Here is a 72,089-nt window from a genome sequence, read left to right on the forward strand (position 1 = left end):
ATGTGGTGGCTGAGGTGTACTTGGTGGTATCTAAGGTGTTTGTAGGTGGTTGCTAGGTTGTGTTAGGCAGTTGCAAGGGTGCACTTGGTGGTTGCTAGGCTGTCTCAGGGTATAGTCTAAGGAAATATCTAGTTGTAATTTCTGTGGCAAGTCAGTTAAGACACTGAGGGGTTACAGGCTTCATTGCAAACTTCATCTAAATGGACCATGCTGTTTATCCAAGTGGTTTATTTATGGAGCCAGTTGCAAGCAGACATTTTGTAAATATGGAATGTTCAAGGATAATTTTTTACCAGAGGCATAATATATCTGCTCCTGTTAACGTTACTGTCAGAACGACTTATACCGCTTTTAAATGCGCAATGGTGTTGCGTGAATGCCAGTGTCAAGATACTAAAGATCTAGTAGCTCCCTTGAAGGGGCGTACTGTGGAAGGGGTGCCCTGTGAGAGGATGCACAAATGTTTTTGAGGTCAAATTTTCATTTACCACCCACATGTCATGGAAACACAGAGATTTTGCAGACAGCAGTATCAGTGACTTATACAGACTTCTCAGTCATCATCTGTCTCAACTGAATCAGATGACTGTGACCCTCAAGTGTATGAGGCAGGAACAGAGACAGGCCCAGATGAAGGTGATATGGATATGTTAGAAAATTTCAGTGATCTTTTTCTTAGAAATGTCTGTGTATTCTACTTGAAATTGCAGGGGCAGTTTCTACTACCTGCCTCGACCATGAAGAACATTGTTGAGGAGATGCAAAACATACATGAGTTGGGTCAGACGTACATTACTTTGAGTAAACTTGCTAAAAAATGACACACCATTATCAGATGAGACAAAAAAATGACACATCAATATCAGATGAGGACATCATCAAAGTTTGTGAGTCTGTCAGGGCATTTGATTTGTTCTCTGCATGTCATACAGGGCCAATGAGGACAGGATGCTCAAGAGCTCGGCCTCTCAAAAAAAAAAATATGTTCAACTATGTGGAGCCTAAGAAAATGTTTTTAGGAAGAGACGCGGACTGGCACCAGTGTGGGGCAAGGAAACTGCCATGTCCCCGCCCTCTTGACTGAACTTCTTGATTTGAAAATAGTAACAATAGTAACTGCTGGTCTGCAGAGCCCTGCCACTGCGCTAGTCAAATTATGCTCGGTGCTTCTGTCACTCGCCAGGTGGAAATAGAAGGGATGCACCGATCTGACTTTTTCAGTCCCGATTCCGATACCAGTACCTGGGCTTTGGGTATCGGCCGAATACCGAGTGCCAATCCGATACCAGTGTTTAATTAATAAGTCGTATGCCTCACTGTGTGGAAAAGAGTAGGATCATTCTTTTATGTGTAAGGCAACATCAGACATTGCTTTTTTAACTTTGTAAAACAAAATGTAAGAGATAAAACACATACACAAAAGGCGGGGAAACACCCTGGACAGGTCGCCAGTGCATCACGGGGCAGACACACAGACAAACACACTTACATTCATACCTAGGGGCAATTTAGTGTCTCCAATTCTTTGGACTGTGGGAGGAAACCAGAGCTCCTGGAGGAAACCCATGCAGACACAGGGAGAACATGCAACCTCCACACAGAAAGGACCCTGGCCGTCCAGCCGTGAATCAAACCGTGACACACACACACATATATATGGGGTGACCCAGAATAGTTGACGATTCAATCTAAGGAGCCCAATTTGACTGCCAATCTCATAGTCGAATCACCGCAAAATGCAGAACAAGGATCATTCCATTCTCGATGGGGGTCCTGAATATAAAGGTGACTCGGGACTGTGATGTGCTCCGGGATGAAATGCTGATGTTGTCGTCTCTGGCTCCCTCTCTTTCTCACATTTGTTTTTTTTTTCTGACTTGCAACGGAGCAGGGTACATTTGAACATAAAAGTGCTATTTGAACATAAAATCGGAAGTCGGGTGCAGGCTCGGAACAGCGCAGAATTCCATTGTATGCCTAAGAAATCTACTCTGATTTACTTATTCATTATCTAAGCCTCTTACTCTAAGTAGGGTTGCGGGGGTTGCTGGAGCCTATCCCAGCACTCATAGGGCGAGAGGCGGGGAAACACCCTTGACAGGTTGACAGTTCATCGCAGGGCATACTCTGATTTCAATAAAAATAAATAAATAAACAGAAATGAACAATAATGACCCGAACATGCACTCCTGATAACTTAAAATACCTTAGGAACATTAGCAAGGGTGAACCAGGGCAACGAACGACAGATGTGGAAGTCTATGCAACCAACTCCTAGACATGGCGGCAAGCTTGCATATTTGGCTCTCTGCAGTTATTTATTCGTTATTTATTACATTTATCCCATTCTGTTTAATCCACAATGTTGTTGTACATTTTATTCTACTTCGCGTTGACGTTGTTCTGCACTTCATGGTATTAAAATGCTGGTTTTATGTTAATGTTAAGGAATCGTTTAATGACTGATGTTTATTCCATATTGCCTGTAATCTATAGCTTGTAGGGATTCAACTTGATTTAAAAAAATGAAAAAATCCAAGAGGTGTTAGCCCGTTTGTTATTTAATCCTATATTTTGTTATGGCTATTTTTATATGCCACTTTGTTTGATGTTTGATATGCCGACACTTGGCAGTGGCCTCGTTTCAGTTTTTGTCGTTTCATTATCAAGTTGTTTCTGTGTGCAGAAGAAAAAAGTGTTGTGCCTACCTACTCTGGCTACTTATTTGCTGTAAGCCATGGGTCTTCTGTACTCTAAATGGGCATATTTATTGTCATTATTAGGTTGTGCCTACCTACTCTGGCTACTTATTTGCTGTAAGCCATGGGTCTTCTGTACTCTAAATGGGCATATTTATTGTCGTTATTAGGTTGTGCCTACCTACTCTGGCTACTTATTTGCTGTAAGCCATGGGTCTTCTGTACTCTAAATGGGCATATTTATTGTCGTTATTAGGTCACCATAATGCAAACGCTTCAAGTAATGATTAAAAAAAAGGATGGAACATGTCCTATTATAAAATAACTTCATATGCCAAATCACGATGACAAATTGTTTAATTGGGTGTTTCAGCTCTTTTGTCGGCTGTGGAAAAAATGGAAGCCAATGTTGCAAAGGATCAATGTGCAAAAAAAAAACACCATGATTTAACGATTAGTCGACTATAGGCAAAACTTGACGAATCCGATTTGACTATGGAAATTCTTAGTGTCCCGATCCGATCTCAAAGATCGGTATCGGGCCGATCATGGCATTTTGTAACTGATCAGTATCGGCTTTACTGAGCCTGACCCTAAGCCCGATCCTTTGTTTTACGTCAGTTGTCACAGAGGTGTCTTAAATGGAGACCATAATTTGTGGCAGAACGCGGCTAAAATGTCTGCAGTGTGGATATGTTTTAAATTGGGAAAGGAAAGCAGTCCAAAAGCCACTTGTAAGGTTTGCAATGCGAGCATTTTGCGAGGCGGTAGTAACACAGAGCTGTGTTCAATAGACTACTACCACTTTGATGCGGCACCTAAAAAATAAACGCTCAGCGTGAGTTCACTCAGGTAACACGGGCAAAGGCTGCTCCGAAGCAACACACATTGGAGGATATACTTTTATAAGGAGAGAGAAATTTCCTCAAGACAGCAACAAGGCCAAAAAGGATAACCGAGAGATTGATTGAATCAATCGCTTTGGATGACCAGCCCATGTGGTAGCGAAAACAGAGGTGCATTCAAATTCGGCAAATTGAGGCGAACGTTCCAGGAGAAAGGATTTTCTTTTAGGTCAGCATACTCCGACGACATTAATCCTCAAGGCTACTAATAACAACCAAGGTCTCCTTTCAAAAGTGAAACACCTAAGCTTTAGCTGTATATGATGTATGCAAGTTAGCCTAAACTAACAACCACAGAGAGGCATGCAGTTGCTTAACTAACGCTAAGGATTGATAACGATAGCATACAAAAAGAGGCTTTCAGAAAAAGTATCAACGTAACTGACCGTTAGACAACTTAACCACTTGAATAATTGTAACATTAAATATAATCGAACACTTACATTTATTTTCTGGTATAACTCCCACGCCTTACCCTCTCGACACTACATACTCCCTTACCTTCTCAACACTACATTTCAGACACTGCTCTACCGGAGCTTTACAAGAAGGTTTACTCTCTTATTTTGTAAAATAAAAAAAGTAATTAAAAAAAAAGGAACAGCTTGGCCGCAGGCAATTTTTTTCTCAATGCATATGCTATTCAGTTGTCAAGCATATACACTGAATTGGTTTTAATCACTTTAATGTACTTGAAATGTGCACAACTGTATTACCTAGGAAAACACAAGCATTGGATTGGGACGATTGGCAGATACTAAATGTTACATGACTTGGATCGGGATCGGGGGCAAAAAAACTTAATCGGGACATTCCTAATATATATATATTAGGGATGTGCAGACAGTCCAGTATTTGTATTTGTATCTGTATTTGTTGAGGCAGCAAAATTATTCGTATTCGTATTTGTATTTGTATTTGTATTCGAATAAAAGTGGAAATAGGCTTAAAAGTCCTGTTTTTGTTTTTATTACACTACCAGAGCTGGCCCCGGGTTCCATTGTACACATGCAAACAAGGCGTGGATGGGAACCTGCTGTAGTTCTGCACAAGAGAGATGAACTGAAGTCCTCACCGTGCAGACACCTGCAGGAAAGACACTCAGGAGGAACAGACGTCACCTGAGAAATATACAGCGGAGTTTGTGCAGAGTCACTGACCCTGATGAGCATTCAGAGGTAACACCTCCTCAAACACCCAGGTCAGCCGACCCGCTACTGCAGAATCCTCCAGTGAGGATTGAGGCTATAGCCCTGAATGATCGGACCTAATGGCGCCACCATTTTGATGTATAGGTTGTGGGGGTAATCCAGTCTTGCTAGTTCCTGACTCGGTGGGGGCGACTACAGAATATAGCGATCACTTTTCAATAATGTGCAGTAAATGAAATGACTAGTTAGTGTAATCAAAGTCCTATGTAGCAACCAGAATGGGCATTTTTATTTTGCTGCCATCCACGATGATATGAATCAGTTTGACAAAACATAAAGGGCTGATGCGCAGACATGTCAACATGGGTTTTTTTCCTGAATAATTACAAGCAACTTTGGACAGAAGAAATAACAGCACATAGACGTAAACGTAGAATAACACAGAATTGAACTGAATAGATCGGTCCCATAGATTGGCCCCATTGTCACCGGTACCCGATCCAGCTATTTGAGTCAGTATCAGACCAATATCTGATGTCAGTATTGGATTTGTGCATCCCTAGAAAATACTGTGAAACTTCCAATAATAGCCGAGTCTCCAACAAACGCAGGCCTGTTATAACTGCCAATACACGCGACCCTTTCATTGAAAGAAACGCCTGCCTCAAATAAAGGCCAGGGAAAATTATATTTATTTTTCGTGACTATAAAACGAAAGAGCAGTGGGCTAAATGCTTACAGTAGTCCTATTTATTTTTTGTGGCTAAAATACAAGAACGAGGATGATGGACAATGGACAATGCACTTTGAAAGTAAGCACAGTCATTTCAAGAGATGTGCAAGGAATTTAAAGAATTTCAAAAGCCTCTGCCTCGCTCTTTCTGAAAGACATCAGATGTTGCAGGCTTATCTTTAAGCAGGATCAATGGGTCAAGCTGTCTTGCAAGTTTAAAGGTGGTTCTCCATTTTACTCAGTACTATACAGTAAAGCCACTCAATTGCAAGATGCAGTCGGACAGTTTGGCTTCACAGAGACCAACACAGGCAGCACGGTGGCACAGTGGGTAGTGCTGTCACCTCAAAGTAAGCAGGCCACACTCATTACGTTTCTTAGTGACACTGCTAGTCTGCTACTGAAACCTCCTCTTTCTATCTATGACTGAAACATGTAAAACGTCAGGCCTCGATTGGAATGCCGGAAGCATGACGTATGACTTTATGCACTGGTAATGCAAATAATAATACAGGTGACTACTTTAATTTTATATATTTTTTACTACCACTGATGAATTGTAATGTAGTGTTTGTTATATTTGGTGTTTGCGTGTATTTGTATGACTAAACATTTGAAGTAAAATCTATGTTCAGTGATGATAATAATACAAAAATATAATGAGCTGACGACCAAAACCGCCCAACTTATACGATGCAAACTGATACATTTTTGGACCACAATGTATCATGCTACAATGAATCATTACACCCCTACTGATAAATGTCTTCAACTGTCTTTCTGGTGTTAATTGGGCTTTATTCACTCTTTCATACTGAGAAATCAATGATGCAGTAACATAAGCAGTGCCATTACTAAGATGTTGCTAGACCTCCCAACCTCAGTTCTAAATATTGTAGAGGAGACACTACAGTTGTTGGGGGTGGAGACTTCTGAGGATTTCTGCTTTATGCAGGAAGCTGCCTGCAAACCAACCACTAAGTACATTTTGACAAATTTTTTGTTTTACAGCACAGAGCACTGAAATCCACTGCCAGTCAGCATTTATGTCTTCAGCCAGCATTTACCTCTTCAGCTTCCTTGACACGCTCCTCACTCTCACCCTCCCCCTCGCCAAGCCGCCCAATAATTGATGCAGATTGGGTTTACAGCTTCCAGATTCCATGGGAGAAGTTACCTGAAACTTTGACGCAGTGTTTGAGGGGAGGAAAAGGCCAAGACCACGGTTATGGAGAAAAATGATCTGGATTGTTGTTTCTGAGATGGTGAATGCCTGTGCATGTGAAGTGCAAGGGTGTGTCAGATGAGTATGACACAGGGGAGATCCCAGCTGAACAAAGGGCAGCTGTTCAGGACACATATGGCTGCATAGAGTGGGACGGGAAATTCATGCCGGTGAGTGAGACACCAGAAAGCCAACAGGAAAAGAAATACAAAATGAGGGTGCTCAGTGAACAGACTAACTTCAGCCCAGACGAGGTAAAAACTCTTATGAAGTGCACCTACTACTCCCAGCGTAAAGAGATAAACAAGGGAACAGATCTGCAGTCCCTCATGGAGTCGCCTTTTTTGTTCCAGGAGATTGGCATGATACCCCAGTGAGCTCTTGGAGGTGGACTATCACTATCACTAAAAGAGACTGTAGAAAAAAGGGAAAATGGCTTCTGGACCTCTCGAGAACCATTTTTGCAGACAAGAGCAAACGAGTTTTGCAGTCTGTCACAAGGCTGAAAATTCTGAGAGGACAGTTGAAGGGCTGCTCAGAAGATGTCAAGGATATGGTGCTCCTTCTTCTCACCTATTTTGATGAAAAAGAGGAGACCCTCTTCCACTATGTAGAAGAAACATGTCCGACAAAAGAAGTACAAGTGCAAAGCTTGCCTGTGACATCATGCATCAGTGTATGTGGTAAGTTAAAAAAAAGTTTTGTTTAATTGCGACTTTATTTCGCAAAGTTCTTCTTAAGAACGGTTGGTAAATGAGGCTCAATGTTCTTTGATGTTTTCAGTTAGCTTTAGTGTTTTAGTAAGCAGTTTCTTTGGCTCTGTTAAATTTATGTGAACTGGTTTATTGTACATCTTGATGGAATTACTAATGCTTAATGATTGCCTGGACAATAAGGTCAAGAGAACAGCAATTCGTATTTTCAATTTTTTTTTTTTTTTTTTTTGTTAGAGGCTGTTCTTTCAGTTAGGTCAAACAATTTGAGGGGAAGACCGACTTTGATTATATAATTCTATAACTGCTTTAAGATTTTACATTGCATGCGGGAGTTTTCCAAATTTGGCTTTTTGTTTTTTATTGCCAGAAGCAACTTTTCAGAGAATTTGGTCACTCATTCATTGGAAATAATCTATGATACTAGCAGGGAGTTTGCAGAGCTTCTTGGCTATCCATGCTTTTGAGTTAATAAAACTGTCTCAGAGGAACGTTTGAGCCTCTGTTTCGGTGCTTTTTTGATGCTTCAGAGTAGGTTGAAGCCTGGTGGCATTGTTAAGATCTAAGAATCTCCTTTAAAGCTAATAGGCTATTCAGGGATTCAGCGGTTCTCTCTCACTCTCTAATGTAATTGCACTGAGTCTTCACGGGTTTTGTTCTTGTTCTTACTGTGGTAGACACTTCTTCCTCATGATACCATATACCATAGTTGTATTCTTGTTCAGAGACAATAAACACACTCGTTTTTAAATTCTCGTCATTTCTTTCTCTCTTTGTGCAGATAAATGTGAAAACTAAGCCAGCTGTAATGTTCAGATTGTTAACAGGACAGGAAACTCCTGTATACATTTGACATCAGCAGTTGCGTTAGTTCTATGGAGGGAACTGCCGAGTAGGACAACAAAGGATCTTCCAACTGTCGACTTCCAAAGTCTTAATAGTCTCTTTACTTTGCCTGGCACTGTGTACATGATTACTCCTGAGCCTACTGTATAAGGAGCCTCTCACAACAGCTTAGATATAGTTTAAAGCATCAAAAACAACATGGTTGAAGAGAAAGACATAAGTAGCTCAGAGCTGATGCATGTGCAGGATGAATGTCTCACTTCTCAGTAAAAGCAGAAAATGATTCATCACAATTATTTTAATTTTTTTATCAAAGGAATGCAAGTACTCACTTTTATTTTGTAATGATGTAAAAAAAAAAAAAGAAATGTTTTATGGGTAGAAGCCAAGATGAGATACAGATAACTGCCAAAAGCCAACACCAAAATAATATGTTTTAATAGCCACCAGAATATCCTCAGTTAAACTTAGTATAGTTCCCATAAGTGTCTAGAATCCTGCTAGAGATAAATTTTATAATTCTGTGTTTTGTTGATTGTGTTGGGAAACACTGCTCCTAAATCTCCCAGAGGTGTTGGATTGTGTCAAGATCTGCCAAGAAAGACAGCCATACAGCATACAGTTTATGTTGTTTTCATGCTCATCAACGTAATTAGTGACCACTTTGTGCTCTCTGTGAATGAGAAGGAGACCAAATGGCTTTATATGTATCAGCACCAACCTTGCTTTATACAAGTACAAAATGTCAAATGTCTAGAAAAACATCCAGAAGTTACTGAACCTAAAAATAAAAATAGTTGTTTCTATAAGCATTTTGGGTGGCCAGCAAAATATACTTGAAGACTGTGCTGATAAATTTAAAAGAGGGTGCTATGCTTTCAGAGGGTGCTATGCTTTCAGATGATAAAAGGTTGTTTTGGTTGTGTTCTTGATATGAGTGACAAGCGAGAGACTAGGGTCAAAAATCACACCAAGGTTTTTAGTTGTGGAATTTTGCGAGAGAATGCAGTTGTCAAAATTTAACATAAGATTATTAAAAAGATGCTTATACATAGGGGGACCAATGACCAGCATTTCCATCAAACATTTCTTTTGTCCTGAAAGCTTACGGCTTACAAGTTTTGATTTCATGACTTAGCTCATAAGAGCATTTCTCAAGCTCTGCAATTTGGGACTGAGCTGTTTTGGTCCTAGCTCCAACAGGACCTTCTGAGTAAACTCAAATGTATATTTCATAGAATTGAGGTAGTCTAGGTGCAGAACATAAATCAGGCCAAATAAAAGACAAAGAGCATCAGGGTATGAAGAAAGGTCATCCTGTGTCACCCTCAAGAATTATTGCAATGCTGGTAGGCTTTAAGTGTAGATGAGTAGCATGGGGATTTGGGTCATCCTCTGGGATGACAGTGAGTATGCCCGCTGGCACCTGGGCAGTCCTCTCCTGTGTCCGAGTCCTGCATTCAGATCAGAACAAGAGAGTGAGTAAGTGTGTGAGGGTGTAAAGTGAGTGACTAAGTGAGTGAGTGAGAGAGTAAGAGAATGAGAGAGTGAATAAGTGAGAAAGAGAGAAAGAGTGGGTGAGTGATGGCTGAAATAAAAAGGTGATATGAAATTGGACATGTAAACAGGATTAAAAAATAAAAGTTTACATTCAGATCTCTCTGTCATTAGTATTATTTTTTTAATACTAGTATAAGTCAAAGTTAGACAGTTGGATCCTACTGTTCAAATACTTTTGTTTGGCACTCTTTATGAAGAATATTTTGGAAAATACTTACAAAACAGGTCCTGCAGAATTCAATGTCATTATCTCCAAGAAATAGTGGGAGACATCGCAGCACAATGGTCCGTGTTAATGTGATGTTCTAGACACACAGACACGATTTCAGGGATTAATTAGTCAATTTCTTTGTGGATAACAATAGCTTCAGCTGCAGTGACACAGAGAACTAAAAAGTCTAAAAAGAAACTTTATGAATTTCAGAGGACAAGTGAAGTTTATCATGAGAACTGTGCTGCAGAACATGGTGGAAATACTGCTAGCAGAATGGTTAAATAAGTTATAGAATTATGATACAGTGATGTCTTCACCTGAGTATCAGCCTGGCAGAGAAAGCCTTCAAGAGACTGACCCACTTTCCCTTTTTCAAGCTTTAAAATCTGAATGAGGTGGGGCGTGTGACAGTCCAGTGCTTCATAGAACTATTTTCGAAGGTTCTTGCTGGCAACTCTTGAGAATTCATCACAAATCTGAAAAAAGGAAAGAAAAACACATAACTATTGAGAGCACTAGTAAATTACAGCATAACATTTGGTGGGCATGTCGACATGGACTATTATACATCACACTTACAAATATCTCTCGCCTGAGTTTCTGTGAAAAGGGCTGGCAAGCGTTCTACCATGCTCTTCACAGGTGGTTGCTCTTCCAGAATTTCTTCTCAATGCAAATGTCTAATTTATCTTCTTTCTCACACTAACTACATCAGGTAAGCTTTTCTTTGCTACCGTCTCAAGTTCACTTCTTATTGCCTCAAGAGAATCTGCATTCTGTCCATCTGGAAAATTAGGCAAGAAGTTTGTTTCACTCCTTTTAGCCCTTTTGATGAGACTACTTGATGGCTCCCCTTCCTGGGTATCCTTCCTCTTTCTGTTGCTGTCGCTGTGAAATCAGCCAATCCTGATCTTCTTGGTTTTGTGCGGAAATTTCAAACTATTTTTCCATCCACAAAATCCAGTGCGTGAGAAATTTGCAGCGGAGTGCCATCCTTTATGTGAGCAAGGTCTCCTTGTCTCCGTCAATAACTTATGTCCACAGAGAACTCTGGAATTTCAAATTCAGAAAGCCAAGGATCCTGCCCAAGCCTTGGCGAGTCTGTGCTTTTTGGGGAAAGAATTTCTGTGTTGCAGGTGCCCGGCAAAGACAATATGGTAGAGGCTGGAGTATGGGACAGGCAACATAAGATCTTGATTGGAGGTCGTTCAGGTGATTCTGAAATAATTGTTAAAGAGAGGATCTTCATACTGTATTTTGAATTCATATGGTAGTGCCAATATAAGTTTAAGGTTAGTCAGCAAAGATCCAGTGTTGTTTGGTTTTCTATCTAAAGTGACCCTTCTAATGTCATCATCGGTGACAACAACCATGATGGGCTATTTATCTTCCATAATCCTACAAGACATAAAACATATATTTGGATAATGTAACAAATGAATGAGTCATTTGGAGCTTGTCAAAAAAAAAAAAAAGAAAAGAAAAAAAGCAGTGGCCGCAATACGATATGTACCTTTTAACTGTCAGCTGAGCACAGCTGAGCACTGTTGCAACCCTTCAAGTTAGAATGACATAATGGGATGTGAGTATAGACTTTTTCATTACAATAAAACAATGATTCCAGGAAGAACTAATTAGCAAAAGATATGACGTTTCAGAGACACAAACAATTTCCCTCTCACTTGATACACAGCCATCTGTGTTGCAGTTATGCTGCCTTCAGTTAATTCATAGGCACGAAGATGCTCATGATACCAACCAAGCATTGGTTTGCAACTAAACACTTTATCTGTGTTAATGATGACGACCTGCTTTATTTGTCTGAACTCTGGAAGCCCTGCACATGATCCCACAGAAACCACCATATCAGCAGCATATTTAATGCCATCAACACTTACTGATGCTGCCACAAGGACTCTATTGTGTACACCATACCTTTACTGCAAAATCTTGGATGTTCACAGGGAATGAAGTGAACAGTGCACTTTGTACCTTTTGTACTTGTAATTCTGGCTTAAAGAATGAAGCTGAATCTAAGTGATATGCCATCATTTTCTGATGTCGTCTAGCCAAAGTGAGGGCAACATTTTTGAAATTTTGGGTGTCATGGATAACTTTTATGAAGAACCTTTGCTTTCCCTCAAATCTCATTGTCCACATTTTGATCAGTGGCCCAAAGACTTTTATCAGTTGAGGATAATGCTCTATGGAGTGATGTTTGGGATGAAGTCTGCAATTTGGAAATGGACTCAAAAGTAGGTGTCTATGCTCTGACACTTTACTTTCCAGAATGAACAAAGAGTCGTCTGTAAATCTAGGAGAAACAACCATTTCAAAAATCAGATCTGTAATACATAGAGCCAGTTCGAAGGGGATTACTCCCTCCAAAGAATCATGCAATATGTCGGGCGGAAATCCATGCACAACATGAAAATACTGTAGATTATCATAAAGAATACACTCTCCTTTAACACCATATTCCTGTACCTTGGAAGGGTCCTGCATCACTTCTTGAACTTGCCTGTCATGGTCCTCTTTATTTCTCAACATGTAATAACCTGAGCTGACCTCAATGTCTTGAATTTGCTCTCTTGTAGCCATGCAAAACCTGCATATCTTGTCAACAGTAAAGCACTCCTGAAAACCTGCAAGAGCATGGGCAGCGAAGTTGTCAGCTGTAACATACAACACTGTTCCTTTTATGCTCGCTCCAAGCTTCTCAATGTATACTCCGTGCTCCTGTAATGACACAAGATCCTGAATGAGGGGATTTAAAACTCCATGATATCCCTGTTCCTTAATGACAGCAACTTTGCATAAAACAGCTAACTGTATGGCATGAAGAGATGAGTGGTACTTTGAAGCAAGATTAGCAAGAGTCCAGTACACAGCACATAACTTGTGTTTTTTCCTTGCTGTGCCTAAAGGGTTTGCAATCTCAAAATCGTCAATATACAAGACAAGGGCTATTCTAAATTCTTCCTCTATTACTATCGCGTTGTTGCAAAAAGCAGAACCATCCCTGTAGCTACAATACTCATCTGACTCAGGGAAATTCGTGGAAAGAACCTTGTCTAAAATTTCCTGTTTTCTCAGCAAGGCTTGGATCATTTTAAGCATTGGTATGTAAACTAAAGTTTGACTGTGCTTATTGACAAACTCTACAGGTTCCACAACAGGAAATTCTTTTGCAAAGAAAAATTCTCTCCTTCTGTAAGTCAAAAGGGACCCTCCTGTAGATGTGTGTTTCAGAAATGCAAATATCTCAGTAACAGTTCTCACTACCTCCCTGACAACAGCGCTCTCAACATCAGGGTAATGGCGTTTGAGAATCTTCTCAATGCCAGAATACAGTAGCGGTTTGAAAGCACAATTAGTTGACTGAGGTGCTGGACCACTTCTTGCACAGCACTTTCAGAGATGTTCGGTACTGACTGCATTTTAAGGACAGTGAAGCTAAATTGTGCTCCAGTTGGGTATGCAAGTCCTGAATATCAGTATCTCCAATTTCCTCCTCCTCACTAGTTATGTCATCTACAGCTATAACAGAAATACGTGTGTATTAAAAGTAGACATTTGTTTCAAAATCACAATCCATATAGGGACACTGTACTTGTTGGAATAATTTCAGATGCTTGCGTAAATGTGTCAGAAAGTCTTGTTCAGTACATGGCTCATTAAATTCACACAGCTGACAGTTAAATATTTGCTCGTGTATTTTTTTTCCAGGAGTGATCTGGCTGTGAAATTTGGATATATGTACTTTCAGAGCATTAAACGAGTTGAATGTGCATAGGCACTGGTGATGAAGGCATGCTATTGGAGAAGTTCTAGTAAAACGCCATGCTTTAATCTGTAATGCCTCAACAGTTGGCCTTGTTTAGAGGAGAAGCATGTGCATAACGTACATGGCCACTGCGTTCCTTTTTCCAACTGACTCTGCAGAAAAATAAAGAGAATGATTCATTAGGCTGCAATATTAAATGGTTACTGGCTGCAGTTAACTAGCCCAATTTAAAACCTAGCTGCTGTCTGCTGGTTTGTTACTGAACAATATCAGGGGCTATTGTGTATGGGGGTGAAAGTAACAAAAATTAACTAATAAAAATGGAGGTGATGAAAATACATGTGAATTGAAAAATAAAAAATGACAATCACAAACCACGCCCACTGAACTTGCAGCCTTAATTTCAGCCTCTGAGCAGTGGCACAACGTCCTCAGCTCCGTTCAAGTTGAGAGCCAAAAACTCGATCAATTCAACAGTGGGCATTGTTTGTGATGGATATTTTTGCCAAAAGTATCAAGTAACACAGAAATTGCTGTTAACATAACCCGAAGTAAGAAAAGTTGCTAAACTATAAATGTCAGTGGAATATATCAGATCATTTGACAATTTATCACTCTTTTTCAGTTCACATACATTTTTACCCCTCTATTTTTCAATTCACATGCATTTTAATCACCTCCGATTTTAGCAATTAATTTTTGTTACTTCCACCCTTGAGGCTACTTTCTCTAAATGATAAATGGCAATTTTGTGTTGTGAATGGTGAACGATGAATGAAAATGATGAAACATGGCTCTGTTTTCATCATATCACAAGTGTTTTAACCATATCACAAGTGTTTTAATTTTCATCACATCCATTTTTATCAGTTAATTTTTGTTACTTCCACCACTCATAAACGTAGCTACACAACCATCTAAGTCAGGGGTCGGCAACCCGCATGTGGCTCTTTCATCCTTATACTGCGGCTCCGCGTGGCTTGGGAAAATAAATTATAAGTATTTAATTGAAGTGTATTTTATTTGTGTTAGTTCTTTTTTAAAATTTTAGTTCTAAATTGGAAGATTATTGTGATCTTGAAATATTAAAATAAAATTACATTTTATTATTTTTCGTCGCTCAAAATTAGCGTCACACTCGCGGAAGCCGGTATACCCGCCAAAACGCCGTCCATTTATCGAGACTTTCAACCCCAGGTAGGCCAAGTATGGAGAAATGTAAGAAAAGAAAAATATCTGAAGAAAATAGAACATTTAATGATGCCTGGGCAGATTCATTTGCATTTACCTCTGACGAGAGTGGCCTACCAGTATGCCTAATTTGTGGAGAAAGACTGGCTAACAATAAAAGGTCAAATGTCGCAAGACATTTCCAAAATAAACACAGAGCCTTTGCTGAAAAATATCCGGAGGTAGAAGAGAGAAAAAAAGCTGTTTCGGAACTGATGCGGAAGGCTGATCTGAGGAAAAATCAATTCAAGAAGTGGGTGAAGTCTGCAAATTCAACTACATATGCAAGTTTTGTGGCCGCTCAGGAAATAGTCAGGCATGGGAAACGGAGAATATATGAAAGAGTCATTCATTAAGATTTCAAAACACCTATTCGCGGACTTTAAAAACGAGTGAAATTGTGCAGAAAATCAGAGAGATGGCTCTCTCTGCGAAGACTGTCAAAGACAGAACCATAAAAATGGCAGAAAATATCACAAAACAGCAAATTAAAGACATCAATTCAGCTGCAGCGTACTCAATCGCCTGTGATGAGTCCAAAGACAAAAGTGACATTGAACAAATAGCGCTGTTCTGCTGATATGTGAACTCTGCTGGACCACAGGAAGAAATGGTTGAGCTGGTACCACTAAAATGCCAGACACGGGGGGAGGACATCTGTGAGGCTGTGCTTGATTGTTTAAGAGCCAAAGAAATAAAAACAACCCACCTAGTGTCAGTGTGCGCAGAGGTTCAGGAGCAGAAGTCCCATTAACCAGGTAAAATAAATATTTATGCAGATATTTTGCAAATATTTATTTTTCACTGTTTAGTGACAGTGCTTTTTTTCCCAATTTATTTTTTAAATTCAGGTCAAGGCTCCGCTACTCCAAAAGCCCAAAGGCGATATAAGGATGACGGCTCACGGCATTTTTTGCTTTTGTTTGCTACATGGATAATTTAAGTTCAGCTTTTTAATTCATTTGAAAGAGACCTTCAACTTGCTGTGTTGCTTTTTTTTTTTGTTATTATTTTTTTAAGAATTCAAAATGTTCAAAATGTGTTCATTACATAAATAAAATTAAATTCTCTCTGTAGCACTTCATGGATTTCATAAGCAACACACTATAGTTGTTTATACAAAGTGTAAAGGTAAGAAAAAACAATATATACAGTGTTATCTTCATTTTAGATGTCAAAAAGTATTTGCGGCTCCCAGTGTTTTCTTTTCCGTGGAAACCGGGTCCAAATGGCTCTTTGGGTGTTAAAGGTTGCTGACCCCTGATCTAAGTAGACTTGGTGAATTATTAATTTAATCAGAAGCAAGTAAAAGACATGTGCATGTACATATACATGGAGCTACTGAATATTAACTCGATTTCATCAGCTAAACATAGGAAAGGTGGATTCACTGAACTGTTTAGGCACCTTAATCCATGTTCACCGTACATTTCCCATTTTCCAGTCGCTAGCTAACTAGCTGTCTAGCATACCTAGCTGTTCTACTGGTTGGTAAACTTTGAGCTAGCTTGCAGGTCTAAGAAGCAAATTAATACCACTAGAAAACAATTTTAATCGAACTGGAGTACTCTACCTAGCTAACGCTGAACAGCATCACTATAAACAGGCAATCCGTCTTTATGCGAGCTAGTGTGTAAGCATATGCTTGCTATCGGGCAAAGTTTGGTAAGCTAAAGATGTTAGGAGAGAATTCATTGTTATAAATTAGAGCTACACCCCCACATTTCTTTGCTGCTCTAGCAGCATGAGAGAAGGAATAGTTTAGGGGTGAAGCTTCATTTAAAGTGAAATAAACATTTGGCTTCAACCAAGTTTCACACTAAACCCATTGTGTCAAGGCTAATATCAATGATCAGAGCGCTGACCAGCAAAGCCTTGTAGGAGAGCAATCTAATGTTAATAAAACCTATCTTCAGGGTTATCGGACTTACAACAATCAAATCGGAGGAGGGGGTCAGCTGAAGTAGACCTGGGTTGCTGTGACATATGGTCTGTCTGACTCTAGACTGGAGTGACTTGCATGGGCATGAGAGTACACTAATAGGAAAAGCCAAATTGCTGCTGTCAGAGGGGTGACCAGAGTGCAAGTTATGTTGTGTAACTGAGACATAGTGAGGACTAGGAGGCTTAAGGAGGGAGGTAGTCTTCGTTGAAGCCTCTCCACTAAATGAATAACTAGTCATATTAATCTTAACCTTATATTGGAGGAGAGGAGTCATTCAGCAGCCTCTGAGGGCTTTTCCTTAGCAGGTTTTCTAATCACCTGCGACCTGGTCTGCTCTAGTGACATACCTGACATCTATCTTGCCTGATAAAACAGCAGCACCATGCCCTTTAGGGTGCAGGCCGTCCGCTTGTAGCAAGCCAGGTCTACCTCACAAGTATGGCCAGTTATCTACAAAACCGAATCCCTAATCTACACAAAACTGCACCAGCCAGTTGCATTAATCTACTATACTTTCATCATTAACCCTAGCTGGAAGAGGGCCCGAGACAATTAATCCATGCCGACACATCTTTCTGGCAAAGTCACAAGCCCTAGCTATGTTGACCTTTGTGACTTCTCATGCAAACGGGAGTGGCAAGGGTAGTGAAGCAATTCACAGCTGGGAGCGGTTGTGAATCAGGCTGTACAAATGACGGCTGGCGTCTGCGAGACCTCCTGCCGCTCACGACCGTAACAAATGCCTTTTCTGCTGGCGAAACTACACTAATGGGGGAGAGTGGGCCGCTAATTGGCTCTAAACTACTGCTATCTGGGGTGCCTGTCGTATCTACAGTAATAAAACTAGACCCAGTGCTACCTTCCTCTAGGTGATGGACACGTCTCTCTAGGAGAGACAACTTCTCTACTAGAGCAAGGCAGAGAGAGCAAGACATAGTGACAGGCAGTGAAAGATAATGTTAGCATTAACTATCAACACAGTATTGCTGTGTTAGCAATTAGTGCAGTGCATTTCTTGGGTTTATACTTCATGCAACGGTTCGTCTATCACCAGCCATAAATTTTAGAGACTTGTTTGAATGGGTTTTACTTAGTTTATTTGACAAGTTTAGGTTAAAACATGAACAGTGAAAGAGGAGAAATTTTTCAAGTTACTGAGTTACATTTCCAAATGGATTTTTATACATACTTACATTTGTCTGAACAAAGAGTTTACATACATAATCACAGCTGTTTACATACATAATCACAGCTGCTTCCAGCAAAAAACAAAGAAAAGAATAGAAAAAAAACTTTCTGACTATTTCTTTCTTTCTTTCTTTTTGTTCAAGTAGAGTTGATATGATGGCCCTTGATGACAGTGGCTGTTTCTCACAGTTTCTTATGAAAAAAAAAATCTTACAGTTGAAACAATACGGCTCATTTGAAATGTTTCAAAATGAAGAGTGGATTGAAATTACTACACATTGTAACGTTTAATATGTCACAAAGCATACAAAGTTATGGTTCTCTGTCAGATGTTTTAGACTTTTTTTTAAACAGAAATCAGGGTTCAGAAATCAGGGAGAGCTGAAACATCAGAAAGACAGAAATAACTAGGATTGGATTTCTTCAAAATATCCTGAATTATATTAAATGAGACTTACAGTTTTGTTGTCAACTTTTGTGGATTCTTTGCTTATAATCACTCCATCCAGAGTTACTGTCTCTACAAGGTTAATGTTGAAGTAGCTTTCTCCTTCATAGTTTTCATCTTCACAACCATCCACACCTATGCTGAAAACTTCCTTCATCTTCTCTGGCATCAGACAGTCCATGAGTACCACCAATATCCCAATCAAAGCACAGAGGAAACCTGCCAATCAGCATATATTCAGTTCTGTCACTGCGACATCACAATGAAGGTCACACCTCTAAGCCAGGAGTGAGTCACTATATAGTTAAGTGTTTTCTGTCTACTTATTGCTATGACATCAGTCTGTGCCAGTCTCAGTTTACCAGCAATAAGAAAACAGTAGTCATGTACAAAACCATAAAACATTTGCACAAACTTTCTGATCTTTTGCAACTGGAATCATCTTTTATGTCCCCCTAAGAGACATCCATTTTTCAGCCAATGGTGTTATCACACCAGTGTTAATTTCATCAACAAAAACTGTGACGAAAAATGTTCGTCAACAAACTTTTTCTCATGACGATAACAAGACGATAACTCAATAAAAATGCACCTTTGAAAAAAAAAAAAAGAATATATTACCATTTTTGTTGACAAATCAATAATGCCAAAAGTCCCATAATGTACGATAATTTGATCATTTTGGGACACTTAGCATTAGAAGTTATCAGTCTAGGGCTATCTCATTTTAATTCATTTCCCGGCATGATCAGGATAGTAAAATATGGATCCTGAGTATGTGTTTACACATCTCCTCTCACACTCCTTCCAGCCAATCATTCTTGTTGTGATGATGAACTCACAAGCTGTCATTAATTTAACCGTTAATCAAATCCTCTTTACAAATCAGAAATGTGGGGTATTTTATACTGAGTGCAGTAACTTACAGGTCATTGCTATATTTACCCAGTGCAATGCCGTTAACCTTATAATATTACAAGCTAAATGAGCTCGTCAAATGAGCGCCCGCTCACATGTAGAGAGTTTACACTAGATATATATACTGCTTCATCCATGTGAAGACACCAAAAAAAAAAAAAAAGAGAGAGAGTGCTGAACAGGAAGGTGAGGACAGGAGAGCGGTAAAGTTTGTTTTTAAACAATGTGGCTTGTAGGCGGTGTCAAAAAGTCGTTCGTTTCAGTAATTACACATTTACACGTATTTGTTCACTTGGTCATGACTTGCATATGATAATTTCCCTCAAAATATGATAGTTTTAAGCCTCTGGTATGATACTTTAACATTTCCCATCTGGCAGTGCTGTTGGCAACTCATATCATGGCTAGAAGAAAAAGAACGGATTTGTGAAATATTTTAGCTATAATACAATTGAAAATAAAATGCACTGAAAACAATGTGGGTGCAAAATCAGTGGAAAAAATACCTCAAACCTCAAAAGGCATTTGAAGATGCACCACCAAGAAATATATGATAAGAAAAGTTACACTTTTATCAAAATCAACTTAAAGGCTTGACTTTGTTAGCTAGAAGCAGACGGCTATGTTTTCTTGTTCACTTGATGTGGTAACGTTAATTGTTCATACCAATAGCAAACGTAAGAATATCTGTGTGCTTGATGAAATCACTGTAATGATTTAATTTTTAAAAAATGCAAATTGACGAAAATTTGACTAAAACGTGTCTAGTTTTCATTGACTCAAAATCACCTGCCAAAATTAACAATGTATCACACTCCCTTTTCTGATTGTTCCTCAGATGTAATAACAAGGTCCTTAATGGATGAATGAAAGTCATTTTTGTGAATAATCATGCCCTTCACATTACTTAGTGCGATGAAAATTAGTCCTAAATGTGTTGTTGTATGTTACCTGTGGCCAGTGCTAGCCAGAAGGAGTGGCTGAAGTCACTTTCCAGGGGCTCTGCTCCTATGGTGAAATGACACTGAGGCAGGTTGTATATTGTTGAGAATGAAGCCATGGATAAGAAGATGAACACGCCTGTGACAAACATCATGTACCCAGCATAGAGGATAACTGGCATCGAGAACAGAATATTAGCAACCAGCCAACAGCAGAATGCTGTCCTGAGAGAGGGAGAGAGAGAGAGAGAGAGAGAGAGAGAGAACATCAGAGAACTATACTTTTATGATTTTTTAAAATACAAATAATTTTTTCAGTGGAATAAAGAAAAAGCTGGTGTGTCTTACCAGAGGGTTGCTGAAGCATATCGACCAGAGTATCTGTACTGGTATATGAGGCCACATGGGTTGTTTAAAGTGAATTTCTCTGCAATATACAGGATGGGGTTGGGCAAGCCTTTCTCCAGTGCATCAGAGTACTCTTCATCAATCTGGCTCGACCACTGGAACATCTCATTATAATCTATGGTTTCATTGAGCTGCTCCACAGGGTTTCCTGTATGGATGTGAGGGACATTTTTTATAACCATCAAGTACTGAACAGGGTTTCACAACTGCACTTCTGTGAGACTGACGATATTGCACAAACACACCTTATTCAAATCATCCAGTTGTCTCTTAGTCTTTTATAGAGGAATGAGGGTTGTTAATGCTGGACTACAGAAAAAAACATAATGTCCAGCAGATTCTCATGACTTGAAGAGAGGAGTGACACCCACTTAAGACAAATTATCCAGGATGTGTGACTTTGGACCTTAATAAAGTTCATATTTTATGCATACATTATACTGTATGTTGTTACCAAGGTAATGTGTATTAACGTTAATAGTAGTGTATTCAGTAAATTCACTAACCCCTTAGCGTTATGTTAATTCCATATAGACCCACATGCAGGCCAACCTCTGCATTCACTTCCGCACTGCTGAAGGACTTGTAGGTAGCATTTGCCTTCAAACTGGCTTCTGCCCAGTCACTTGTGAAGTTTAGTGCTACAGAAAGACAGAGACATAGAGAGAGGAACATTGAATAATTAACAGTAGAGTGGCACATCAAATCTGTGGCTCCGCTTACGCTGTTAACTGAAGTATTTAGTCATTTAGATTCCCTACCAACACAAGAAAAAAAAAAGAAGAATTAATTTCGATGTACAAAAACATAAAAACTGTGTCTTGTCCAGGTATTTTCAGTGTAATATGACATTTCTATTTTACCACAAAATTTGGTTTATTTCATTATGATCTGGGGATTTTGTCTTCTCCACTGATGTATTTAATAGGACATAGAGTACTCACCTACTATAACTACTCCAATAAATAAACTGGTAATTATCCTAAACATCCAGAACAGTCTCTAAAAGAAAATCATATCAAAGGAAATAACAGTAAGAGGGATGCATTTTGATCCACAAGTTCATTTCTTTCTTTGTAGATAAACTGTCATTACAAATGTGCTTGCAGGATTATTCGACATGACCTTGTAGCAGCACTGTCACAGTTAGTCTTTCGTCCAGAAGCTTTTCTTCATTATGTTTCTAACTTAAAGATCACGTGTCAGTTTATTCTTACCGATTTGCCGCGAATTCCTGCCAGAATAAGGAGAAAGCTAACGGCCAGCACCAAAAAGACCAGAATGATCGTGAGCAAGTTTGTGCTGAAGATGAAGGGGGTTCTTGGTAATGGGTAGAATGGGTAAATATCATCGTAGAAAGTCATCTCTCCTGTAAGTGCGAGAACTAAAAGCTGCAGACAAACCACGTCACAGAGAGGACAGTGTCGGCGAGGCGCTCTCAATTACCTGCAGATCAAGAGATAAGTGCCTTTGTCCCATATACACTGATTTCAACGCGATTATTGCTTGAAATGAATTGAGTGCGACTTTATCACATACTCTTTATTAGCAAAATACTGATCTTTCATTGTATTGTAAAATTCAGAATACAAAAACAGCTGTTTAATAGACATATTATAATGCCAATTAAACAGGTAAAATGATACTTTTCCCACTCTAGTTTATCTCGATGCTATTCAGAAAGTTGGAGAAGTGTATAAAAATATAGAAATAAATGGAAATATGTTAACTTAAACTTGAATCTCAATGTGTGACAATAATCATCAATCTCAATGTGTGACACTTTTAAATCATAAAACAACACACATAAAGTGTTATATTCCAAACTTACCTGAAAAAAGTACAGGACAGCAGTTTGTGATAAAAACAAATATTTTGGTGAAAGAAGGATACTTGACAGCATGCCGAAAGGTGCACATCTTTTATATGTTCTCCTTTCCCCTAAATTAGAGCTAATTTGCATTGATAAGCATTCCATGAACAGAGATGTCAGTAAGTAATGACCATCCCCTTCAGGAAGCCTGCCGCCCAGTCTTATCACCAAGCATAAGGGTCTTCTATGCCTTCTGTGCCTCTGTACTGTCCATTTCCATGAGGCTCCTTATAAACATCTTTTGGATGAGCTCACTCTAGTTCGCTGCAGTACTTTGTTGCTGTCAGATTCTATACTTTACGGTAAGTTTTACTGACCAGAATTTAAATACGACACTATAACTTTTTCTGCTTTGCTGTTTGTTTTTCATGGTGAAATATTCCTTACCTTATGCGTATTGCGTTTGGAGTGTAATAGTGTTGGATTCAAATGCGTCCTGGTTCCGGCAACGAATACTCTGGTATTTTCGGGCCATGGTGGTCACGCACACAAATTGTAAACAATGTCATCTGTCCGATAGAGCAGCCAATGTATTTTGTCTTCACATGCCTCCCCCTCGACTCAAGGGTTCTTTTAGGTGACTTGCCGGTTAAAGAGGCGCTCCGCTTGGTTGCCCCCTCTGTAAGGATGTATTTACGCAAAACAATCTGGAACATTTTAACTGGACTGTCTGTCATCATTTGCTGTGTGTGTGAGTACACTCAAACACAGAAATAAACACCCACAACAAAACATCCATAGCACGTATCCTGGTATGTACATCTCATTGTGATCTATCATTACACCGACTTAGACTGTTCTTACTTACGAACTCTACCTGTACAGACTCGGAGTCCAGTATTACGTGGGAAGTTCAAAGATTTGACGGCTGGTACAACAACTTAGCGTACCACAGCCGAGGAGCTGCAGGTAAGCGTCCTTCCATCTTATTTAATGTAAATAGGCTATATGTAACTATTAAAACGGCTACTTATGACTCAGGAGCGTCTCTCATGCGACTGTTGCCTGCGCGCTACTCTGATGGAGTTTACGAACCAATCAAAACGCTGCCGAACCCACGTGAAGTAAGCAGTGTTGTCTCGAGTGGGCAACCCGGACTTCTCTCCAAAAGGAACCAGACGGTTTTGTCGGTGTTCTTCGGTAAGTAGTATTTGGTTTAACTTCAAGTCTAAGAATTACCGTAGGTTGTCAGTCATGAATGATAATATGACAGAAACAATAATAGTGAAAATTGACCTCTCGTCTAGTGTAGCTGTTCCAAACGAGGTTGGCATTAGCTTAGCAGGGGAGACTAGACATTCAAGTGTGCTTTTTAATAGGAATTTTCACTTTTTGTTGACTTTACAAATTTACATCTGTATCTCTGAAGTCTCTGTCTGACTGGAAACGTATTGATGTGCCTGATCTTTGATAACAAAGATCAATTGAATATTCAGTATGTAAATGGAATTCTCTTCACACAGCTTTCTTGCACAAGTATCGGTAGGCAGTGTGCAGGAGATTTTTTATTCAGTATACGTCCAAATAACTGACTTCCATGCTCCTGTATCTATCAATGGAGGTGTGAAAACCTTACATTGAAACCACCAAATACTGTCACAACAGTCAAATTGGATCTACTTTTTAATTGAAATGCCCACAAAATGCCATTTACTATATGATGTTAGTAAAATCTGGTGCTTTGTCTCCTGGTCCTTCAGGTTATCATGCCGTGCTTGAGGTCTCGGAGACCAGAAGGCCTGGATGTCCACCTGAATACATGGATATCCCAATCCCAAAGGGAGACGCAATATTTGACCCTGACAATACCAGTCAGGTTCTGTTGCCTTTTCAGAGAGCACACTGGGACCATAAAAGCGGGAAGAGTCCGAACCATCCCAGGACACAGGTACCAGAGAAGAGAGTGCTGGGTTCAGGAATGCCTGCGTTCATCTCCAAGAGCACTACAGAGTATAATCCATGTTTCTTTAGTCAGTGATATTTAGTCAGTTTGGAGGGCTTTATACTGCTGATAGGTAGCCTGCTCAGCCCTCCATGGGGACAGACATCCACGTGCTTCAGGCTACAGAGCTTATTTCAGAGCATGCCAAGCACAGGTCTTGAACCTGGGTCTGTCGTGCCAAAAACCAGACTCTAGTTGCTAAGCTCCTATTCATCAAGCTTCCCATTCATTACTTTGGTTACTAGATTTTACACCCCAGGTCGGCACTGGTCCATTAAGACACACAGGGGGTAAACGCTATAGGTAAATGAATATACTGCATACAGAATGTGTTTGCCAGGTACTCACACTTTGATTCGCTGTTTGTCTGAATGTTACCTGCAAACTACATGAACACCTTTGAGTACATATAATGTATGCTCAGCAGGGTAAATGGAATTATGAAAGCAATGGAGAGCAACGACTTCCTGATGGTAACTGTAATTACATAGGTGTCCCTGAAATTTTAAAATGTCTCCTGAAACAACCATGTAAAACTCAAGGAAATTTAACACTGGAAGAGCTACACTTGCTCTTTGCTTTTGTTGCGGCAGGTAAACGATGTGACAGCCTGGATAGATGGCAGTTCTATCTACGGACCATCTAGTTCCTGGAGTGACGCCCTGAGGAGTTTTTCTGACGGGCTTCTGGTCTCGGACTCAGGCATGCCAATGCGTAGCGGTAACGACTACCTTATGTGGAGTGCTCCCAATCCTTCCACTGGGCAAACTGGTCCCCATGGTCTATATGGTAAACAATCTTTACAATCAGTTAACACAGTGACATTGAACTGGTTTGAGCAAACAAGGGAATTCTGTGTAGTTGAAAATTCTGATAGGTCCTGATGTAGAACAAATGTGTTGTAGAAATATAGTTCAAACATTAGTCATTACTTAATCACTGGCTACTGTAGACAACGTGCTTGATAGCATAGTGAGTCACACATAGAAGTTATGGTTTGACTTTTGTGATCAGAACCACTGCATTATTGTCCAATAAAACACTGAACAGGGAAGTTAAGTCTACAGTGTGCAAAGAGGTTCACTGTAACATGCAAGTCTCTTCCATTTGTTTCTTCAGAGTTGGGGAATGCCTGGGCTAATGAAAATGTCCTGACACTTGTTGAGGGGATCGTGTGGTTTCGGTATCATAATGTCCTAGCATTGCAGCTGCGGGAGGAGCATCCAGCCTGGTCAGATGAAGAGTTATTCCAAACAGCCCGAAAGTGGGTCATTGCCACGCTCCAGGTACAGAAAAAAAATCTTTGTGATCCTGTGATTTTTGTTTGTAGAGAGAAAGCCCTAAAGCTTATTCATTTTTAACAGACTGGCTGGTATACCCTTATGTCTCCCATTTGTTTTTTGGGGTTTTTTTTATGCTCTGAGACTTATTGCAAATGTGCCAAAATTTTTACGATAGCATTTTATTGGCAACCTCCATGAATCCCTAAAACCACAAACCATATCAGTGCAAAAGTTTAAGATTTCTGTGTTTCACTGTGTCCTTGTATTTCTGTCCTGTTTTCCTTTTATCAGAATATTGCGTTCTATGAATGGTTGCCAGCGTATCTCGGAGTCTCAGTACCTCCATATCCAGGTAAAAGTGTGAGTGTGTGTGTGTGTTTGTAGGTTGATATGGCTATGCTTCAGTAATTTGTGCTTAGTTGAGTCACCACTTGTGGTTCTGAATAAACTCTCTGTGCGTTTCAACTGCGTCACTGAGGGTTAAGACAAAACGAGCCAGGTGGTCTGTTGAGTTAACTGGGTTTTTTTTTGGGGGGGGGGGGGGGGGCAGGGGGTTCTAATTATATATGTTATATGCCATCATATTCTATGACACATTTCTTTTGCGCTTATCTGAAGTTTCTGCTAAAATCTTTGGAGAATCCCCTGCTGATGTCTCTGGAGCAGATGCATTTTTGATCTTGTCACCTTTGAAAATGCATGCTATATTAATGATTTTTGTGGGGGAAAAAATGTATCACTGGTATTTTGTTGTCCTTTTCGGTATACTATTTGTAAATATTTTGTTGTAAATAGTTCTCTGCTCCTTCAGCTGCAATGTTTTTTCTTTTTCTTAGTTTCTATGTTCTCTGATTTTACATGGTCCTCCTTAGGTTATCAGAAATATGTGGATCCTGGGGTCTCTCCTGAGTTTCAGGCTGCTGCCAGCTTTTGGATGTCTATGGCTCCCCCTGGTGTCTATATGAGGTGTGTACTCACATTCAAACATTTTGTTCTAATGTCATTAGCTGAATTTGCGTTTTACTGGAGCAAAAACCTGGGTCTTAATGACCCATTTGTTTGTGTTTGGGATCTGATTTTTTGACTTCAGATATGTCTTAGAAGTTTGATACATTTATCATGGGGTTCAAATATAAAAAGAAAAAACACAGCCTGTCATGCTCTTTAAAACACAATTATTTGACTGGCAGTATATGAATAACCGGTGCATTGACTGGTCCAGTATTACTGTTTGTGAAACTTGCAACATAAAATCTTACTTAAAATCTGTGGTAATCTGAAACTGTACAAGAGGTGTCATTTTGCACTATAGAAACCATACACAACGCTAATTATACACATGGTTTAGTACTGGTGTAGGACATACAGAGTTCTTCCCCACAAGGTATATTTCTGTGGCTATACAACATGTGTTGATACTGGATGATGACTTGTTGGCTAATGCTTTCTGACGAGCACAGAAACAGAACCTGTCACTATCGGAGTGTTGTTAATATTGATGAAAGCACATCTCCAGCCCTGCGATTATGCAACAACTTCTGGAGCAGAGAGGTGAGTCCGACAAAGGCTACAATGATTTCTCACAGAGCACAGAGAGATATCTAGAGGAGGAGAGTATATGAGTGAGAGAGAGAGAGCTTATAATTCACATGAAACATTGTAATGTCATACATCAAGTTTTTTTCCAATCTTTGTTTGTGCTCTAGAATCCCAACCTGATATCAGGTGATGATGTGGATGACCTCATCATGGGCATGGTCTCTCAGATCGCTGAGAGAGAGGACAGAATCATCGTGGAGGACCTAAGAGGTATTTTCATGACATTTCCTTTAAAAACCAGTATGTACAATGGTGTTATGTGGCAGTTATAATGCATCCTAACACTATATAAATAGTTATAAATGGCATTTTACAGTCGTATGATTGGCTCGGGATGATCCTTAATATTTATGAGAAAAAATGAAGCTGTTGCCAGAAGAAGCTGTATCCTCCTAACTAGTTGTGCCACATCATACTCATTCACAAGTAATGAACTTTTAGCAGTATGTTTTTGCAGTTTTCTTTAGTATGAAAATGGACAGTATCATTCATTTTATTTTGCTCTGTGACTGTCCCCACACATCCTTGAACCTCTGAAAAAAGAGAGCAGATTTTAGACAAGTCTTCTTGCTGTAGCAACAAAATGTTTGTCCATGAGTATGGGGATGTATCAGTACAACACAGGAAAGCCCATGTCTTCTCTTTCCTCTGTGTGGCTAGATTACATGTACGGTCCATTACGGTTCTCCCGGTCTGATGCGGTCGCTTTGACCATTCAGAGAGGCAGGGATGCTGGGCTGCCAAGCTATAACCAGGTCAGAAAAGCACTGAACCTTTCAGCTGTAGAGACCTGGGCAGACATCAACCGTGAACTCAACCAGACTGACCCAAAGGTAAACTCACACCAATCCAGGTAGAATGTGTCAATATGCTGACTTCATTACTAACGCTATAAAGAGAGATATCTAGTCAGAACTTATTATATTTGATCTATCAGTTCCTCAACCACTGCTTCTGTCTCCAATGTTACAGTTGTTTATGGACCTGGCTGAGCTCTATGAGAATGATATCTCCAGGCTGGAACTGTTTCCTGGTGGTCTGCTGGAGTCAGCGGACGGACCTGGTCCTGTTTTCTCCTCTATTATCTTAGACCAGTTTGAGCGCATCAGGAATGCAGACCGCTTCTGGTTTGAGAACAAGCAAAATGGGTAAGAAGGGATTCATAGGATGTGACATATCATACTTATGGAACTGTAGTATTACAATGAAATATATTTCAGAGATTGCTTGAGTTTATCACATTCTGTCACCACAACTCTGTGTAGATATTCCTCCAGTCTCTCTTTATGAGGTATAATGTCTTTACAAACACTTGTGTTGTCTTTGTCTTTACCACAGTTTGTTCACTGAGGAGGAGATCAAGACCATAAGAAAGACAAAGTTCTACGATGTCCTGCTCTCTGTCACCAGTGCGCAGGAGGGAGACATTCAAGAGAATGTGTTCTACTGGATGGACGGTAAAAATGTTTTCAACATGAGTACTAATAATAACTAATATTTACATCAGTATGAGATACTGTGCATCAAAGAAAAGAAGCCCTGTTGTTTAGTGTTTTTTTTATTTTCATCTTTAATGTATACTTAGTATGTGATTGACCAGTCATTTAAGGATATTGAACATTGTTTATGGTAATTATGTAGACATCTGTAAATGATCATGTTTCACGCTGATGATGCTCTGTCTCCCTCAGGTGACCCTTGCCCTCAACCTAAACCAATCAATGCCTCAGATCTTCACCCTTGCACCAAAGCCACAATGCACCGTTTCTTTGGGTCTGACAGCCAAGCTGGTTATGGTGTCACCGTGATCGTCATTTGCTGCTTTCCTCTTGGTCCGTATACATTTTTTCCACCCTTTTTGTTTTTCATATCAAAATATGACATTTATTAAAATCACAATAACAGTCATTGCTGATAGCCCTCACATGCAATTCCTTGTGAAAATAAAGCTCACTTTTGCTGATGGTCTGATAGTTTAAAGATCTTTTCTAATTACTTGAAGACCTTCCTCCTTGAATTGCACAAAAAATGCAGATAGAAGTACTGTCACATCATATTCATACTATTAATGAAATTACTTCCCTCTTTGTAAATCCCATTTAGTAAGCTATGTTGTGGCTTCTGTTGTGGCCTACATGCGTTCATACAACTTCAGAAGGTTTCAGAAAAAGGTCAAAACTTCAAGCAAACATGAACAGCCCACAATTGGAATCACTGGTGAGTTCAAGTACCTTTTCAGAGGTTCAGATTTTCAGCACTCAAAGAATTCTGTGTGAACTCTTTGGCTTCAGGGAGCCATTGAGCACCACAGTTTAGTTCTAAGCAAATACTTTCTGATTCAGACTGTCAACAAATCATTAAGCTCTTGATCAGTAAAATCAGGCCCAGTGATGCTTGGAAAGAACCAATTTATGCTATCTACTGGGTACCCAGAACCTGGCCTGAGTATAACTCTATCATTTATCCCATCTCTCCTTGTTACATGGTTAGCCTGTGAATGGCAGGGGCCTAATGAACCTCCTCGAGAAATCAGTCTAGTAATGGACAACAATAAGAAGCTGCAGATCTTTAACCACAGTAACTCTCCAGTGCGCTCACTCAATTTGGATACTCAGGACTACTTGGATGTCATGCTGTCCAGTGATCGCCAGCAAAATGCACTGCTGCTCAAACTCCCAAAAGAGTATGACCTGGTGAGTGATGTTTTCATTCACATTGGACTGGTCTGTGATGTAGTGTTTTACAGTTCCTTCCCTGGGAATCAAGTGGACATCATATTTTAGCCCAGCATTGGTACACCTGACTGAACTAACCAAGGGCTTGATGATTCAGTGAAACTGACAGATCGAATCAGGCGCGACAGTGCAGAGTCGTCACTAAAAGACCTTAGATGAATGTGGAACAATGAGGTCAAGCAAACCCACAATGTCCTCCACCAACAACATGTGTTCACTTCTTTTCCACAGGTTTTGTTTTTTGAAGATGAAGGCAGGAGGTCACAGTTTGTAGGACACCTGCAGTCGAAGTTGGAAGACAGTTCCCTAGGCCTGACAGTGAGGAACATGACAGAGAAGGAGCTGCTGAAAGAGGCAGTGACCAGAGAGCAGAGGGCTCAAATACTGGACACTTTCTTCAGACATGCTTTTGCTCAGGTATGGACTCAGACAGGAGGTGATTCGTCATTTTTTAAGAGGGGAGGAAGGCCCAATGGCCAACAGGGGGAATGGCCCAGTGGTCACTGACACTACTGTATAGAGTATATAGGGGCATGGCAGGTTAACAAGGAAGATGCATTTTGGTCATTTTGCTAACAAAGGGGATGGCAACCCCCTCATACCCCTACAAATCGCCTACTAGACTCAGGTGTATGCATTCCCTCAAGAGGGATCTCAGACAAGAGTACAGTGGCCACTATATTCCTGGACCTGGTTGTGTGAACTGCATTTAAAAGCTGTTTGAAGTACTTTTGATAGACATTGGTCACTACTTGGACGTTCACTGCAGAGTGTCTTTTTGGATGTTCACCATCCATATCAACAGAGAGGGGCCATTTTTATCATAAAAGAGTGGTCTGAAAACAGTCTAAACAGTCAAATGTCTAAAGGTCATTTGTGTGCTCTCAGATCCTGGATATTGAGAGAAGTGACACAGGATACCTGAGGAATGAATCCAGTCGGAAGACCAGGGAGGCTCTTCAGTGTGAACTCACAGGAGCGGAGTTTGCCGACGCACTCGGTCTAAAACCTGACTCACTGTTTGTGGAGTCCATGTTTGCACTGGCAGACAAGGATGGCAATGGATACCTATCCTTCCAGGAGTTTCTTGATGTCTTTGTTGTCTTCATGAAAGGTCAAGTTACAATGTTTGCAGGGTGTTAAATTAGGTGATAGCAGTGTAACAAAACCATTCAGTATGAAATATACAATCTAATGTATCGTTCTATTTAATGACTTTCCTCTGAAAAACAGGCACGCCTGAGGAGAAGACTAAACTTCTGTTTTCAATGCATGATATCAGAGGAGATGGCTTCCTGTCCAAGGAAGAGTTCTCCACCTTACTCAGGTAAATGTTAAGGTCTCTTTTTGTTGTTTTAGTGAATGTTTCCTCATAATGATGGAAGGAAGTATTCTTGCTCAGACATGCCTCATGTAAAAAAGTTAAGTTCTGTTAGGAATGCTAAGATATACTGGTGATTCATGCTGTTTGTAAACTGAACATATTTAGTTCCTCTTCACCGAACTCTCCACCCTTGGGCAGGTCTTTCATCGAGATCTCCAGTGGCTGTCTGTCTGCGAGCCAGGTGGATGCAGCCATTCAGGCTATGATTCATGCGGCGGGGTTTGATGCTAAAGAACAGATAACCTGGCAAGATTTTCACCTCCTGCTCAGCGACCATGAGAATGAGCTGCAGTTCGCACAGCTTAACATCAAAGGTGAATGGAGCAGAGGGTCTAGTGTTCTTTAGAAACATCTCGCATGTCACGTTAATGCTTCACATTAAGAATGAGCAACCTCGTTCGTAGAGTGTTTTACAATAAAGTAAAAATCTGCTCCGCCTTTCTGTAAGTAAATCTGAGATTGTGTCGCAGTCATGGCTAGTGGTTAATAAACTAGTGCTGAGCTACTTAGTGAGGGGGTTTCATAACTGCTTATAAAAACAGTTGTTTTTTACAGTGCTGTATCTTTCTCTCTCTCTCTCTCTGTCTCTCTCTCTCTCTCTCCCCCTTTCTACTTCCTTTTTAGCATTTCAGTGATTTGACAGCATTTAGTATTTGTGATTGTTGCAAAGCACTTCATTCAACTCTGTGGGATTTGTTTGTAGGCATGGAGAAGGAGGGTAAAAACAGGCTGAAAAGGCAACACAAAGTCTCTTTTCTCAATCCAGCAAGGAAAAGGTAAGTTAGCTGTTGAACTGATGATCAATAACAGGCACACAATAGACTGTGGTAGTAACTTTTGTTGATAATGCACATCATGGTGAAAATCCTGTGGTCTTCAGTGTATACACAGATTTAAAAAAGAAAAGAAAGAAAATGAAACAGAAAGAAGAAAACATGAAGAAAGTATTATGCAAAAAAGACATTAAGAGAAAGACATGAAATTAAAACAATATAAAAAAGGAAACTCATTAAAATGAGAAAATATGAGTTACAGACAAATTTTTTTTCCCTCTCCATTACTCTTGTGAAAATATATGTTGTTTGATTTACAGTTCGCCATCTTATCACGCCAGTACTCCCGTCTCAAATGGAATCGAGGGGCAGGAGCTACGCAAAAGGTTGGGTGTGAAGTAAGCTGAGTTTTGACATTTTCAGAATAGTCAGGTGGAGTAACTCAAATGCACTGACGCCTTACAGAGCATGCAATGTATCCATCAGGTGAACACCTGTACAGCTGATGAATTCAGCTTCATGTATGACCTCAGCACGGGTGACCTCAACACAGGTGAACTGGTGCAAGCACTTGCATTTCAGAGCCAGACTGTACACATGCTCCTGTGTTATTGCTATTACCTTTGACCTGACCATAATGATACAGTCAGAGCTATGGAGCTATGGTGGAATAGCACCGTGTGTTCATACATGTGTTTTTGTTCACTGATGGGTCTGTGGTTGTACTTCAGATTCCCGTAAACCCTTTCTTCCTCAGATTAGTCAAACGGGGGGCATGTATGGTTTTGAGGTGTTTATGTAACAGCTGTCCCTGTGGATTTATTTGGAAATCTTATGGTTAGGAAGCAGTTACATTACCTTTGTTAATCGTTCATGAATGGCTATAAATTCATTGTGTGTTCTGGATGCTTCAGTTTTTCTCAAGTGATATTTTCTTTGTAGTTGAGCCAGGACACCTGCTTCCACAAAAAAAAGGCTTAGCAATAAGGGGACAAGTCTGATCAGGAGTGTGTCCCCAGGGCTAAAGCGAGGACACACAATGATGAACAATTAAAAATGACAAAATCAAACCTCTGTAACTCTCTCAGATCAGCTCAGTCCAGTCCCAGTGTGTATGTGAAGCCACAGAGAAAACATTACAACAGAAATCCCATCAGGCAGAGGATTCAGCAGTTTAAGCGTTTTGTGGAGAATTACCGACGTCATATAGTCAGCCTGATCATCGTCTATGGGATCACAGCAGGTGTTACACTGGAGAGATGTTACTGTGAGTACATCTTCTTTCGTGTTCCTATTTTTTAATTTTAAGGTTAAATTCCCTTTCATATCCTTACATTATCATCAAAAACTGAGGTTTCTTGAATGTTTGACTTTTTGTTTTTACACCTCCCCTTTTTTATTAACTATGAGTGCTATAAGCATAGTCTGTGAGGTGAAGGTTAGGACTCTTCATTAACAGGTACAAACTGTTAGTGCTGTGTTTAGACTATGGTTTGCAGGATCTGAATTCCGGAATCCCCAGAGACTACGGCTGTGGGGATCATCGTGGCCCGGGGATCTGCGGCTGCCGTCTCTTTCCTGTTTCCGTTCATGCTGCTGACGGTGTGCCGGAACCTGATCACACTGTGCCGGGAGACGTTCCTCAACCGATACATCCCGTTTGACGCCGCCGTCGACCTCCACCGCTGCATGGCCATGACGGCAATCGTCCTCACAGGTCAGGAAGAGAAACAAAAGGCTTCTGTCATGATCACAACCTTGATAATGGGATTAGCTAATTGCTTTTAAACCTAGCCTAATTATTAGTCACTGCATGTTGCGATGAAAACCATACCCGATTATGTTGAACTGTGCACGAGTTAAAAAACAAGTTGACTCAACAAGTTTTGCATATCTGTGGAATGAGGGTTTTTTTTTTTTTTGAGTAGCTAAATTCGTTGTTTCGCTTTATGAGTACATGTAATGTTTACTTAGCAATATAATTATTCTGTCACCCTGCGAGTTTATGCACCAGAATGGCTTATTATGACTTATATTGAAGTATTTAAGGAGTTTTTATTTTTAAAAGAGTATAATGTATATAGAGAATACTTTATGGGATGTTCCCAATGCTGTGTACATTCAGGTTTGACGTATTGTAGAAAAATGTCATTTTATCTATGCCTCACCTGACGGCCACATTTTTTAAATTGAGCACAATGTTATATCTATAAAAGTCATTTTTTCATTAGCTTTTAATAATAGAGGGAGAGTTCCTGACAGTGGGAGTCTTTGTCCTCCTGATGTGACACTAATTTCTTCTCTGTTTGCTCCTCAGTGGTTCATGCTTTCGGACATGTGGTCGATATTTACATTTTCTCTATTAGTGACCTAAGCATCCTGGCCTGCATGTTCCCGAGAGTTTTCTCAAATAATGGGTAACCTGATCTAAAGAACAACATTTCCTATTTTCTGTCTTTTTCTGTTTTTCTTCTTTTTGCAGTACTGTTACTGTGAACTGCTAACACACTCTATATTTTGTCACAGAGAATCTATCATTCACTCCTGTTTCACTGTTTGTAATGTTGTCTTATGTGTTTTTTTTTAGATCAGAGCTTCCACCAAGATGGACCTTCTGGCTCTTTCAGACAGTTCCAGGTAAGAGACAGGACAGCACCAGATTTGAATAAGAACACAGAATCAAATTCAAAAGAATTCATCCATTTTGTGTGTGATTCAAAGGAATTCGTCCATTTTGTGTGTGTGCTTACAGATATGTGAGTTCTCATCTCTCTCTCTCTCCCTCTTCCAGGTATGACAGGGGTCCTGCTCCTGCTGATTCTAGCCTTCATGTATGTGTTTGCGGCTCACCATTTCAGACGAGTCAGTTTTCAGGGATTCTGGATCACACACTACTTCTATGTCATGGTTTACATACTGGTGAGCCTGATGTGAGCTTTCGTTATCAGACTGGAATTGTCATCAATTCTATATCTACTCTTTTAAATTGTTTATGCAGTTTAGTACATGTCGACTTGACGAACATAAGGGTACCTTGGAATTACATTTTCAATAGGATAACTCTCTCTCTCTCTTTCTCTCACCTGCATGGACAGGCTGTGATCCATGGTAGCTATGCTCTGATCCAGGAGCCGCGCTTTTACATATACCTGATCCCTCCCGCCCTGCTCTTCCTCTTTGACAAACTCATCAGTCTCAACAGGAAGAAGGTGGAGATTCCTGTCGTGAAGGCAGAGCTGCTGCCCTCAGGTACAGGACCCAGTATCTATCACTACCTCAAACATGAACACAACCATGATCAGAGAACTCTGACTCTGTCTTACACATCTCCCTCTACAGACCTCATCAAGTAGCTATGCTTAAGTTTAAATAACTTTTATATTAGCGGCCTTCAGGCTAAAAAGACTGATTGTGCTGTAATTCACTGTTGGGGTAAAAATTGGTGTAATTTTCATATCTTAGCTGTATACACCTTCTTTTAAAGGGTTAGTTACTGCCACAAATAGAAACCTGCTTGAATTTCTTCCTCTCTTCTACCTTCTCTTCTATTGGCAAACTCTGAGGACACATGTTGGTTGGGATTGTGCCTTCGTTAACTCTGACTGTTTTGACTGACAGGTGTTACGTATCTGGAGTTTAAGCGTCCACTGGGGTTAGTGTACCGCTCAGGGCAGTGGTGTGCGCGTGGCATGTCTGGCTCTGGGCACAGACGAGTACCATCCCTTCACTCTTACGTCTGCACCCCATGAAGAAACCTCAGCATGCACATCCGCGCTGTCGGACCTTGGACCAGCAAACATCCGCGAGGTTTACCGCTCCAAATAACTTTGATGGGTGCTTACCCAAAGGTAAGTTATCTACTTAAACATTTGAATAGGAGCTAAAAAAAGGCAGGAAGCTAAAGAACTGGATACTACCACTCCTTAGAGTTAAAGGCTTTGTGATTCAGCGGACGAGTTGAGTAAGTTTGTCACGTTTCTCGAAAGGGACAGGATTGCATTTGCAGATCAAACTTTCTCTTTATTTGAAGAAACAAGAATCTTACTTAGTCTCGAGAACAGAACCTTAGCAAAACAAGAACGTAAACGCGACTTGGAGGCAATATCAAAACACACACACACAATGCCAACACAAGGAAACAGAGGAAACCTAGGAGTACTTATACTCAAACTAAACGAGATATCACTAACTAAACCAGGTGGGAGTAATGATTGAACAAAGACTAGATAGGAACAAACCAAAAAACCTGACAGGACGGGGGGGAAAACAAGAGAAAACAGAACCCAAACCCAACACTAGTGGGAGAGCAGAGGGACCAGGAGAACAGAGGGACCAGGGCGTGACAATGTTGGTACACAGGCTGGTATTATTCATTTCAATGAGCACACAGGGATAGAACTGTTTAAACTGCTTAGGTAGAGCTTTTCATATTTTTTTTTACATGTGGTTTCAAAATATTTGGTTATCCTTAAGAAGGAATCCTTTTTATAAACCAGCCCATTACTCTTGAGAGTATGGTCCATCTGATCTTGACATTTGTTGCTTTCATTTGTTGTCATTTCACCATATACAGTTGTACATGGATGGGCCCTTTGGAGAAGGACACCAGGAATGGACAGACTTTGAGGTGTCTGTTCTCGTCGGCGGGGGTATAGGGAGTCACACCATTTCGCCTCTATTCTAAAGGATTTGGTGTTTAATTCTTCAGTCATAGTTCAAGGTTCAATGCAAAAAGGTAATGGTTTGTGTCCCCTTCTCTGTAAAATATGCAGAACAGATTTTGTGAACACAGGCAGAGGCCTAACAGTTGTCAGGCTATCAGGGGAATACTCACACACCCCAGAGATAAGGACAAAAGAAATACAACTATTAAAAATAATTTTAAAGGAAATGTGCAAACTATATACAAATGTATTTTAAAAAAAACCCACTAATTACAGATCCGTTTCACACCTGACTTTGCCTTTAGATCTATTTTTATCTGGGTGACACGGACACCAGCGCCAGTTTGATTGGGTGTCTGACATAATAGAGAGGTGGAGGAGATGGATGCTCAGGACTTGGTCTCTGTTGCATACCTACATCACCCCAGCTACCCGAGAAGTTTGACCTTCGCACCACCATGTTGGTAAGACCACCAAACTATTTAAGGGAATCTGGCAATAACTTCTGAATTGGTCTCTTGGAACAAATGACAAACAATTGTCCAAGGGAAAATATCAATATTTTGACATATTTTGGCATGGAACTGTCAGTTTTTATTATAATTCAGCTTTAATTCTTTACTGTGTCCTGTCTTAGTCCTTTTTTTTCATTTTCACCATACATCATGGTTGTTATTTCTTTCAAAAGTGCCACTAATGTTGTTGGTAGTGGCACTTGAAAAAAGATTTGAGAGTATGATATTTTGTGTAATTATGAAATGTGTCATGACTAATATATCAAATACTAATGTTTCTCTGTCTGACAAAATTTAATGTTTTTTTTTTCTTGAGGATTGACTTTTTCAGTGCTGTGTACAAAATCATAGTGAGAAATCAAATATCACCTTGATCTGTAATAGCATAGGTTACATGTCTGACATGAATCCCTAGTAACTAATTGAATCAACAAAATTATACATAAGAATTAAAAATGGCCAAAAATACCTGAAAAAAAGGTACATAAGAAACATCTGCCATTTAAAAAAAAAAAAAACTTAAAAAGAAATACTTAAAGAATTGCACTCTGACCAGCTGACTGCCTGACTGACTGTATTAAAGTCTTATTCTGACTGACTGTTGTGAATGAGAAAGCTGTATTAAAGTCTTATTCTGACTGACTGTTGTGAATGAGAAAGCTGTATTAAAATCTTATTCTGACTGACTGTTGTGAATGAGAAAGCTGTATTAAAGTCTTATTCTGACTGACTGTTGTGAATGAGAAAGCTGTATTAAAGTCTTATTCTGACTGACTGTTGTGAATGAGAAAGCTGTATTAAAGTCTTATTCTGACTGACTGTTGTGAATGAGAAAGCTGTATTAAAGTCTTATTCTGACTGACTGTGTTGTGAGTGAGAAAGCTGTATTAAAGTCTTATTCTGACTGGCTGTGTTGTGAGTGAGAAAGCTGTATTAAAGTCTTATTCTGACTGACTGTGTTGTGAGTGAGAAAGCTGTATTAAAGTCTTATTCTGACTGACTGTGTTGTGAGTGAGAAAGCTGCATTAAAGACCGTTCTCCCTCTACAGTATGTTTGCGAACGTCACTTCCAGAAGGTTTGGAACAGAAGCCTGTTCACTGGCCTCCGTTCTATCACTCACTTTGGCCGTCCTCCCTTGCTCTCCTTCTTCAGTTCCTTACAAGACGTGCACCCTGAGGTATGACAGTATGCTTATGAATGCAAATATGTGAAAGATACACTGTTATTCGTCTCAGTACCACAGTTCTTGTCTGGAATATCTTATACATTAAATACAGAGTTGTTTTCATTAGCAAAACATCCAGGCTCTATAATATATAAAAATGTCATCACATGTCTGCTGTAGCAACCTACACATAACTGTCAGAATATATACGCTTTTATAATGTTTATTCACGTGCATATCATTTGTGATCCAACCTCAAACAAACCTCCTGACCCTAACCCCCCATCTGAACCCCCCCCCCCTTTTTCTCCCTCCTCCACTGCCTGTCTGAAATATGCTTCAGTAACAGTGTGGTCTCACTTGACTCCACTTGGCCATCTGTGCATATGATGTGAATACCAACGTAAATATGACACTTAAACATTTGCTGACACTTTTGTCTGATCTCCCGTCTCCCAAGGTGGGGAGGATAGGAGTGTTCAGCTGCGGTCCTCCAGGCTTGACGAAGAACGTGGAGAAAGCCTGCCAACAGATCAACAAACGGGATCACACCCACTTCATCCACCACTACGAGAACTTCTAACCCTGTTCACATTCACTATGATATCAAAAAGGGTTTACCACCCTTTGAGCTAATACTCTTTTAATGCCACTGTCAGTCTCTGTACTATTATATAGGTTTAAATTTCTCATTTTCATTGTAATAATGATTATGGAATTATACTACATTGGATTCAATCCCAGTTTCACTTCACTGCTCTGTTTCCTGAATCCGGTGAACAGAATTGTATTCTTCAGAGAAAAACAGCTCATGTGCAAAGGGGTTGTGTAGGTTTCAATCAATAAAGATCCATACATTCAATATTGTTTCGTGTTTATTGTTGTGCCGACTTTTAGCAAAGAGACATTTTGTCAAACTGGTCTAATCTAAAGGCAATGAATGACACTACTTCCCAGAATGAATGACCCACGTTAAAAAAAAGTCACCAGCAAAGCCTCTTATCAGCAGCCAGAGAAGCAGAGTTAAACAATCAGAGCTGATTAGTGTGTGTGTGATTATTGATTCCAGTCTTTCATTTGAAGCACATGTAGATAATATTACTAGGATAGCTTTCTTTCATCTCAGACATTGCTAAAATAAGAAATATAATGTCATTACATAATGCAGAAAAACTAGTTCATGCCTTCGTTACCTCTAGGTTAATCTACTGTCATGCTGTCAGACAACCAAAACTAAGGGCGGGATGCAAGTGTGCAACACAGGATTTAATTCACAAAGGCAGAGAAGAACAAAGGATCTGGTTAAATCAGCAGGGTTTGTCTCACAAAGTACGGTCAAACTCGGTTCGTCTCACAAAGTTCATTTAAACAGGGTTTGTCTCACAAAAATAACTGGCAAAGGTTCGTGGTGGAAAACCAAGTGAAGACTCTGCAAAGAAGGGTCACAACTAAGGGGTTTAAATAAGGAAGAAAATGAATGAAATTAAAGTGCAAACAGGTGAAGGAGATGAGTGGTGATCAGACCGGTGATTAGTAGACGGGTGATGCTGAACGCTGAGTGGCTGAAGCTGACAAGGGGGGAGGCGAGGTTGTTACACATGCCTTACTGTCTGGATGTTGTAGTTGGTGTATAGACAAGCTCCAGTTAGTCCAGAACACAGCGGCCAGAGTTCTTACTAGAACCAAAACATATAATCACATCACCCCTATCCTGTCCACACTGGTTCCCAATCAAATTTTGCACTGATTTTAAAATACTAGACCTATAAAGCACTAAATGGTCTCATGCCACAGTACCTGAGGGAACTTCTGGTCTTTTATGATCCGCCACGCCTACTTAGATCCAAGGCTACAGGCTATTTGCTGGTACCTCGAATTGTGCGGGCTACAGCAGGGGGCAGAGCCTTATAAAGCCCCACAATTATGGAACTGCCTTGCAATTAGTGTTCAGGACTCAGACACAGTCTCAGTGTTTAAGTCCAGGTTGAAAACCTATTTGTTTAGTCAAGCCTTTTGCTAATAGCTCTTATTAGATAAAGGAGCAGATCTGGAGGGTTTTTGGGAAAAGCACATTTTGGTGAAGTGGGATGTTTGTCTCCCTACCACTCTCACACATTGACTCAGGTTTTTTGACAGTGGAATGGCTGGCTGCCTCACGTCCCAGGGTGCCCTCATGTTGGTTTAAGCTTCTCGCTCTCCCTTTTAGTTATGCTGTCATAGCTAGTGTTGCCAGAGCCTATGCTTACACTCAGCACATGACGTATATTGTCCTTAATCATTATGTGACAATGAGAATTTCTAACAATCTCCCTCTCTCTCCTTCTGTCAAGCTATACATGCGACTCCTGAGATACCAGTGACCCTGACCCCTTCTGCTCTCTGGACCTCACACAGCCTGATGTCTTACTTCTGGTTGGAGTTCTCCGCATTAGGAAACCACTCGAAAGAAGGACTTTCTTTTCACACTGTGAATGTCTGTTTTATGTGCTGGCCAGAGAAGGATGGGCTCGCCCTGTTGAGTCTTGGTTCCTCCCAAGGTTTCTTCCATCTATTCACTGCATTAGGGAGTTTTTCCTTGCCACTGTCACCTTGGGCTTGCTCACTGAGGGTTCAGGCACTGATCGCTGTAAAGCTGCTTTGAGACAATTTTGATTGTAAAATGCGCTATAAAGATAAAAATGAACTGAAAATGGAACTGATAATTAATCTACAGAGTTCAGCATCACACAATGATCACTCAGAATCATAAGGGCGAGGATTCAGTTACAGATTTCAGGGATCACGCTGATCATAAAAACTCTTTAATTAACTCATATGCTATTATTCATGTGTCGTGCCAATGGTGCAGGGAAATTCTGGTCGATGGTTCACTGTGGATATTAGACTTAATACTAATATCACTTAGCTGTGACCATAACCTTATTTCAGAACCTGAACCCAGTGAAATTACAGTTATTCCAAAAAACTCAGCATTTAGCTCAGCAATCTGAACACTGAACCTAGAAATTATTCAGAATAACTCATCATCAGGCTGAACATATATTATATAATAGCATTAAAGTAGCAAGTACAATAATATTCTTCGAATTCAATACTTCTAGCTAACTAACTAAATAACATTCATGGAGATGACTTACGATGTACTCAAAGAGTAGAAATGCGATTGTATACGTTTATTACAACAGTTAAATTCCAACAGTACAGAATGAATCTAATGTTGAATAAATTGCAATTCCCATGGAAACAAGGTGTATCTGGTGTACACGGTGTACAAGGTGTACACAGGACCTTCTTGCTGTGAGGCAACAGCGCTTCCCACTGTGCCATTGTGCCATCCATGTTTGCCTTCAACTCCATAAAATAGGGGGTTCCCTTTCTTCAGACTTTATACTCTCCTCTAACTATTTTAGAGATAGTGACCATTTCAGTGCATAATAGAAAAGTAAAGCCATGCTCCAGGAAAACAAGCATGATTAAAATTGTTGTCAGCTGCAGAGAACGAAAGATAATAGTGTTTATTTCAAGGGTGTGGGAGGTCTGATGTTTGTATACCCTATGATCTGTAAACATAGATTTTACATTGTGGACATGTGGCTAAGCTCTTTGGTCAAAAGGTAGGTGTCTGACTAGGGTGTTTGTTTCTTTGTGTGTTTATTTGCACACTGCTCTAATGAGAAGTACCCATTTAAATAAATACTTGTAAAAAAAATAAACTTATTAAATGGATAAGTGGACATTTTTTTGACAAATGAGCTCACTAAAACTCTTTACCTCTGCATTTGTTAGTACCTTGATTTCACACATGGCTTTTCATTTTTTGTACTTTCATAAAAGATGAGGGTATTTGTGACTGATGTGCAGTCTTGTTCAGATTGTTCTCCGTCAGCTGCCCAGGAAGTGGGACGGAACAGGGTTTTTCCTTCTCAGGTCTTTGAGACTGACTAATGGCATATTCGGTGTGTTTGACCTGGGGTATGTGCTGGTGTGGTTGGCTTTAAACTGTTCAAGCCTTTACTCAAAACTGAGTTAACCTAAGTTAGGCAATATGACAGAAGATAAGAGAGGTTTTAATATAGCAAGGTTGATTGGAAGCTGAATGAGGGCCCTTCTCACTATCCCTGGTAGACCTCTCCATTTGTTAGCAAAGACCCATGTCACTCCACCTCTCAGACTTGTTCAAAGTATACAGTGTTTCAGACATATACCAACAGTTGGAGCTGTGACTATTGTGGGGTTTCCTGAGAATGGCACATTTTCTGTTTTGAATTGCAGTTCCATGCAAATGTAGTTAAGCTGAGATCAGTACTGTGGCCAAGAGGTGAGACTGCACTACCTTCTTCCAGAAGGTTCAACCTTACACAACAAGCCTCAGCCAGTCGGACTCCTGACAAGGCAATCTGCCCATTTTGGGATTTTTTGATTGCATAGACAATTGTATAAACAAAGCATAGTATAGGACTAAGGCAGACAAGCAGTCAAAGAGTTGAGATTGATGATTGTATACCAATTGTTCCAAACTGATCCAAAACACTGACGCTCATCCAGCTGACGCACAGACGTCGATACTCATCCAGCCTCACGCAAGCTTTGTATTAAATGTAGTAATAAATGAGTTATTAAATAAGTGTTGGACTCAAGTCTCCAACAAAACACCCCACCAAAAACAAAAAACTATCAACAGTTATGGATGATAATTAACTGACAATGATAATGGTAAATGTGCTGTGACGTAATCCTTTTCAGCAAAATGTTTTAAAGTTTATTGTGTCGGTCAGTGATAAGTTACTTGAATTGGTATGTTTGTGAACAGGGAAGGGCAGCGTTGTGTGAGAAGAGGTCTGTTTAATTTCAGATCGAATGTTGTTGATAGTAAAGTATATGACTGCTGACACTGAAATCTGCTGATAGCATGCTCTGATTAAATAGGGAAGAAAAAAAAACAGTAAATAAAGTAAAATCAACAAGCAGTGTTATGCAAATTTAAAGAAGTCTCGAGAAATCTCAAAAAGGAGAATAAATGCCTGACATCTCAATGCTTTATATCTATTTTGTGTGTTTTAGCAAGAGTTTTAAGAAAACTGAGTGCTCTTCCCTTCAATGTTTAACAGTTCAGAAACAAACTCAGTTCACTTAGCAAACAAACAAGACTACTATCAAAAAAGTACAGGTGTAGCACAGTTTGCAGATACATGATACATCACAAATTAAAATGTTTTACAAATTAAAAAACAAATGCCAGGACATGGCATGAAGACATGATCTGAGATCTTTTCAAGTGTATCCTACACTGTAAAAAATGTTTGTAGAAATTACAGTAAAAAACTGTCAAGTAGCAACAGTAAAAGACATACCATCATAGTAGATTACCTGAATTACCCTAAATCAACAGTACATAACCTTCATTTTTACTGTAATAATATGTAGAAAACACACAATTTTACTGTGAAAATGCAAAGCTTTGGTAAAATTTGGTAAAATAAAATACCATAATATCACAAGCAAGTATTTACCCTAAAACTGATGGCTTTATTCTCTCTAAATTACAGGTTTTGCTGATGTGTACTTTTAAATTTACAGTATAAAACTTTTCACCATTCAGCAAAAACATACCTTCATTTCTACAGAAACAAAATGTTAAAAATGTGGTATATGTTTGCTAAATAATGTTGATTTCAAGGTAAAACATACATGTGTAAGTATACTGTAATTTACTGTCATTTTAGGTAATGTCCTTGTAAATATGTATGAGGGGTGGAACTGCTAAAAATGGATGTAATGAAAATGCATGTGAATTGAAAAAGAGAGTGATACATTTAAAGTTGATTTGATAAACTCGACTAACATTTATCATTTACAGCCAGGCAATTAAATACATTTTTAAAGAAGTTAGTCGGCAGAGCATCAAGGCAGGTGGACGGCTTAAGATGTGATACAATTTCTGTAAGGGTTTTGCAGTCAATGGCTGTGTCCAAAATGGCATACTAGCGTACTGCATACTGCATACTAGCCTAGTATACACTGCGTACTGCACACTACTCCACACGCTTGTATACAGTATGGTACGCAATTATGAGAACTTTCGTATAGTGTACTACAGTCACTTAACCAGAACATTCTACAAGCTTTTACCTCAGACTTGCTGTCAGGGGAGAGCGCTCTTGGTATTCAAAGGAACGAATGAATTTATTTCTCAGTGTTGTGTGAATATGTCTTACCTTTCGGTAATTAAATTTAACAGTGAGGCAAGGAGGCGCAGGAGAAATACTGCGCTGATGAGGAGGACAGTAATTACTTTACTTGTACAGCAGGAGCTTGGTGTAAGTACAATACAGAACTTTTAGCAGCACAATAAGCAGTTGCTTTAGCTTGTTAGCTTTTGTTGTTAGGAGCAAACGTTATGCTGTAGCGGTTCTAGCTTGTACTGCGCTCTGGGCAAATATAAACCCCACCCAAGCCGTCCCCCAACAAAAATTGTGCATCTATTCAAAGCCCCAACCCCCACTCCCCATTACAGAAAAAGGAAACACTCTGTACTAACTTTAACCGTAATTTTTATTCATTTTATACACTAAACACATTTCAACACATTGTGACATACTTGTTAAAGATTTTAAGTAGTGTCCAGTTTCTACAGGGTAACACCAGGGGGCCATACTGCCAGTTGAATAACAATACTCTTGTTGTTCGTCTCTTTTTTGGTGATGGAGACCTAAAGAAAGATTTCCGCCTCTCCGGGCAAACTGTTAATACCCTTATAGAGGCCCTAGAAGAGGGGCATTGTCATGGTTGGGGGAGAGCACTGGAGGCGGGAATTTTTCTTTATTGGCTGGCTAGTGCCACCTCATACTGGGTGTTATGTGAGGCATTTGACGTACAACGCTCAACAGTGAGCGATATTGTCCATGGCACTGCAGAGGGAATACTCTACATTTACAGCAGGGCAGTACATCTTCCATCACAGACTGAGCTGGAGGCCATTGGAGCGGGGTTCGCCCACCTTGCAGGTAGTCCTGCCTTGAACCGTGTGGCTGGAAGTATCGACTGCAGCCACACAAGGATCAAGCCTCCTGCAAAATACAAAGAGGACTACTTCAAAAGGAAGCTGTTCCACTCAATCCAGCTTCAGGCCATTTGTGACCACAAGGACCGCTTCTTAAACATCTTTAGCGGCCTGCCTGGTTCTGTTCATGATGCCCGGGTCCTCAGGTGGAGCTCAGTCTATGTGCAGCGGCTGTACCCCCCACCTGGCTGGTACATCATAGGCAATGGAGGCTATCCTTGCCTTGCTGCCCCCATCTGTTTGGTGACCCCGTACCGTGAGCCAGTCCAGGACGCTGTGCAGGCCAGGTACAACAGGCACCTGGCAAAAGGCCGCAGACGTTCTGGAGGATGACCCTGCGGAAAATGATGGGGAGGTGCATCAGTCTGTTGCTGAACCTGGGGATAACCTCAGAAACAGACTGGCTGCCTCTTTGTCTGCACTCTCTGCAAATACTGAGGCACTAAAACACCATGACTACTGACCTAACATGGTCTGTACCCTGGAGAGGCATGGACAATGGGCATCATTGCCCCTCTTCTTTGTCTATAGTTGGCATATATAGTTAAATTGTTGTTTCCAAGATTTGCTTTTTGTCTGTGTATGATGTTCTATATTTACTGTGATTCGTTTGTTATGTGTTACTAACCTTGTCCTGTCTTACTAACACCCCACTCGTGGCCTGTACCTTGACGTGGTGAGTGGGCTTTCAACTAAACAGGCCTTGCTTTCTCAACAAATCTTTGTTGTCTCTGATGTATCTATGGTACACATCTTTTCAACAAATGTTTGTGTTTTTTTTAATATGCTGGACATAATGTGATAAACATCTACAGAATAGACATACATCTACTTTCCATGTCTTCCTAACTAATATGTAATCGAGTCTAATTGTTATGTATGTTGTTTTCATTTGTAAAAAAAAAATGTACAGGATGTACATTTGATCTACAATATATTTCAATTTGTCCATCTGGAAGCACTAAAAACACTGTATTGCACCACTGCATCTTAAATAGATGGATATAATCTCTCACTACAATAATCCTATTATATTCACAACTTGTGAAAATGCCCTATAGCAGTCATTAGCTACTAATGTTATTGTCTAAATCATATGAATGAGCAGAAATGAAATGATTTTACTAATTGTTTTTTTTATTTTCCAGTAAAACTTTGAGCACATCAAGTAACTTGTCCTCCCTAGCCCTACTCTCCCTCTCCCATATGTCTTCCCACTCCCTCATCTCATGAAACAGCCTCTCCTCCCTCTCTTGGTTCTCCTTCTCTCTTCGTTCTTCTCTGTCTTTCCGCTCTCTCTTTCTCTCCTTTCCTCTCTTTCTATCCGCTCTCCCTCCTTCTGCTCCTCTCTTTCAAGTGCTTCTTTCTCCTTCCTTTCTTCTCTCTCTATATGTAATTGTTCCCTCTCTTCCTCCCCGTCCTGCATACTGCGCAATATGTCCACGCACTCCATACCCCCTTTTCTTTTTGGCAGGGTTGCACAGGAGGGGTAGAGACCACTTCCACATCCTGGGCAGATGAGTCCACTAGGACAGGAGGACGTATTGCTGGCCTCTGCCCTAGTGCTTCATCCGTGGGCCCATACCACTTCCAGGATGCAGCAGTGGTCTCTCCACCCTCCGTGCTCACCCCAGTCCTGGGGCCCTTCAACTCCTACAGAACAACAGAAGCAAGTGGACCACTGAAAAAATCATACCGTTACATTCATATATAACTGCACGCAAATACATTCATGGTCTTGTGATGTGGACACCAGAGATGTAATGATGTAAGAGTTCCTGGGTTTCTGTTTTTCATAAAGACATATGGACATTTGTGTGACATGAGCTTACCTTATACTTTTGTTTTAAATTCTCCCATTTTTTTTTATTTTTTTTTTGTTGGGTCCACCCTCCCCACAAGGCCATGGACCTTCATAAATTCTCTGCAAGACAAAGGATGACAACAAACAGTTCTCTGACTACATGTCGTAGATGTAATGCTTTACTGAACCAACCTCAAATGGCTAAAACGTACTCAAACCCTCTCTGAGCTGCATGCCTGCGTCCTGTAAATTTATCCTCACTGCAAACATGCCAGCTGATGAGGACTGCCGTGTCTTCATCAGTCCTTACAAAGAATAAGTCCAAAATGAAATTTTCTAAACAGTTTCCATGCCATAGCCACAATTTCAGAGATTTCTTTGGCTAACGTTACTTCACTACACCACCGCTAACACCTCAGTGCTACGTGTTCAAAAGCACAGTTGGGAACCAAAACCAAGCTATGGCAACTACATGATCATAGGAACATTCATCTTACATGAATTCTCAAGAGCTCAGTGTGATGTAGAAGTCTGCTGTCCAAATTAATTTAACAATGTACCCAGCTAGCTCGTATTGCCGCTTTGGAAGTTAACTCAATGGCGATAACTGACAGAAAACTCCGCTATTATTAACTATCCTTACAGTCATGAAAGAATAACTAGTTTGCTGGCATTCGCTATCAGTTAAGCTATTTGTTCTGATAAAAACGAACACACGACAACAGCAAATATCTATCAAAGTATCCCCATAAGAAAACATATGACTTGTTAGACCAAGATATGCAACTGATCCTTACATTTATGTTCGGAGCTGGACTCGCCACTGCCATTGTCACCGTCCGCCATGTTTATTGAAAATTTTCGGAAAGTTAGAGGTTACCGCGTTGCATCATGGGATGCAGTAGTCAGGGAAGTGAGCTCGGGATGTATACTAGAAATTTTCGCCAGAGTAGTACATCATCTGGGTAACTGTCGTGTACTGCAAAATTTTTATTTTTCACGCACTGCATACTACTTACTACTTTTACGTCAAAATTAGTATGCGAGTAGTATGTAGTATGCCATTTCGGACACAGCCAATGGCTTTGAACTCTGTCATTTTCACTAAGATACTTTTATCTGCATGTAGTGGTGGTACAATTGTTTTGTTTGAGATGGAAGTATGGATGGCTTGCCTAAAGCTTTTAATTTTATCATTAAAGAAGCTAGCAAATGCATTGCATTTACTGGTTGAGAGGAGTTCAGGAGCTATTAACTGTTGGGAATTTATTAGCCTTTCAAAAGTAGCAAATAGTAAGTATTAATAATATACACATTCTGTCAATGATGTTAGAAAAATAGAATTGTCTTGCACTTCTCAATTTTGAATTGTATTTATGAAGTCTGTCTTTGTAGATGTTACAGTGAATCTGGAGTTTTGTTTTTTGCCATTTGCGCTCAGCTTTTCGACACTCTTTTTTGGGTTTTGACAGATGTAGCATTTCTCCAAGGAGCTTTCTGCTTACCAGAGATTGATTTGACCTTAGCAGGAGCAATGATATCAATAATATTCAGAATTTATGGAATTGAAATTATCTACAAGGTTATTAACAGAGGTTGAGGTAAAGGTTAGTGACAAAGAGATAGCTTCCTTAAACAATGCACTGGTACCCTCATTGATAAACTGTTTTTAACAGTCTCTGATCTGATATAGATATCAGGAGTAACAGATATAGAAAAAAAACATACAGAAGTGGTCAGATAGGTCAAGATCAGTTGCAACAATATTTGAAATATTGAGACCCTTAGTGATCATCAAGTCTAGTGTATGCCCCCACTGTGAGTTGGCTCTTTCACATGCTGAGACAGTCCAAAGGTGTCCAATATGGCAAAAAGATCTTTAGTACTCGTCATTAGAATTATCAATATGAATATTAAAGTCACTTAACAATGGGGATACATTCTGAGAAATGCATCCACTGCGTGAAAAGTGGTGTATTCGGAAATATCCGGACAAAGTAAACTTCCGCTAAACCTGCTGTTTTCCGGAGGTATTCGGATGCCCGCAGACTTTGTCAATGCGGACCTGAAAACTCCCACAAATGTCCGAATACAGCTGTTTAGACGGCAGTTTTCAGGCATCCGTCTGTGACCACAGTCGTTAGCTGATGGCTTGGCCTTTTCAAATGCTAATAACAGTCAGTGGTCTAGGTGGGACTGGGTATAGAAGCCTGCCCCCCCTTCCTCACTGTAACTTTCTATCTGTTAGCCTATATGTAATATTTAGCCGATATTTTGATAACCACACAAACTTCTTAGGTGTTGCATGGTGTATAATATAGCAGTGGTAGGCCCATATAGCCTTTAATGTCATTGCTCTGTCGTGCAGCTAAATTACAATGGACACTTCAAATGGAGCATACAAAAACACACTGAAAACATAATTTAAAAAAAGTCTAAATGAGAGATTCATTAATTACATATTTGATGGTTATGCAACTGTCCTTTACTTGGGGCCAAAGGTACAGGGTGACCAGATGCAAACAGGACCAAAATGGGGGACAAGTAGTAAGTATTGTGTGGGACAATATGGGACATGTTACTAATGCTGAGAGATGATGTAAAACTTAGATATAATGTCAGTCTATACTGTATAAGAAACACTTGTATACAACTTGTATTGATAGACATCCAACATGCATTGGCCAGTACAGGCCCATCAAAGGCAACTGTACTTAAGCAAAGATAGCAGGCATCATACAGCTCAAGTCTTTCATGTTAAACCCCTGACCAAATCCAAACTATAAGAATAAATAAGGCTCAAAATAAAATATTTACATAAAATAAAACAATTTCAATGCAAATCTTTATATCAAGCCAAAATCCTCTATTGGATGAGAAAGCATGGTCAGAAGGGTATAAAAGAACTTTTTCCTTTCTTTTTGACCATGATGTCGGCTGACATGCGTTTATCTTCATATCTGTAAAGTTTTACTAAGTTTGGTTTTTTGTGACGTAGCAAAGAAATTCGTCGGCCCCACAGCTGCACAGTTTTGATTGACGGCCGCCACAGACTCTTGATGACCGCCCTCAACGCTCTTCTCTCAGCCATTTGGTGAAAGCAAGGCTTTTAAAAAAACTCGCCTATGTTGCATTTTACTGCTTTTGACATAGCGCTATTAAATAGATTAGAAACTATGCTCATGTGCGGGGCGGGTAAAATAATGGATCCATATATTTTTTATTTCTGACAGTTTAAAAATCAAACGACCAGACGAAAATGCGGGACATTATCTCAGTATGACGGTATGCGGGACAAAGGATACAGGACTTTAAAAAAAAAAAAGTTTACAGGGCATAGGAGTTTTTGTTGTTGATTCTCGCTTGTTTGTTCGGAATGTTTCTCCTCAGTACGAGGACGCGCCCCGTTTTCAAACCACCCACTTAGAATCTAAGGTTGAGTCCTGTCCAATCAGTTTTCTGTGCGTGCATGGCGTAGGGTGACAGTAACCAATAGCATTGTGTGCAACTGCAGCGCGAAATTTGCTTTGGTGAAGGGGTTACCCTGTAGTAACGGTAAGGAGAAGCGAAGTCACAGAAGGATTACAGAAGTTGCACTCCGTATTCTGTCGATAGTGTGCATTTTGAAGATGGCTTGCAAAAGAACACTTGAGTTTTCGAACGGACAGCGGAGTGGAGAGGCTACTCGTGCGTCGGGAATATTCAATTTTTCCAACGCAGAGTCCGAACGAAAACAAACAACTGGTGTCCCCGTTAAATGCAATTTTAAGAAGATGAACAGCAGTAAACGTTCATGGAGAATGTTATTCGGCGGTTGGATCAGGATGGAGTCCCATCAAGAGGCGCAAGAGGAGTCTAGCCCGAGAAAGAAAGAAGCGAGCGGGGAATAACTCTGTTTCGGTAAGTTTATTTCTGTAGCCTTCTGGCTTTCGTCTTTGACTGCCGCGCATTCTGATACGTTCACATTTCTTTATCTGCTTTATCCCTTAATGTGGTTGAATTTAACTCTTGTATTAATTTTGCTTCTACAGGAAGCTGTGCGGATAATGCATAATGCTGAAAACAACACGCACAGATATGATCCGCGGACAAGGTAGGACAGCGTGTTTTGTTGGTAGACTATATCGTCGCGATTGTTTCATAGCAGTGCTTGGAATTCTAAACGAACTTTTATTCAATCTTCCTTTCTTCTCCGTTTTTTTTCTCTCTAGCATCCTGAAAGACCGATTGAGACTATTCGAAAGAGTTACCGGGTGAATCCAGAGAACAAAGAGGGGGGCAGGATCGCCACTCGAACGAGGCAAAGGAGGAGAAGAGTAAGTCAAAACATCATTTCCCTAGTAGTTCTTAGACTTTTTCCTCCATTTGCTATTTTCAGTGATCTAATTTATATTTTCACTGTGTTTTGCATCTGCTCAAGGCCAGAGCTAGTGTTCTTTAAACTGAGGAAGAGGCTGCCATATGGAGGACCGCATCAGTAGATATAATTTCTGAAGGGGACGCCGCCATCTTGGATGGAAGGCCAGCGTGGGTCCTTCCGCCTAGCACAGAGTTGTCTACACTGTGTGGGGTGCTACAGAATAGAGACCACGGAAGCTGGGTTGTTCTTGGGAATGCTCAACATTTAGAGTTTCATTTATGCTCCCAAAAGCATTTGTATTATATGCTATGATATTACAGTATATTCTGTTTCTGATGTATTCTATTCTGTTATATATTGTACACTGATATATATATATAAAATTGTCAATTTATTATGCCTTATATTATACTGTATTTGCTTTATTTATAATACACAAATTTTAATTCATTTTTGTTTGCCAGACTATCTATACAATCTACCTATGAACATAAAACAACACCACCACCAATAATAATAATATTAATAATAATAATAATAATAATAATTATTATTATTATTATTATTATTATATAAACCATATGAATTCATGTCTGGGGACCCACAATGGACCAATGGGGAAGGGTTTTAGAGGAGGGGCAAGACATTGCTCCACCAATCCAAAGAAAGACTTTTGACCAATTGCAGGATACCTGCTGGCCCAAGGTGTGAAGTGCAAATGTTCCCTTCCAAGCACCCCCAAGGGATTATTCACCATGGCAACTAAGGGCTCTAGGCAGACCCCAAAACACGGTACATATTCAGGAGTATTCCATGCCGCGTAACAGAGCTGCAAACTGCCGGATACAGCCGATAATCTGTGGAGTATCCGGGAATATACAGGAGTATTCCAGGCCGAATACACCTCTTTTCACGCAGTGATCATTAGGCAATTTCATCATTGTGCAAACTTCATAGTGTTCTTAACATGATGCAATCAAGAGACGCAGTAAACACGTGATGTATGAGACCGCTGCCCACGTAACACGGCATACTGTTTTACAGTAAACTTTTTCTTTTATAAGTAGAAAGAGCACACTCTAATGATAAAAAGCAATTAAAACGATTTTTGAGCTCCATCACAATCTTATGGGACCACCGTCGTATACGCAATCTGTCGTTGACCGAAACATTATGCAGCGCATACTTGTATCTGAATCTGCACACCACTTGCACTCACAATGGCATCACACTGGTCAAAGAGGTGCAAATTTGTCAGTGCTACAGGCCACAGAGTCAGAGATAATACAGCAGTTTGAAGAGACCTTTAGCAAAGAAAACTTGCAAGGCAACATTGCCACAGCATTGGAACATGTTGAGTGCCCAAAGGTAGTAGTGGAGTCAGGTGTTTCAGCCTCTAGTTACTCAGTTGTAGAGGAGCTACCAGTTATAGGCGACTATGAACTGAGTATTCAGTATTCAGTGAGACCCATGCGTCACTGGACACTGCTCATGACTGTGATTTTGAGAGGTTTGGCTGCTGTACATCAGCTATTGACTCAGATGATGCAGCCGCTGATACTGAAGCTCCAAGTACAGTTTTTGATGACGAGTTTAAGACATTGGGCCACTACATTTTCAGTCTCTCTAGTGGCACTAACTGCTGCCTTGAACATTTTGCATGTATTTCACCAAGAATTGCCCAAAGATGCCTAGACAGTTCTCAGGACACAAGGTCAAATTACAATTATGAAGATGGAAGGTGGGGAATACCACTATTTTGGCTTGGCTAAGGGGCTGGTTTCACGGCTGAAATCATTGATCCTGCCTGCTAACTTGAATATAATTAAATCGTGGCTTAATATAGATGGACTACTACTATTCAAAAGCAGCAGACTTCAGTTCTGGCCAATTTTTGCAATTGTAAATGTTGACTACACCAAATCACCATTCACCGTTGGCCTCTACTGTGGCCTCAGCAAGCCAAAAAGTGTATTTGAGTTCTTGGGCCCATTCACTGAGAACCTTAGTGACTTTTTGGAGAATTGTATTATTTGTGTTCATTTGTGTGGAATGCCCCTGCACGAGCCTTTGTTAAAAACACAAAGGCTCATAATGGTCACTCCAGTTGTGACAAACGTGTTCAAGGGGGTGAATGGAAAAACAAAATGACCTTTCCTGAAGTTAATGCAAAATTAAGAACTGATGCAAATTTTAATTCTGTGATTGATGACCAGCACTTGAAACAAACACTGTCTCCTTCAGCTGGTATAGTGAAAATGGTTACAACATTTCCGTTAGATTATATACATATATGTTGACTTGGAGTAACTTAAGAAACTTCTGTACAAATGGATCAGGGACAAAGCACTTGCAACTGGGTTGTCCAGTCAGATCATAGGGGAAATTTCAGTTAAACTGCAGGGACTGGGACCCTACATGCCACTTGAGTTTAGCCGCAAACCCACAGAGCTGTCAGAAACTGACAGATGGAAAGCAACAGAACTCTGGTATTTCATGTTGTATGCAGGCCCTGTAGTGCTTAGGAATAGCATTCCTGTTGAGTTGTACAACTTCATGTTGTTTTCTGTGGCAATGCATCTGCTTTTATCTCCTGGTACATCAGAGGAGATGGCAGACTGTACCCATGAGTTCCTGGTATCATTTTTTGGTCACTTTGGACAGCTATGTGGTAGGCATGAAATTACTTACAATGTTCACCAGCTGGCAGAGGAATATCGACTCTTTGGGCCTTTAGATAACATCTCAGCATTTCCTTATGAAAATTACTTATGGAAAATTAAACATCTCTTGCACAAGCCTAACTTGCCTTTAAAACAAGTTGTGAAAAGGCTTTCAGAAATACCTGATGTAGAGGCATCAGAACTACAAAAAGGGCACAAATTAATGCATTTTCATTATGATGGTCCACTGGTGCCTCATATAGGCCATGCAGAACAGTACAGAAAAGTAGTTACTGAAAAGTACACCCTGTCTTCAGGGAATGGGGATAACTGTGTACAAATTATAGATGCAATTGCTGTTATTCACAATATTGTGAAAGTAGCTAATGACACTTTTGTGATTTTCAAAAAGTTTAGTCAGAAGGAGTCTTATTTCCAGTATCCCCTACCAACATCCAGCTTTATATGTTAGAGTATGGGGGTTGAACAAGCTCCAAAATACTCATCAGAAATATTTCCTTTTCCCTGACAAAACAGCATTTATTGCCATGCCCATCATACATGGCCTGTACTGGCCTTGCTAGAGGTCCCTGTGCCTAGCTATCCAGACAACTTAAACATCTACTCAATAACTCCAGGAGAACCAGGATTCCGTTTCTGAAGTTTACTTGAATAGTTCTTTTTTGTAAAACTGTAGCAAACACAAAATGACATGTTGAAATTAGAGATATGACAAGGTAGGTATACAGCAAGTGTAAAATATCACAGTAAATAAAGGTGTGTTAACAGGTTTCAACAATCAAACATGCAAAACCTAAACAATGTCCAGAACATGATAGTAAGAAATTGTCAAAATTAATCAGTTCGTGTTCTGTCCAAGCCAATAATCTTTGCCTTTAGATATTTTTCTTTGTTACTTTTTACTTTAAGTGATACATTTAACTTTTTTTTATTGTTTTGTTTACTGTTTCTCTATATCCTAGATGGCCTTTGATTTAGTCTTGGTTTTCAGCTTTTGACTAAAATATGTATTCATTTGTCATATTTTAGTCATTTGATCATTATTAGTTTTAGTCTAGTTTTAATCAAGTTTTAATCAAACACGTTTGTCACATTTGTCAATTTGGATTTTTCAAAATTATATCATTACAGTGATTTCATCAAGCACACAGCTATTCTTAGGCTTGCTATCGGTATGCGCGATAGACCTTTTTCACGCCGCCATATTGGAAAGTAACAGGGGGTAAAGTTACTTCCGGTGTCGTATGGAATATGGAATGGCATGAAATCTGGAACGGGTGCATCCGGTTAGCCATCTCGTGCATCCGGTTAGCCATTTTCACAGGAAATGCGTCAAATTGTGTAGACAAATGCAACTGTGCGTTGTGAATTTCTTGTTACTAAGCAACGGAATTGAAGAAAAACACCATCAGAAGGCATACAAAAAATCACTTTTACAGAGTCTGAGAAAAACCAATACGCTTTTCGGTAACCAAACAAATCAGTCTTTGTATGTTTTCTTGTAGCTGCTAATTCGTAATTAATCAACACTATTTCTGAATAAGTGCGTTTTAAGAACTTTAAATGCCAAAGTTGTGCTGATATAACTTTAGCTAATGCTAACGTTTTCATTCATTAATTCATTCGTTTGGTATATGAAATATATATATTAATAGTGCAAAAAGGTAGCACCATAGAGTTTCCATAAAATATATATCATTTCTTTCTTTTATTCTTTCTTTATTTCTTATTAATGAAATACAATAATACAAGTTCAAGTTCATTTCACACAATCTGCTAGGACTACAAATACTTGAATTTCAACCTTCAGGTAAAGGCAAGTGTTATCTGTTAGCTGGCAGACTGAATTAATTAATTTATCTGTGTTTTTTTTTAACTGCAAGTAGTGCACAAAGTACTCCTATGCACAGTAGTTCTCTGATAGAGGGCAGTCCAAATGAGGGAATAGGGATCCACCCATGCCACAACCTAAGTACTATCAACAGGAAATGGACTTTATAAATGATCCTGTTGTACATAATAACTTATTTGTTGTATGTTTTTCATGTCTAAAATAAGAAGTCATGGATTCATCTGAGTGGTTCAGTGAAATTCAGTTTTACAAGGAGACAGGGGAGTACCATGACTCTACAAAGGGAGAGAGTAGGAGGTGTGCAGTAAGGAAAACAGCAAAAAGGTTTCGAATCCAAAGTAGTGTGAGAGTAAGAGCACTGCACAGACGTAGATAGGTGCATTAATGACAGTGAGAGTTTTTCATTGACAGTTACTTAAGGTACCATGCACATTTACTCTTACTTCTCACGTATTTATGTAATGTTATTTAATCAGTTTTTCTATTCCCCAGACCATCTGTTGTACTATGTCGGAACACATGGTACTGAAAATCGGCTTGTTGTGCCGGACAATGAGCAAAAAACACGGGTACTTCATGAATGCCATGATGGCCCAGGTACAGGAGGACATCTGGACATCAACAATACGATGAGAAAAATATGCTCACCATATTATTGGACGATTACCAAGGACACCATCCAGTGGGTGAGTAAGCTTTACTAATGATAGCAATGCAGACAGAGAACTTATCTATGTACATCCAAATTTATATTTTCGTGAAATATGTCTTTGATCATATACAGATTGCCAGTTGTCCTCAGTGTCAACTTAACCAAAGCCTGAACACTGTTGCTCCTACCATGCACCCGGTGGTGGTTCAGCAGCCATGGTCTGTCATTGCTGTTGATTTAATTGGGCCTCTCCCTATCACAGAGAGGGGAAACAATTACATACTTAACATGACAGACCTTTTTACCAAGTGGGTGGCTGCTGAGCCCCTCAAGAGCAAGTCAGCAGGATATGTGGCCTTGGGACTGGTGTCAAAATTCTTTGATTATGGCCTGGTCAACAAGGTCATCTGTGATCAGGGATGAGAATTTGTCAATCAGGTAGATAGAGATTTTTCTATGAATTGTAAAGTAAGTGTTTCACATTTTCAGAGATAAAAACATTTCGCTCCCCTCTTTATATACAGGCTGTCTGTATGTACTGTTTTCACAAATCAGGGACATGTTTATCTGTTTGCAAGACAATTCTAATTTTCTACCTTGAATTTGTATTCCAGCCCAATGAAAACATTTTCAAATGCCTGGGCATCAAACAGTGCATCACCTCCGCCAACCATCCGCAGTCAAATGGTCAAGATGAATGAACCAATCAATCTATAAAGAGGGGACTGGCCAAATATACAAACGAACAACAGAATGATTGGGACATCCACTTGAAGGCTGTGGTGTATGCGATCAACACCTCAACAGGTACTATATGTTCAAATATAGTGATCAACATCAAATTACTAAACTGTTTGAAGAGATTGGCCAAGACCTTGCTTGATATACCTCAAATTAAGACCCTGGTTTTGTTTCTGATGAGCGTCTTGGTGTATTTCGTGTTTTGTTAGAAATATTATGCTATGTTCCACCACCACCCAAAGATGCTGGAGATGCTGAACTCAAGCCCAATGGATGATGATTTTTCCGTTGGCAATCCTGCTGACTGTATTGATGAGAGGGTCAAGCAAATTGAAGAACTGAATGCATAGGTTTGCAGCTAAAGTTGTATTTCTCTCCTTAGTCCTAATGAAATCGCAGCACTTACTTTAAGGTATTGTTTCCAATAAAACTACAATCTCACCCTTTTTAGTTGTTGAGCAACATCAGGGAGGCCCAGGAGAAACAGAAAATGTTTGAAACACGCAAGAGGAAAAATGTTCGTTGTTTCACAATAGAAGAGGGACAAGAGGTGACGAAAAAGAATAAAAGGAAAGAGGGTCAGAAAGGGTCTCGTCTAGAGAGAAACTGGGACGGTCCTTATGTTGTGAAGGAGCTGTCCTCAAAGGGAGTTGCCACATTATGCAATCTACAGGGTGTGGCCCTGAAACAAAAAGTAAATGTGGCAAATCTGAAGCAAATCTACAACAGACGGGAAGAGCCACTGGGTAACCTACAGTACCTACATGCTCAGTCTTAAAAAATTGTGTGTTAACTATTAGTGTGCAATGTCATGATGTAGCAGCCTGAAATTCTTTTTACAGTGTGTGTTACAGTTCATTCCCAGGGTTTACCAAGTGCTCTGGAGTCAGGGAACCTCACTATCTGTAAGTAAGGGTTGAAAGTTGAAAGAGTCATGACGTTATGTTGCGATTTTTTACACTATACACTGTAGCCATGTGCTATGCTTTTCACCTTATTTTCAGCATTCAGTGTCACATTTCTAATATATAAACAGTAGGGTCAGTACAGCGTGATCATGACTACATTGTCCTGAGTCAGCCCAGTGAGCAAGAGTCAAGTCAGGTTAAGGAAGAGACAGGTCAGAATGAAGGAAGCATTTGACAGAGTTTTATACTTCACATAATAACTTAACAATGTGAAAACACTCAATTGTTGTTTACTTGCCACAGGACAAAACACCTTCTTGTCTGCATTGTTCCCAGTTGATCCTGATGATGGGGTAATGCAAATAAACTTAACCGATTAAAAAAGATTATTGTACCCTCTAAACTTTTTATTTGAATGCACAGCATGATCACAATGTACAACTCATGTTTTCTGCCTTTATCTTAAGAACATTCTAGCACAAATTTTAGAAATGACAAATGAACACTGCCCCGTTATCAGGATGAACAACTGCCAGGCCACTGCAAAGGACTTCAAGTCTCTTCGACCTTCTAAGAGGGACTTCCCTTGGCTGACTGATGATGTGATTACAGTCTTTTTCTGTAGAGGATATTGAACATCTTAAAAATGCACAGAATACTTATTTATTTCCATCACTGCAGACTGCTGACACAAGAATAGCCCAACTTGCAGCTGGAACTGAGCATGTAAGTCTAAACCTCCTAATAAATTCCTCCCTCTGTCAATGTCCGAGCGAACCGACATGACCTTTTAAATCAGGTTAAGTCTGTTCCTGCACATGCATTTGTGTCTTGGTGGCGTGACTGGACCCATTTCGGGCCGTGTTCTCTGTTATTTGAAGGTAACGTTCTTAAAGTCTTTATTTAACAAGTTGATGTTTTCACTTTTAACTTTGAGTTCTTACTGAGCTAATATCTAAACAGGATGTTAAGGCTGACTCCACGGTTCTCCTGCCCCGAGTCATTGGATGCAAGACCCCTGGGGAAGGAAATCATTTTATCCTTTGGGTTTGTTTCAGAATTAGTGGATTTAACACATTCCCTTGTAATTTACTGATGATTGAGTGTTTGTTTTAACTGAGTACTTTCCAAAAGGTTGATGGTCGCAGGAAGACAATGAGGGTCTATGATTCACTGGGAATGTATCAAAACATCCAGCCAGGAGATCTTGACTTGCTTAGGTATTTCAGATGTTCTGTGTGACCTTATACTTCACAAATGCCATGAACCTAAAATGACCATACATTTTGTGAGATATAATCCTTGCATTAACAAGTATAACAACTACATTACTTGTACTTTCTTTTCGTTATAATAAAATTATCTTTGTAGAAATGCCTTTAGGAAAGTTTGGGACCTGGGCAGCTGGGCTGTCACCTACCCATCACAATGGCTCCAGACAGACCGCCAGAACTGTGGGGTGTTTGTTTGTACTGTAAGACTCTTACTTTGTATGACCTTTAACTCACAAAATTACCTTGTAAATTAAAAATCAAGTACATGTCTTAACAACTGGAAAAATCCTATTTTCAACTTTTTTATAAAATGAGATTTTCAGCTCACATTCACTTTTATTCTTTCATGAGATGGCTGAACTGGAGGTCAGAGAAATTGCAGAGGAAACACAAGCACTGAAAGAGGCAGAATTGTGGCATTTAAGATGTCACCATGCCACATCTTTGGCATCATGTGCTCTTAAGAGCATGCCTGGTAAGCAAAAAGGAAAAATGTTCCTTTAATACAAAGACATGATGAGTATCATGAGGAAAAATGTTGTCATGAGATAAAATGTACTTAATGTTTTAAAAATCTGATATTTTAACTGTCACATTATCCTAGAACTGATTTCAACGGCAGTGATGTTTTCCAACCACTACAGTCAGGTGACTTATTATTTGTACACATAAGTTGTGCAATGAAGGGTTCAGTAATCTTTTTTATTAAGCATTTCTGCTGTTCCTCCTAGTTTTTGTCTGTTTTGTTTTATCTCTCTCTCACTCCCTGCTCAGATGAAATTTGTTTATACAATGAAGGGTTCAGTAATATTTTTTTCTATTCAGTACTTTTGCATTAACAGTAAACCACTCACCAATATTCTGTTTGACTAACAAACTTAATCCTGACCTAATCATTTCTATCTTCTTTTTCCACAGTAGTTCATTGGGGACCAGCATGAGACCTCTTTGGACATTGACAGTTTCCCAGTTTTTGTCTGTATTGTGCTCTCTCTCCCTCTCTCTTTCTATTACATACTGTCTCTCTGCTCCCATGACGTAGGTTTATGCATGTACATGTATGTATACACTTTACATATGTCTTTACATTGCTGTTATACTCTGTTCTTTTGCGTGCGTTCATAAATTTTGATACAGGTCTGGTAACCCCAGTAAAAATTACACGTCAAAAATCAAAACTCCCCGTGTGAAGTGTAGTATTTCAAGACTATAATGTTAGAAAGTGTCATAACATTATAAAACACTAAGTATTTAGGACTAAATCTCCGATCAGGACCTTAAGCACATCTTCACTGAGGGCACCAAATAATGTGAAAGGACAATGCTGTGAACAAATCTCCGTGGTGCATAGGGTAAACGAACCAATTAAGCTCACGTACCCATTAAGCACACTGCCATCTTTTAACTCAGATTACTTAAAGAAAGTATAATGTATAATACTACTTGATGTCTTAACCAATTAATGTGTTTGCTCCTACATACCTCCTGTAATTTTAAGCCAATCAGATAATTGCACACTCAGATGTGTGTCCATGTGCTCACACTTGCTGGTGGTCATTTTGAAAGCTGTCCAAAAACTTTTTTTTTTTCTAAGCCCGCCACTACCCCTCCAACATGGGAGTCACATCATACTTTTCTCTTTTTTTTCCCACCCTTGTTTCTTTTTATAAATTTTATTTGATAAGTCCACATACTTGTGTACAGAGGAGACAGGTGGACAGGCAAACGAACAAACATGCAGACAGACAGGTGACATGCTGCAGAATGACAGACAGACTGGTGAACAGGTAGACAAGGAGACAGACAGGAGGACAAAATCAATGAAAGGTAATAAGGGAGTGGGGGATAAAGAAGTAAAAAAAAAAAAACTATATGTGGGACAAGACAAAGGACTGATGCTGTGATGGGGGAAGTAATGTCAATAATTATAATATGGAAACATAGTAATAATAATAGTAACAACATTGATGACCATAATACTAATAAGGATAACAACAATATTGACAATAATGCCATCATAGTACTACTACTACAGTTACTACTACTACTACTAACAATAATAGTGATATACTTCTAAGAAACTGCGTTTGTGTGTGTGTGTGTGTGTGTGGGGGGGGGGGGGGGGGGGGGGGGGTTGCGGGGGTTACCTAGCAGGCAAATTCAATGAACTTATGAAAGGGGCCCAGATTTTTTGAAAGTACAAGTTTTGGTGTTGGAATGAAATTCTTTCCATGGATATGTGGTCTATGAGAAAGCTGTCTGAAAACTTTGACCAGAAGAGGAGTCCCGTAAACTCACATTTTTTTAGAGGTTTTAACGTTTATTTGGGTAAGTATCATTATTTATTGCAAAACTGAGAGATTAATGTTTAGACCTATGCATAGTATAACTTGGAACTTGGATGTGGGAAACAGTTACAGTTAAATCAAAAGACTGTTTTAGAGACATAGCACAGGTGCTACGGCACACAGTTAGCATACTAGCCACTTAAGATATGGCAATATATTACATCACAGGTATTACTGGGTTATATTTTAAAATCCAAAATAGCAAAATTTACCAGTTTGTTGATGGTCAATACTTGTAGATTACTGTAATTTTTCAAGAATTCATATCATTGTAAGGTGAGCTTAAAGGGTACAGTGCTATAAAAACCAGAGAGTGTCAGTGTGACATCAACAAGAAAAAGTGTCATTTAATATACATTATCAGTATTATTTGTTCATATTATAGTCACATACAAATTTGATATATAACCTAGATCATGTATGTTGCAAAATATTGTACTTAAAATTTCACATAATGTTTTTTAATCAAAAATTTCTGCAGCTCCAATTAAGCTCAGTATGCTCCCTTTAAGCTCATTTACATGGCATGTCTATGTAAACATTTCGTAAACAGGCTTTAAGCTTTCACTAATTGTTGTCACTTTAAGTTAATCTTCAAAAAATGGTCAGGCCTAATAAATTATTTTTGCCGCCTTAAAATGACAAAATCGAGGCTAAACTATAGTGCATGCCCCGGCGTCATGCGAATTGTATTTTGTTCTTACATCAGTTGAAATGGGCAGATTTGTTTGAAAGTTGATGGCGATATGATTGCCACAATCCATGCGAATGATTTGTTATCATGATGAATCTGCAAATTAACAATCAGATTAAGAAACCAACACCGCTATCTTAGCAGCGCCCGCTGAATCCATGTTATTATAGAAAATAAAAGCCAGTAAATAACGCCTCCATGGCTGCATCCTGCGGTTGTATATAATATATAAATAATGGTGTCCCAATGTCCCGGCTTCATGTACTCCACGCTTGCTCTGCAATGATGTGACGTTCACAGACAAATTATTCGAAAAAATCTTTTGGGTGAATGGAATAAACTGAATCATTTGCGGAAAAAGATTTATTCATCAAAACATTTTAGTCCATAGTAAATGCCTCACACAACAAACATTATAATGATATTTCTTTATGATGCCATTTGTTTCACTTGTTTCTATGACTACGTTTACAACAACAACAACAGCACAGTGGATAATGAACAGCTCGATAGCAGTCGCCTTTCTCTTTGCGCTTGCTATCCCGGTACTTTCTACCATCTACAAATGTCATGATGTTCATGTCATCATGAAAGACATGAACATCAAGCACAAAAAGAAAGGTGACTGCTACTGAGCTGTTCATTATCCGCCGTGCTGTTGTTACAGAAAGAAGAAGCAGAAATGACGCGCATTGCAAAAATAACGCTCTCCATGCATCACTGGTTGGCTAAACACTTGACTGAAACTTTATTGCGAGCGCGACACCAAGTAGAATGAATCTTGTCACACAGCCCTGGTCATGTCTTTTTCAAAGCTTGCAGTGAAGAGAAAGGTTGGTGACAAGCACAGACAATTTCAGGAAAAGTGGGAGATGCAATATTTCTTTGTTGAGCACATGAGCACCCCGACGTGTCTTATTTGCACAGAAAAAGTTGCGGTGCACAAGGAATACAACATCAAACGTCATTACTCAACTAGACATGCTGAGGAGTATGCAAAATACCAGGGAGATGAGAGAGCCAACCAGGTTGCCAATCTTAAAACATGTCTACTGAGGCAACAATTTCTTCAAGAAAGCAACCAAAGAGAATAATGCAGCAGTCGAAGCTAGCTACGTGGTTAGTGAGATGATTGCTAAGGCGGGAAAGCCATTCACAGAAGGCAAGTTTGTCAAAAAGTGCATATTACAGGCTGCAAGTATAGTCTGCCCGGAAAAGAAAGGTCAGTTTAGCAACATCAGCCTTTCTGCCAACACCATGGCAGAGCGCATTTCTGACCTGTCAAGTAACATTTATGATCAACTGTGTGAGAAAGCCAAATGTTTCGATGCATACTCAGTCGCTCTTGATGAGAGCACAGACATCACTGACACTGCCCAGCTCACAATGTATGTCCATGGTGTTGATGACAATTTTGAAGTGATGGAGGAGTTGCTCACAGTAATTCCAATGCATGGCCACACCACTGCTCAGGAGATATTTCGCCAGCTGTGTGATGCCATTGTGAATGCCGGTTTGCCATGGAAGAAGTTTTGGTGGAATAACAACCGACGGAGCGGCATCAATGACAGGGAGGAAAAATGGACTGGTGGCACTTGTTCAAAGAAAACCGGAAGAGGAGGGTGTGGAGGAGGCCATTGCTCTGCACTGCATTATCCATCAGCAGGCCCTTTGCAGCAAATGCCTGAAGTTTGACAATGTCATGTCTGTCGTCGTGAAATGCATCAACCAAATCAGATCCAGGGGCTTAAAGCACCGGAGGTTCCGTGCTTTTTTGGAGGAAATGGAGTCAGAATATGAGGATGTGCTCTACTTCACCAAAGTACGTTGGCTCAGCAGGGGAAACATCTTGAAGAGATTTTTTGAGTTGAGAGCAGAAGTGAAAGCCTTCATGGAGAAGGATGGGGTGGCTGTTCCTGTGATGAGTGATCCCAAATGGCTCATGGACTTAGCTTTTCTTGTTGACATCACGCATGAGCTGAATGTACTGAACAAGAAGTTACAAGGCCAGGGGCAGCTCGTCAGTGCTGCCCATGACAATGTGAGAGCATTCTCCACAAAACTTGTGTTATGGAAAGCCCAGCTCTCTCAGACAAACCTTTGCCATTTCCCAGCATGCAAGGCACTCATGGATGCAGGCACACCATTTAGTGGTGAGAAGTATGTTGATGCCATTTTGAAGCTACAAGAGGAATTTGATCACAGATTTGCAGACTTCAAGACGCACAGAGCCACTTTTCAAATTTTTGCGGACCCCTTCTCCTTTGATGTGCAAGATGCCCCTCCTGTGCTTCAAATGGAGCTCATTGACCTGCAGTGCAACTCTGACCTCAAAGCCAAGTTCAGGGAGGTGAGTGGAAAAGCAGACAAGATTGGGCAATTTTTGAGAGAATTGACCCCCAGCTTCCCTGAGCTTTCCCGAATGTTCAAGCGGACCATGTGCCTTTTTGGGAGCACATATTTGTGCGAAAAGCTCTTCTCCACCTTGAAATTCAATAAGTCCAAGTACAGGTCCAGACTTAATGATGATCATCTTCAAGCCATACTGAGGGTCTCAACTGCTTCCTCCCTCAAGCCAAACGTGGCTCAGCTATGTGAGAGGAAGCGCTGTCAGGTCTCTGGCAGCAAGAAGTAGGCAAGAGAAGCCATGTTCAGAAGAACCGTTCATGTTCTTTAATATTCCATTCATGTTCAGGACAGTTCATGTTCAGAAGAACCCACTGAAGTTAAAGAACTGTTAGTAATAACGTTTGAGAAGATTGAATTTTTTTTAACAAAGCTTTTTTTGTGGAATACCTGATGCAGCCCAGCCTCACCCAGACTCTGCATCCAGTGGCCCCCAGGTAATTTGAGTTTGAGACCCCTGCTTTACGGTCAACAAGGCAAAACACCTTTACAGCTCTTGGTGTGTTGGTGGTATAGAATCTGCCAGGTATGCTGTTTCCCACCATGGGTGGATGGAGAGGGCCCTGTTTGAGGACTACTTCAGAAACCTTTTCTTGCCAGAGTCTGCAAAATATTCAGACCTACACTCTCCAAGGATCCTCATTTTTGATGGCCATTCATCGCACATCTCCCTAAAGATGGCTCAAATGGCAGAAGAAAACAATGTCAAGCTCCTGCGACTTCCATCTCATCTCACTCACATCCTCAGCCATTGGACAAGGCGGTATTTGGAGAGGTTAAGAGGCAGTGGAGAAAGAAGCTGCGGTGTCATGCGCGGGTGTCCAGGGACAAGATCAAGAGGGAAGATTTCCCTGCAAAGATCAGAGAGGTCTTGGACACATCTCTAAAATCCCAGAACTTAAGAAGTGGGTTTGAGTGCCACTGGGATTTTTCCATGGAACCCAAATCGGGTAAAAAGCCAGATAATAGAGGCTTACGCACCATATGCGGAGGCAGTCACTCATCCTTTAGAGAGTGTTACTACACAGCACCAACCAGAGCCCGCTACCATTAAGAGCACCACCAACAGTCCGCAGACTGACATAAGTGTATCTCCACTCCCAGAGAACCTGTCAACATTGTCAATGAATGGTGTGGATTCCATGTCCCAGATTGTTCTGAGTGTGGAAACAATCCCTGGATCAAACATTCTGAACATAAAAAACATCCATGTTACCAGTCCACCTCAAGAGATTATTCCCATAGCCCAGCCATGCACTTCAGAAGACACCAACTCTACCTGTAGTATTAAGGATTTTTTATTGAAGCACATTACACCAAACAAAAAAGAGAACGCCAAAAACAGAGAATAAGTACGCTGAAGTATGGAGAATCTCTAACATCTCCAGAGGCCATGACCAGGCTAGCTGAGAAGGAAAAAAGAAGAAAAACACAACACTCCAAAGATGGAAAGAAGGAAAAAATGACAAAGAAACCAGAATCAAAGAAACCAAAGGCAGCACAGAATCCCAACCCATCAGACACAAAAAATGCTAAAGCCCCGACTGATCCATCCTTCTCCATACAAACAGATGTATACTATGCAGTCATGTTCACTTCACCCCCAACCTATTATATTGGAAGACCCATTAATGTATCCCCACCCCCAGAAGGAGAACACTATGTGATGAAATTTCTGAGCAGAGGCCCAGATAACACATATGTCCTGCCTGTGAGGGACAAAATTGAGGATGTGGAGAGAAAATTCATTCTGTGTAAGGCAGAAGGGGTGCAGGTCCCTTGTACTTGAAGAACTACCAAGAGGTTGAGAATCTCTACAAAAAGCAACTAAGACAATATAAATAAACTCATATCCATTTAAAAACAGGCTACATAATTAGGTTATATGGCTCTTGGGCAACCCAGACGAATGAAATGTTTCATTGGTTTGATATGGTTTGTTACATGATTTTAAAGGTTTGGAATTTGTTACTTATTGTAGACAGTAGTTTTTAAAATTTTTCTTTTTTACATCTAGTTAATACTACATCATGCAATTAGTTTGAATGACACTACACTGTGAATGAAATAATTAAACTATTTTAATGGCTTGTTGCTTGATTCTAGTAGTTTGGTATTTGTTATTAACTCTTATACCTTTGAATAAAACTTATTTCAATGTATTTTAAATGTGTTTTCAACTTATTTAAATGTGTTTTTTTAAATAAACCACTTTTTAATAAAATATATTGTTCTGAGCTTATCTGGAACAGGGGTGTGCTTAAAGGGTACAAAATGTATCCATTAAGCACAGCCAGATTTTTTGCATTTAAAGATGTATATCTTTATTTTAAATTACAAAAGCATTTAAATTAAGTGAAATATTACTGTATGTGAGATTAATGTTTCATTGTAACATAACTTCCACTGCTAGAATCAATGTCTTGTGCTCTAAAAATGTCTAAATGTAGATTTTGGTGAGCTTAATAGGTACGTTTACCCTAAGTGCAAAACTGAGAATATAGTGTAACCCCCTTCTTCCCTGGCGCCAGAAGGTACTCACGAGTCACACTCCTATTGATACAATAAAACAGAATCCTGGGTTCCCTACCGTTGATGGTGAGCTGGCTGGATCTCCTGTTTACCACTAAAATTCGGACCTGCGGGTCTAGGGTTGGAAAAGGTGAGGATTGCAGATACTAATGGCCGCAAAACAAAAGGAAAACCTAAGATAGATGAGAATAAAGTAAATAGCGTGGTGCCTCCACTGAAGAAATACGATACCAGTGCTACCTAACAGAAAATATGTAGATCTTCAGATATATTTAATATAACAGTAATAAATGCAATGAATGATCCCTACTATCGGTATTTCAGTTGAATAACCATGATGAAATGACATGTTGATGAAATTTAACAAATTGGTGACATTTAATTTACCCTTTTAAACATCTCATGAAATAAAGAAGTGAGTGTGGATATGTTCATGCCTGCATGTATGTGTGTGTGAATGTACGTGCGTGTGTGAAAGTGTATGTGAATGAGAGCGAACGCGCGCGCGTGTGTGATTGTCTAATATGAAATAAACATGAAATACCAAATATACTTTCAAAACAGTTTTGTCACCATACCCAATTACGTGGCACCCTGACAAATAATAACTCTTATCAAAAGAAAACAATTGCAATCTGAATACTCTCCCCGCTAACTTCACAAAATGGCGGCAAAACAATACAATTGTAATACAGCGGATTGCAATGAATTACTGACTCACAAAAAATATATTGAACTCACAGGCAAACATTTTTACTACACCTTTAAACCGTTGGGGCCCGTTACGTTGGTGCACACTGAGACAAAATCACAGTTCGTGAAACTCCGAATGGTGAATGAGATCCGACATAGACGACATCAAAGTTCACTCACTTGGTTTTGCAGTCGCGCTTACACTTCACAGGCTGGCAAAGTCCCGCTTTCCACTCGATCTAGTCCCCGGTTTTCTCCGACAGCAAACTTCGTAGCACCCAACATCCAACTTCTCCCTCTACCTCTCTGTGCAGCAGTAGCTTCTAAATCCTTGTTTATGTCTCACAGTTTCTGACTGGCCCAACACACGTCACAATTTTAAACTCGCACAGGATTGGTTACATTATTAAGGTTTTTTCTCAACTTTGCACGGGCAACACACATTATTACAAATAAGGAAAAACAAAGGATTGTGGTAGTTGTAGTTATTTTCAATATACAACGTACAAAGCATTAACATCAACTAACATATCATTAATATTAGAAAGGCATTATGAAAGTAAATTGTTTTCTAAGGGCCTTATTAAAAAAAAAAAAAAAGAAAGAAATTCTAAGGGACTTACAATAGTCCAAAACAACAAAATATCCATTCTGGTACAACCATGCACAGGTTCATTTCCTTTCAGAGTAAATTTGATGTCTCAGATTAGGAATCATAATTAATGATTTATCCCTGAAGTACAGCAGTTCATTGATCTTAATATACGTTTAACATCTGTGTTTCAAACAGCATACGACTTCAGTTGTAAGAAAATGACTGAAAGCATTTTTTACATTTTTTTTTTGCCATCAAGCTGTGCATAGAGGTTATGTAGCATACAATTCATTAATAGCACATTTTTGATGACCTGAGACATTTAAACATCTGCAGCTAGAAGTGACACAAAGTGGGAGAATACATCAATTAATTATAATATAGGTAAGTACATAATTCATGTTACGAGTCTACGGGATAAACAAAAACATCTCTGAAATAAATAAATGCACCGAGCAACACATGATTCTTAATCTTTCGTAAACCACACTACAAATTTACGACAATAATTCTGTTCATATAGACATTTAATCAGAGGTGGACAAAGTAAACAACTCCATTACTTGAGTCAAAGTATAGATACTCCTGGTCAAATATTACTCCACTACAAGTAAAAGTTGTTCAGTTCAATTTTTACTTGAGTTAAAGTACTGGAGTACTTGCTTTTAAAAATACTTAAGTATTCAAAAGTACATTTTCTTTTTAATGTCATTGCATTGTTGTACTGTTGCAACAATGCATTTACAGAGTCTAATGACTCCGAAACAACCTACTGAATGCACTAACTTGCTTGTAGAACCTGTAGATAAATAAGCTTGTGGAATATGCTACCAAAGCCTATAGAAACACAGTTGAACCAAATGCTTCCTCTATAAAAGACAGTGTATAGCCTTCAGTTAAACAGGCACTAGGTTAACTCAGAATTGGCCTAAAAGGATAAACACGTCATAATGTTGTAGGCTAGGTTAATTTACTTCTACTACATAGCATTGTCTGAAATATGAAACAGCTGGATGACCATCGTCACATAGCTGTGTAAATGAAATTATCCAATTGTTCATTGTCATATCCTTTGATAGTTTAGTATTCATTCATGTTTGTTACGTGCATGTTCTTTTTGGTATAGTGTCTAAAGCGTAGTAGACGGTAGTGTCGTAATACAAGCATGGTGCTACATTAAATCTGTCAGGGGGGCAAAAGGAACAAGAAGCGCAGAATAAATTATTGTTTGCATCAGTCCTGCTGAAGGAGATGCTTTGACTAAAATAACAATTGAAAGACACACAACAAATGGCTATGGTTTGTAAACAAAATTATGTCATCAATATTATTCACCAGTAATCGACAAACGAACACTACGTAACTTTTGTTTAGTGCCAAACGCCACCGATTTCATGCAGTACTAGATGATTGTTATATGACATCTTCCTAGTAACAGTGACAATCTCTGTATGACCTGGGTGATTATTTACGCATTAAGTGTTAATGACAAACGCACCTTCCTGTGTGGACTAAACAAACAATACATTAAAGGAGCAGCATGGAGTCTTAACCTAAAAAGCTAGCCACCTAAAAGGCACACAGAAACCTTAGACAAACAACAGCCAAGCCGGCATATCGTGCTGTAAAAGCTTTTTGTGTATATCTATCCCTCACATATGATGGAGTATTAGAGCATTAAGGGGAAAACAACTCTGAGATTTCAAGAATAAAGTCTTAATTTAATGAGACTAAAGTCGTATTTTTGCGAGAATGAAGTCGTAATTTTGCGAGAATGAAGTCGTAATTTTTAAGTAGAGAAAAAGTCCTGATATTTTGAGAATAAAATTGTAATTTTGGGCTTCATGTTACTTCTGAGGGGAAATATCAGAAGAGCAGCCTTTCACCTGCGTTAAAATGAGAAACATGGAGCATCTTCTAAAGTTATACTTTATTGTAGGTTTTACACATAACAACGAAATACAGCACTTAATCTTTGGGCACATCAGCACCACATTATTACAATTATCAGGCTGATGCCCGAGACAAACAGCAGTTTCCAGAGGTGATCTCAGGCTGCCATTGATTGTCCTACTCACCCTTTTTGTTGGTTGCTGGTAAAATATTTTCCTAAAAATTATGAGGGGTTTTTCTCGCAAATTTTGGAGTTTTATTTTCAATTGTATTATAGCTGAAATGTGTCACAAATACGTTCTTTTTCTTCTTCTGAGAGTAGCCATGATATAAGTTGCCAACAGCGTTGCCAGATGGGAAATGTTAAAGTATCATACCAGAGACTTAAAATGATAGTATTTTGAGGGAAATTATCGTACGCAAGTCATAACCAAGAGAGCAAGTAGGGTTCATTCATGTTGAGTGGGACAGCAGGTTGAGTGGGACACTTAAGCTTATGTGTAGTGTACAGGGTTACTTTTGTAAGCCAATCACAACAATTGTTATTGTATCATTGTTGAATGTCTACTGGATATGAAGGCTGTGATTGGTTGTGGCATCACAGAAGTGGTCACTTTGTTGTTTTTTCAAATTTCTTACTCCTTGGACCGCATGGTAAAGCACCCAGAAGGTGTAAAATCCTATTTGAGAATAATAAGGTTGATAATTCTGTCACTTATTATTGTCAGGAACATACCAGAGAGCAGGA

At 39.7% G+C, this 72,089-nt stretch overlaps 1 protein-coding gene and 1 pseudogene across 1 annotated transcript; one reads left to right on the plus strand and one right to left on the minus strand.

The window, feature by feature from the left end:
- Positions 1-9,660: 9,660 nt before the first annotated feature.
- Positions 9,661-22,275, minus strand: LOC115804804 (dual oxidase maturation factor 1-like). Its single transcript, XM_030765299.1, has 7 exons — positions 22,129-22,275; positions 21,856-21,913; positions 21,418-21,552; positions 20,852-21,059; positions 20,514-20,728; positions 18,655-18,863; positions 9,661-9,726 (listed from the first exon to the last, which is right to left on the minus strand). The coding sequence occupies exons 1-7, from the start codon at positions 22,273-22,275 to the stop codon at positions 9,661-9,663; spliced, it is 1,038 nt and encodes a 345-aa protein (XP_030621159.1).
- A 537-nt stretch (positions 22,276-22,812) lies between these two features.
- On the plus strand, positions 22,813-39,428 carry LOC115804805 (dual oxidase 1-like; annotated as a pseudogene).
- The last annotated feature ends 32,661 nt before the right edge of the window (positions 39,429-72,089 follow it).

The sequence above is a fragment of the Chanos chanos genome, chromosome 2, assembly GCF_902362185.1.
Source record: "Chanos chanos chromosome 2, fChaCha1.1, whole genome shotgun sequence".
NCBI classification, from domain to species: domain Eukaryota; kingdom Metazoa; phylum Chordata; class Actinopteri; order Gonorynchiformes; family Chanidae; genus Chanos; species Chanos chanos.

Coding starts and splice junctions, on each gene's coding strand:
- LOC115804804 (XM_030765299.1), bottom strand. CDS start 22,275: ATGACTTTCTACGATGATATTTACCCATTCTACCCATTACCAAGAACC. Junction 20,729..20,851: donor TATGCTTCAGCAACCCTCTG/GTAAGACACACC, acceptor TCCCTCTCTCAG/GACAGCATTCTGCTGTTGGC. Junction 18,864..20,513: donor CTGGCTAGCACTGGCCACAG/GTAACATACAAC, acceptor GCTGATTGGCAG/GTTTCCTCTGTGCTTTGATT.